The 63,413-nt window shown below is 39.5% G+C and overlaps 7 protein-coding genes across 9 annotated transcripts; 3 read left to right on the forward strand and 4 right to left on the reverse strand.

The window, feature by feature from the left end:
- Positions 1 to 9,331: 9,331 nt before the first annotated feature.
- Positions 9,332 to 14,810, reverse strand: RB195_003502 (uncharacterized protein; the record flags this gene model as incomplete). The annotated part of the gene is made up of 7 exons (XM_064201183.1): positions 9,332 to 9,376; positions 9,943 to 10,056; positions 10,115 to 10,195; positions 10,305 to 10,469; positions 10,598 to 10,675; positions 11,640 to 11,729; positions 14,649 to 14,810. 7 exons carry the CDS (start codon positions 14,808 to 14,810, stop codon positions 9,332 to 9,334), a joined length of 735 nt encoding a protein of 244 aa, XP_064057064.1.
- A 1,768-nt stretch (positions 14,811 to 16,578) lies between these two features.
- Positions 16,579 to 27,153, forward strand: RB195_003503 (uncharacterized protein; the record flags this gene model as incomplete). Of its 2 annotated transcripts, XM_064201184.1 has the most annotated exons (29): positions 16,579 to 16,644; positions 16,724 to 16,813; positions 17,215 to 17,337; positions 17,465 to 17,521; positions 17,623 to 17,676; positions 17,750 to 17,793; positions 18,503 to 18,667; positions 18,766 to 18,854; positions 18,979 to 19,070; positions 19,243 to 19,338; positions 19,473 to 19,509; positions 19,573 to 19,778; positions 19,832 to 19,930; positions 20,021 to 20,101; positions 20,276 to 21,040; positions 21,180 to 21,305; positions 22,087 to 22,199; positions 22,407 to 22,635; positions 22,757 to 22,857; positions 23,094 to 23,196; positions 23,279 to 23,326; positions 24,016 to 24,110; positions 24,172 to 24,268; positions 24,545 to 24,649; positions 24,766 to 24,854; positions 24,993 to 25,124; positions 25,772 to 25,877; positions 26,341 to 26,412; positions 27,022 to 27,153. In XM_064201184.1, 29 exons carry the CDS (start codon positions 16,579 to 16,581, stop codon positions 27,151 to 27,153), a joined length of 3,612 nt encoding a protein of 1,203 aa, XP_064057065.1. The 2 variants fall into 2 exon arrangements, with proteins under 2 accessions (XP_064057065.1, XP_013304711.2); XM_013449257.2 differs by having other exon boundaries at positions 16,579 to 16,656; positions 19,473 to 19,778.
- Positions 27,154 to 29,170: 2,017 nt separating this feature from the next.
- On the reverse strand, positions 29,171 to 36,208 carry RB195_003504 (uncharacterized protein; the record flags this gene model as incomplete). Its single annotated transcript, XM_013449258.2, has 5 exons — positions 29,171 to 29,335; positions 29,442 to 29,497; positions 32,574 to 32,643; positions 34,511 to 34,581; positions 36,055 to 36,208. 5 exons carry the CDS (start codon positions 36,206 to 36,208, stop codon positions 29,171 to 29,173), a joined length of 516 nt encoding a protein of 171 aa, XP_013304712.2.
- Positions 36,209 to 38,227: 2,019 nt separating this feature from the next.
- RB195_003505 (uncharacterized protein) lies at positions 38,228 to 40,034 on the forward strand (the record flags this gene model as incomplete). The annotated part of the gene is made up of 2 exons (XM_064201185.1): positions 38,228 to 38,385; positions 38,447 to 40,034. 2 exons carry the CDS (start codon positions 38,228 to 38,230, stop codon positions 40,032 to 40,034), a joined length of 1,746 nt encoding a protein of 581 aa, XP_064057066.1.
- A 216-nt stretch (positions 40,035 to 40,250) lies between these two features.
- On the forward strand, positions 40,251 to 40,787 carry RB195_003506 (uncharacterized protein; the record flags this gene model as incomplete). The annotated part of the gene is made up of 1 exon (XM_064201186.1): positions 40,251 to 40,787. The coding sequence occupies one exon, from the start codon at positions 40,251 to 40,253 to the stop codon at positions 40,785 to 40,787; it is 537 nt and encodes a 178-aa protein (XP_064057067.1).
- A 1,349-nt stretch (positions 40,788 to 42,136) lies between these two features.
- On the reverse strand, positions 42,137 to 49,595 carry RB195_003507 (uncharacterized protein; the record flags this gene model as incomplete). 2 transcript variants are annotated; one of them, XM_064201187.1, is made up of 10 exons in its annotated part: positions 42,137 to 42,301; positions 42,378 to 42,433; positions 42,494 to 42,593; positions 44,206 to 44,301; positions 47,327 to 47,382; positions 47,445 to 47,514; positions 48,362 to 48,432; positions 48,762 to 48,820; positions 49,044 to 49,151; positions 49,576 to 49,595. In XM_064201187.1, the coding sequence occupies 10 exons, from the start codon at positions 49,593 to 49,595 to the stop codon at positions 42,137 to 42,139; spliced, it is 801 nt and encodes a 266-aa protein (XP_064057068.1). The 2 variants fall into 2 exon arrangements, with proteins under 2 accessions (XP_064057068.1, XP_064057069.1); XM_064201188.1 differs by lacking the exons at positions 44,206 to 44,301; positions 47,327 to 47,382; positions 47,445 to 47,514; ... (2 more) ...; positions 49,044 to 49,151; positions 49,576 to 49,595 and having other exon boundaries at positions 42,494 to 42,560.
- A 2,938-nt stretch (positions 49,596 to 52,533) lies between these two features.
- RB195_003508 (uncharacterized protein) lies at positions 52,534 to 58,909 on the reverse strand (the record flags this gene model as incomplete). Its single annotated transcript, XM_064201189.1, has 7 exons — positions 52,534 to 52,611; positions 54,330 to 54,406; positions 54,460 to 54,590; positions 54,668 to 54,735; positions 54,790 to 54,975; positions 57,503 to 57,734; positions 58,650 to 58,909. The coding sequence occupies 7 exons, from the start codon at positions 58,907 to 58,909 to the stop codon at positions 52,534 to 52,536; spliced, it is 1,032 nt and encodes a 343-aa protein (XP_064057070.1).
- Between the last annotated feature and the right edge of the window lie 4,504 nt (positions 58,910 to 63,413).

Raw genomic sequence — 63,413 nt, forward strand, 5'->3', positions numbered from 1 at the left:
CTAGTAATAAATAAATATATATAATAAATTGTAAATAGAGATAAAGTAATTAACGTCAATTATTTTATTATTGACACTAGATAGACACGCCTGAAATTTTAGAAGTCAGTTTCCAATCGCATTTAAAGCTATCTATACGGGAATAGCGAATGCTTAGCTGAAGAGACCTTCCGTTGCATTGTATCTCAGTACCCTTACAGGACGGATGATTACTTCACTGATACACAGATATTATGGACAGTTATCAATAAATCGTAATCTTTTCATGGAAGCTTCACCTTTTAAAGCAGAGCGATAGACCAAAATTAAAAGAGAATGAAAGAAGTCACGTTCTTGACTTGAAGCATCAGTATAATTCATAATGTAATTAATATGTAATTCATATCAAAATAATATCAGTAATGGAAGAAATTCTGCTTTGGAGCTTCGGTCATTCTCTTTTCACTGGTGCATGACATCCAAAGTTAAAGGGAGGACATGGAAGTCCTCGTTCATCTCTGTGAAACAACTCGAAGCGCTCATCAAAGTGAATCATTCAACTATCCCAGGGATTGGTAGAAAAAGAAAAGAACATTTCCGGGATTGATGCGAATGCACGCCAGGAACGCTTTTCTCTCAAGGGAAAAAAATTCGAAAACACTGTAATTCTAACTTGAATGGATTGCTGCCTGGTGTGTCACATAAATTCTACGGACCACTAGCATTAACATAAACGAGCGCGTGTAACGAACATATTTTGCATAAACCGAAAAAGAAGAAGGAGAAGAAGGTGGAGAAACGATATGAGCTGAGACATCTAGGAGCGAATGAAGTAATTTCATCGGTTCGTCGGATGATTTCCGTTACAGAAGTACATTTAACGCCTCAGGAAATGTAAGTGGGCGAGTATTCTGTTTACGATGAGAGCAATCAGGTTCCGGAATACTCGTGGTCTCAGGAATATTTCATTGCATATTCCTTGTATCCCACACCCACACACACAAAACTACCCGGATTCATGATTATGAATCTTTTTTTAACAGTTGCTAAGAAGATGAACTATAAAAACCGAAAATCTGGGATTATCAGGACATCTTTTTCGATGAAATACTTTCCGACTCTAGAATGAGAAGCTGTGGTATATATCAACACGAGCAAAGCGCTTAGCAGCATTTGGGAAGCGGAACTGTCCATCAAAACAAGGAATAATCATGATCACGTGGCTTATTCATTAATAGAAAGAAGAAATTCCAATTTTATCGAAATCCCCAGAGGCCCACCACGAACCTAAGATCAGATGAGACGTCGTCGATGATGTCCAGATAACTAGGAGTAATAGGCCAGCGGTTGTGTTGTGCACAGCTATCATTGCAATCTTCGGCACTACTAATTAGAAAACCCATCCTCCTTCCGAGAAACTACGTTTGCTCGTATTGGTCGCTTTTGAAAAAGCAATGCTATCAATTCAAATTTGAGCGCCCAGTAGGCTGAGCCGACATTGAAGAAACTTAACGAGGCGTTAATCCACACAATACTTAAAAGGCGAGCGTATCACGTCATCCGGGTCATCCGCAAGCGGATGAATCTCGCTCCAATTGATGCTCAGTGAAGCGAGCAATACGCTTTCCTGTTTCGGATACTACGCGACAATCAAACACTATTCTTAGGAGTGAATCACATGAGTCGCTGCACTAGAAACAACAACACAAAGCCTTGTGGAGTGAAGAGCAATTTTCAGGATTGCCTGGTTCTAAACTTTCGCAAATGGAGATTTTAAAAAACCCTATTGTATCCACGGAAAATAACAAAATATTTTACAATCATCTTAGTTCTCGAATAAACTGCAGGATGAGGATCTCAGTGCTATATGAAACGTGGAGGGAACTCCTGTTGCTAAACTTGGGTTGGGATGAGACTACTTTGACTTACTATGTTATCCAGCAGGCTATATTACCGCTTGACTCGTCTGCCAGGATTTTGATAGAGAATTGTCGTTCCTAAGCGTAGTTCTGCACAGCCTACTCGATCTTCAGCATATCTTCCATGGAATCAATCTTCTTTTTTGCTATTCCATATCCTTCTAAACCTGACGTCTCATCTGAACTGCCTATCAATGTCGAGTGTCTTCGGGTAGTCTTCCATCTTAGTCCGGAAATTTCGTTTTCGAATACGTGATATTTTCAAGTTTGAAACCGGCAGACGACTCAGAACAACTTGAAGCCGCTGGTCTATTCAAAATGTGGTGGGAGAAGCGAAGACGATTTTCTGTAGCAACTTACTATTGCGCGCGCGGGACGTAGATGATTCTCCATACAGAATCGATTTCCGAGCAAAAGTCTCATGATGGCATATTCTAAGCAAAATGTAACTAAGCAGCTGCTGTCTAAGCAGAATCGTTTCCGTGCATTCAACGTTATCCTTCACAGAAGACGATAAGGTGTCTACATTATGACAGTTAGAATAGTGGATATGTAGATAGACTTGACTTTGTGGGGGATGGGAGTTGTCCACAAACACTTTGTGAAGAATTTAAATACAGCATCAGCACATCTGTGCAGTGCTTCAGCCTCGTTGTTCTTCAGCATACAGTCTAGGTAACTCAACTCAGGGGCGGGTGTAGCGTAGCGGTTAGAGGTTCCGCTTCCTGCACGATCGATCGGAGGTTCGAGTACGCCTTTTGCTCACCAAGCCTTTCACCCCTCCGGGGTCGATAAATTGGTACCAGGCTTGTCTGGGAGGACAAAACCACAGACACATCGGCTAGCCACTTCAAGTCATTGTATAAGCCAGTTACACGTTCGTGAACCTCAAACGATTCTGAATTGAACGGACGTGGGGGCGCATCCCAGGCGGATTGATTAACGCCAGAACTTTATCCTTTATCCTTTAACGCAACTCATCCACGGGTTCGATAGGGCAATTATCAGAGCGCAAACGTATTCCATGAACTACAGTTACCTTTGGGACAAGGTAAACAACACGATAAAATTTCATACCTCTTTCCCGCATCTTAAAACATCGTTGAGCGCACTTAACTCGGTCAAAGGCCATTCTTATGTTGTAAGAACCAACAGCCGATCTTAGGGCAACAGGATGGGCTCTTCTTCGTATCCCATTGATGACAAAGTTGCTCGGAAAGAGTCCCACTGCTGCCTTTTCTCTTACTCCCGTCAACAACTTGAACGATGATGTACATCTAGCCGGTATCCTAACCGCAGCAGTTGTTCTTCGAATCGAATCATCAAGTGGGTAAAATAAGCTGCTTTCCTGGTGCTTCATTGGCGCAAATCGCGTTGAGAAGATGGAAGACTTCGACGAGAAGAGTCGAAAGCGGCTTCGAAGACTGGAAGGGTTGATTGCATTGGTTTCGAATACTGCTGCTAGATTTCGATCACTCTTCTGGCGATGAACACCTTGCCAGTCGTAGATCGGTCATAATAATAGCTGGTGGTCCAGACTAATCTACTCCAAAACCTATCACATGACAGGTAGTAGTGAGATTGCTCGAGAGTTCCCAGGACTCGTGATGGAGATTTTTGTATTAGTACTTGTGGAGGAAAATTATGGGTGTATCTCCACTAGTTAGATATCTTCTCGCCGATCCATACTGAACGGTGTTGTATGCACAGAAATAACGCTGAAAGTATTTTTGGAGATGTAGTGCAGGTGAACCAGACATGAGTAATCGTTTTCTCTTTTATTAAGTGGATTGAAAAAAAGCTTCAACGGTGCATTTTCTAGTCACGTTTCAGCAATTGTTTATTTTTCAATTCCACAATACAATGGCAAAGACGATTTCGCATACTTCTCTATAGACTTGGTTACGCAACGATCCTTCGTTTCTGATCATAACTCATACTCTCACCATTCAAAGTTCTGAAGCTCTTTTTCTACCGGGAAAAAGCCTAAAAGAATGACCATCCTGAAGGAGAAAGCTCCCGGTTTTTTGAAGGCAAGCAAGTTTTTTTTAAATGAAGTGGTGGTTCTATTAAAAGTTTATAGTTGAGTGATGCCTATAATGATGATGTTCACATTCACATTACACCACATGATGCATTTGGTGATATGCACATCCTGGTAGAGGAAGAGACTGCCCAAACTTTGTAGATTCTTTGTAAGGTAAAACAGAACTTTTTGACCTACCCAGCACGGTCGTAACTTGCGTACTATATTCTATTGAGCAGTGTGATGAAAAAGGAATTGTAAGCTAAGATGAACTTTAAAACACCGCAAAAACGTCTTCCAGGAACAGTGAAATTCATGAGATATGAAATCCACTCTCTCCTTGAAATTCGTTGTACTTCATTGATGGGGAGGGTGTAGCGCAGTCGGTAAGAGGTTCCGCTGTCTACACGACCGATCGAGGTTCGAATCCGCATAGGCTCACCAAGCCTTTCATCCCTCTGGTTCCGATAAATTGTTACTATATTAGCCTGAGAGGATAGAAAGAGTAACGTCACACATCACCTATGGTGGCCCGTCCCAAGTGGATTCATTAGCACCAGACGCTTTATCCTTTATCCTTGTATTGCACTGATCCGATATAATAATGATAATAATAATGATAATGATAATAATAATAATAATAATAGTAATAATAATATAATGTCTATTGATAGGATGCGAAGAATGGTGGAGTTAGAAATAAGTGGCATCCAGAAATGAATCACTACGATTAGTGAATGAGCATCAACAACCGTTTAATTCCTGTTTGGTGTGCAACACACTCAAATGTGTAGTCTTTGTGATTCCAATCCGACTTTGTGTTCCACATAGGTGCCTACGATGTGCCACTAGGTACAATCATGAGTCACATGCAGGCAGCAGGTGGATCCATACATCTCCAAGAACCGTTTACAAATCAACAGCGTAAGCGATGCAGATATCGTGCGTACGAACAACTGTTTTTGCCGCATTCACTCCTTCGTATTGGCCGTCCAACGCCAGGACAAAATGTCTCCGCGGTAGACCTACACTTGTTTCTCACGAAAACGCGAACACTGTTGCACCCATCAATTTTCCACATCGGTGCCCTCCATCTATCACATATATGACCTCTGCAGCACCTTCAGTACCTGCATATTCGTAGACTACTCACTGTTGATCTGCGTGTGTTACTTCGATGACATACTTGTAAAGCAGTAGGAATGCGAGACGTAGGACTAATCGGACAATACCAACGACTTCTTGTCACAATGATATTTTCAAAATTTATCTCAAACTTCGCATAATGGTTCGAATCTCGCAAATGAAGGGAGAGAGCTAAGAAGGGAAAAAGTGGCTCGATACTTGTATTAGCCAGTAATTGTCTTTCTTCTTGGGTATTTCATGCTACTCTTTCCGCTTAGTACTCAGTACCACTATCACGAACGCAATTCAAAGTTCAATTCGAAGTGGAACAACTTGGGAGTGGAAATTGGTGGCCAGCGAAATGCGGCTGAAATTGACAAGAAGTGTGGGGAAAATCGGTTTTTACTTGGAGTCGAACAACACGATATTTACGAAGAAAGGAATAGTTTCTGCTGCCCCATTAATGGAACGGATATATCGTTCCAGGCAACAATGCCAGACCTACGTATATTTAGGCAGATATACAAACATGATGTCCCGGGGACAGGGGATTAGGTGACCAGGAGGAAAAGAACAGCTCGAGGAGCGTACAATAGTATCGAGGATGTGGTAAAAATGACCAAGAACGTTCACAATTTCCCACTTCAAATCTTCAATACTACCGATGTTTCTGACTTAAAGGCAGTATACCACGAATCTGGGGGTGGTACGGATTTCAGGTGGAGTATCCGTATACGGGGTCGTAGATTATGGAGATCGTTGTAGTTCCGCTCATCTCTCCGTGAATCACTGCAAGCAGCCGACCCCTGAATGCTGTTTTTTTACGATGCCTTTTATTGCAGCGCGCCAAGGATGACACACGTAGCGTCCCTTACTGTCTATCGGGCGGTCCGAATTTCGACGAATCGCAGGGAGGAGGCGGCGCAAGGGGTGGAGCCTTGCAATATATGGTGTCGTACAAAACAGCATTCCGGAGGCGGCTGTTTGCAGTGATGCAGGGAGAGATGAGCGGAGTTACCTCCGTCTTCATATACTACGACCCCGTATACGGATACTCCACCTGAAATCCGCACCACCTCAGATTCGTGGTGTGCTGCCTTTAACCTGACTTTCTGAAACCTGAACAATCGGGGTGAGGGGCGGAGAGAATGCAATCACGCGCAAGGTCCAGAGAGAGGGTGGTTCTTAAAGTATCTCGTTCCACACAAGTAAATGATGGAATTCTGAGTTCTACCCTTGTAAACATCGAGGACTCAAAAAACATAAGCTCCAGCGGGCTTCGTGATGACGACAAGCGTTGGACGCGCCACTGGATTCTGCAAATTCGCAACTCTTCTTTGTAATCAAAACAAATGGATGTATCATTACCAAATTGCATCGGAGATCAACAGAAGGACAGGTGAAAAAAGGTGGTCCTGCACCGTAGTGATGCGATTAAAGCCTTTATTCCTAAGCGCTGTACACATCCAACCATCTCCTACGTATGGCCGCGTTCATCTGATCATGGTTTTCTCGTTGGGAATTATCAAGAACCGCTCTATATCACCAGCATCGTCTATCCTAGTCAGAAACTTGCAAACGCTATGCCACGTTGGGAGTTGCCGCATGGGATTGCAGACATATAAAAGCACCTGGGATGCCTCTTGCAAAAAGGTGCCGTCAGGTTTAGATCCACTTTGTGCCTACAAAACCCCGTGGAAGGCAGTGTACCACGAAATTGAGTAGGGTGGAAACCTGATGTGAATAGAGAAATCGAGTATAAATTACGAATATGAGCGGTGTTTGAGTCAAACTCCTCTAATCGCCCTAACGAAAAGGCATGGGGAACAAAGTTCGTTCCCACGGGGTGAGTTGGAGCGCGCCTGCACGCGCCGCGTCCACTAGCGAGCGGTCTAAGATCGGTGAGATCTCCTTAACAGCCTATCTAAGTAAAACCCCATGAGTAGGTTGCTGCGGAGATTAAAGTGCGCACATGAAAACACGTTCATGAAAACGTACTCCAGAAACTAAAGTGGTTTTCCACGCCAGTTTTCAGGGTGATAGGGGAAATTGAGCACGAGCACGCTAATATTCGTAGTCTACATCCCGAACTCTTTATCTTCCATCCGGATTACACACCAGGTCAACATTGTGAAAAGCTGCCTCTAAAGCTCATCCTCTTACATCTCTTCTTCTCATCCGCTTACAGTATGGTGAAGATCATCTCACCTCTGTGCTGCGCTCCACTTCAAAGCGTTTGTGGCTTTTCCTTGCGTTGCGTTCAATTGACGCTGTAACGGCAACCGCTGTAAGCGCTAGAACTGAGCGCCCCACAACGAAGACGCTAGAGGCTCTCGTCAACGGGTCGCAACTTGGTTTTGGTCCAAAGCTCGTATGTTGAAGAGATGAAAAAACCTTTTTAATTGTGCTGTTACGCAAAAAAGCTGCTCTGTAAATAATCGCTTACTCAATAAAGCAGTCAACATTCGTCGTTAATTAAGTCGGAATCCTATTCCATTCTTTTCTGTAATCAGAAAATCGCGTAATCGAGTACTAAGCGCGTTTCTAGAGCAGTCAAGCGCTAGAGTTCAAGAATAGCAGCCGAATAGAAGCCGAGCCATGGAAGCAGCTGCATCCAGAGCACAACTCACGATCACTTGATCTGTACCTTGTGTCCACACCAACGTAACCATGATTATTGTCATTTGATTATCTCCGGAAGCCGGATGTTGGCAAATTTTCATAATACGATATCGCCTGTTTAACCAGTTGCCCCTATGACCATCATGCCCTAAAATTCCCCGTCACAAACGTGGATCCCATTTACTCTCTGTAGCCTTTTGTTGGTCTTTGCAGCGATGCCTCGTTGTTTGTTTAACACTCGTCATAAAAAAAGTGTCAATGCGACTTCGTGTTGTTTCTTTTTCATGTATGCACTATTCATTCTGTTCGTCGGATAGATACACCAAAAAGCAGTGAACTGGGGAGGTAAACGATTCAGATAAATGAGCAAAGAAAAAGATTTCTCATCTTTGACTGAGATGTAGAGGGAAGAGTAAAGCTAGTTAGCAAAATCTGAATACGGTTTCCTCTTTATGGCGAATATGGAGCCGAGCAGCAAAGAATTCGCACCTGGAATTTACCAGAATAGCAGCGCTATAACGAAGATACCTACATCCTCCTCCAATTTCTTTGTGGAAATTAATGAGAACTCATCACGCGTTGGAGTGAACGCATCTGAATGACGTTCGAATTAGGATTGAAGAGATTTCTCAGTCATTTCGACGCGGTGGGTCCTCGAACATAACATTGCGAGAAAGCGTGACGGTATCCATGGTGTATATTGGTGTCTTCTCATTTGTTATAAAAGCTAATCTTTTCCTTTCCTCCACTTTCAAGCAAAAATCGTTCAACAGGCGAAACTCTAGCAGAAACTGTGGCAATTCCCGGTCACTAAACAATGATTCGCCTTATACTTGTCGTACTACCGAATTCCAGACGCAGATATATGAATACATCCGAACGAGTATAGTTTACCCCCTGTTGCTGCACCATCTCAACTCCTTTGTAAATCCTCTTTAGAAGAGGCTTAAGTTCGTGCGTGCTAAGCCACGTCATTGTCTTCATGAAATTTCCTGGAATCGATAAGATTTATGAAAAACTGCTCGCAAAACTTCTCGAGCAACATCTTTCAAGCACATTAATGATAAGTTTTGTATCGAAACTGCCGTAAATCCGATCTAAACGCTGCACAAAATGTGGTAGCATGTGACCATGAAGGCTACCAGCACAACTAAATAAAAAAAAAACTTTGAAAGCCTCTTTGGCAACTACCAATCAACTTGAAAAACCTTTTTAGCATAATATGAAGCTGTGAAGCCGAATAGGAAGCTGAAGATCAATTCATTGCTGTGTAATTTCCTCGAGAACTTCTTTTTTTTTAAGACTGATGAACTCCAACAAAACGACAAGAACATTTATCGTGTAGTGAACACATAACACTTTGCGGATTAGTTAAAAAAGAGACAATGACAAAAAAATTAATTTGATGGGGTTATAAGCGCCACCCCATGAGTATCAGAATCCCATGCATAGATTTTATCCGCTAACAACGATGAATTCGGTCGTGTTTAACACACATCCACATAAAACTGCATTCATTCTTATGAGCTCCGGAAATAACACGACAATAACAAGACCGGAGGAATCGTCAACAACATCGCGGAGACAACAAAACAACCACAGAGTGACGAAGTTTCAAAGACGACGGCGCTGTGAGAAAACTGTTATAAAACTAACTCTTTCAGGCATCATTCTCTTCGCCATCCGAGCCTCCTTCATCGTCAACCTTAACAGTAATGATTTTTTTTTATGTTGTTAAACGATTGTAGACGGTTTTTTTTTACATTGAAATGAAACGCTTTGAGTGAACAAACTCCGCTCATCAACAGGTCTTCATGCTTGAATAAAAACAAGCCAGATAAAATTACTAGATAATCAACAAGAAAAGTAGGGATGTTTTTTTTTAAATGATAAGTTCAGCTTACAAAAATCACCACAGGAGCGAGTTAACTTTTAGTTTTTCCACTCAATGGAAGAGCTACAGAAATGGCTATGTATACTGTTGATTTGTTTTGTAAATAAGAGGAGCATGTTAAAAACACGATCTGTGAGGCAGTTTTCTTCAGTCAGTCCTCAAAAAAAAGAAGACCGACTTTTCATTTTTAGTATTGAGGACGGGAAGGCTAGTAATATTAAAGTCGTCTGAGTGAGTGAAGTTACACCTTTCTGCGTCCAAAAGTAAGAGCAATTCCTTGCCAAAATAAAGTGACAGAAAGATTAACATTTTGCTAAACAAAATACTGCCACTCAAGCTACTGCGGAAAAAAAAAACTCCAAGGACTTTAATAGTACCTCCTCGAGACCTTCTTCATCGTCAATCAGTTCTTCAAAGTCGTCGCCCGTTTCTTCCATTTCTGGTAAGAGGTAGTATTGGAGTGGATTGGGCCACATATCATCTTTGATGACCTAAATTACCCTTTGTTAAATCTGAGTTGAGGAGGGGAAGGATTTGAGAGAATCCTACCTCAGCGATATCGTCATGTGCTGGGTCAACATTTTCAGAAAGCCACTCAAAAAAGGAAAGAGGTGATGAGGAATCGCCTTTCTGTAACTCAACTAATCCAATTCTTATTACGTTGAGAAACAAAAGATACAAAACAGAAAAGAAATTGAAAAATGCTATTAAAAGACATAATTAACAAACTGTAGTTTACCTTGCCTAGATTTTTGCCTTCCTTCCATCGAATTGTGGTACCAGTAGTTGAAGGAGTGTCACCAAGATTATATTCCTTTTCGATCTTCTCATTTTCAAAAAATTCGTTTGGTGTAAAGAAAAAGCGCAAACGGAATCCACTCTTGATATCATCAAATTCGTCAACCTGAAGCGAAGAAAATCAGAAAACAAAGGGAGGCAACTACGAATCAGTTAATTACCCACTAATTCTAAAAGTTAACAAACATCGCCCAAAATGCCAATTACAGTGCCATTTAAAAACAAAACGAATACCTCAATATTGCTTAGATGAGCCAAAGCTTGTTCTTCGCTCTCGTCAATTATTGAAGACAACTGAGGATGGTTGAGAAACTAAATATTTTTTGGTTGGTTGAGATTATAATAAGAGATAAAGTAGAGTACATTCACATAATTTCTTAATTGAAACAATGAACATAAATTCAGTTTCATGCAGAACACTTACGAATCTGTAAAACTGGAAACAATATCCAAAACTCATCCAATATGGATGTTCTCAATTAATATTTGAATTTGAACCCTTTCTCAATTGTTGTAGCAGTCGTATGTCAAAGCAGATAAACAAAAATGTACGAACACTTCATCAACTTCCTATAAAATTAGTACCCGTTTCACAATTTGCTCCTGACCTCCGATATTCTAACACGAAAGTACTATCATGAGTTCCCCCGGAAAATACCCCCAACAGCACCCACCGTTTGCCCACTGGAAGATATCCGCCAAGAGAAACTAAAGAAATATCTCTACTTTTGTTTTCGTATGTTTCTCGGTGAATATGAACGTTTCAAGGATCACATGAGTTAATGACGAAGTATTATAGACACTTGAGGAAACTCTGAACGAATTGACCACTTTGACGGAGCTTCTACGTGAAAAAAGTGCGCATTTAGAGTTATTTTTCTCGTTTCTGTAAAGACAAAAAAGAAAAATTTTCCTTGGTTAATTTAGCTGTCGTGAAGTTTCGAATTTGTAAAAAGTATATGGATATAAATGTAAAAACATATGTCTTATGAACTATCAATATGTAACATATTTATCAACAAAAATCTGTTTGAGATTGTTCGTTTTCAAGAGAATTAGAAAATAAAGTCTGTTAGGTTACGAGTGAACTTTCTAACATAACTGACAAACAACGGTGAACTGCACTAGATACAATTCATTCATATTTCTAGCATACAAAAAAACACCCTTACAATAGTCATTCATTCAAGTTACTACTTTTTGCTCTTCACTTGTTTCATTCAATATTCTAATAAAGAAAGGATCGAAGGGATAAAATAAAGGTTCAAAAACTAACTGCAGTACACCAGAAGTTGGGGATTTTCTTGATCATCTCGCATCGTTTCTCATACTGAGGCCTGCGAAGTAGATTGTATTTCTGCTCAACCTGAACATTGATATTTTCATTGAATGTGAAGGAAAGATCAAATCACCAAAGAATTCGAATTCCTACAGCTGGACAAGAACTCATATTGAAGTTTCGCTTCGAATAATATATTATAAGACATATTTTGGAACTCAGATGCTTAAAGATGTAAAAATGAAATCTCACTTTTCTTGAACAATCGTCTACCTGAAACATTCCTGTGTGGGCATTACTTGGACAGTTTTCATGAATCGTGGCCCATTTGTTTGAATGGTAAAAGACATTAATACATCAGCGAGGTCATACTATACATTCAAACGAAGTTGGAAAATTCTCCACTGCGAAGTTGGCGGAAAGAGTTGATCGAGATTTGCATGCGCAGAAAACCATCTCAAACAAAGTCGTAGAACTATTTAATTTGTCACTTTGTTAGATGTATACACCAACTGATTAGTAACTATAACCTTCGCTGCACTAACAAAGCAATGGAGAAACACTAGCTCCTCATCAATAGACAAATTTCTATCTGCTTATTTACAGACAACTCTCCATTAAGGAAATTGGTACGGTTTTGCTATTACTACCAATTCTGGTCATCAAGGAATTAAGATTTCTTAGTGAAAACTTGACAAACGCCAGGAGATCAATAACTTAGAGCAAAGAATATTATAAAGATCATGAATCCGAGAAATTGTGCATACAACTGGATGTATTTTTGACATTTGATCATTCTTCGATAAGAGAATATTTAATTTTACGTTCACTTGTATGACAATATTATTAAATACATTTCCGATTAAAAAAATGTTGTATAGACTTGATTAGTATGCTATTATGAATATCTGATCAATCAGGCCGCTTTATTCGCAACTACAGTACGTGCAAATGGACATACACGGGATCCTGTACGTTCATACGTTTTAAAAGTTTGAAACGTTCAAAGCATTGCAATCGTTTGCTTACAAATGCACGACTGGACATGTTTTTTGGGCACAAAAATCGTGACTTTCAATAGAAGCCTGCCGTTTTCGTAACTATAATATTATCATTTTAGTAGGAAACACGCAACCATATTTCCCTTATCCTGTAAATGTTCTTTTCTTTTAGAAAGAAACACTCACAGAGGTCTCTCACTTATATGAACGTGTTTTAGATGAAAAAGATAGTAAACGAAGGCTACATACTTATGAGTATTATATAATATTTTTAATAAACTCGTAAAAATTAAAAAGGGGAATGTATTTTGCGCCTTGAATGTTGTCTGTTTGGTGGAATCAAATCTGGCTGCTCTTTTACTCTAGGTCCAGAAGTTACATAAGAAGGGTTTAAGGGAGGATTTCCAAATTTTGGCGCAGATTCGGGAACACTACCCGACCAAATTTATGGGAACAGTTCTTTTAACACAGCAAATAAATCATGCATGTATAAGATCACTAAGGATGCAAAACGTTAAAGAGATCATCCTCTCAGTACAATGGCTAATTAGTGTTCTCACTTCAATTTACGGTGTAAATGTACCTAGAATATCTGTGAAAAATACCCTATTGAGAAAAGTAGCACCTACCAGCTCATAAAGTATAACTAGGAGTTCAAATATGTCTGGTTTGACTTCTAAACTACCTAGTTTGACCAAAGCGAGAAACTTTAATTGTCGATCGCATGGAATACTTATTAAGTTGACTATCGCTCGAATCCTGCGAATGAAGCAGTAAGTTTCGTTGAGGAACAATTTCTGTCAATTTGAAGAATTAAAAAACACAAATAGAACTCATACTTGATCACCTTTATGGTTAACGCCACATCCGTACAACTACACTGAAACTGTATATACACACAACTGTATATTTACATGAATATAAAAGCATACGAAAAGGGGCTGATATCACTTCGAAAAGGAATATTCATTAGTAAAATAGATTCCCGTGGAATGATTTGCGGGCAATCCCAAAGAACAAGAGGAATTTTTGAGAAGAAACTAGTTTCCCTCTGTGAAACGCCTCTCAAAATGCCCCATTTCAAATTCTAGACTTTCTGTCTACGCTAAGAACTATGTATCCGAAAGGTTTTTTTTGTCTCGATATTCCCCAACATTTAGTGAAATGTGTAATCCTAAATAATCAAGAAGAAAACTCTTTTCATTTCATTTTCCACATTCTACCTCGACAGTTCTTAAAAATCTTCGGATTTTTTTTTTCGAGCAAAATTAATGGAAACATGGTTGTCTCCTGCACAGACATATTTGCAATTCATCTTCGGCATTGAGCCTGCTTATATAACTTAAATAATATTGGAAGGGAATTGTGGCACCCCGGCACAGCTAAAAGAGAGAATCAGTTTTGGATCTCTCCACTCAAATAGCCTAGCGGTTAGGAACGTAGCCTTCTAATCAACCAACCAGTTCAATCCTTTCTTTCCGACACTATCTTGCTGGATTCCGGAGCACATGTCTACGAGAACAAGGAAACTATGTTCCCCACATTTACCAATCCAATACATCAGCATTACGATAGCATCCGAATAAAAGCAGAGTGCACAAATGCAGAAACTACAGTACTCACTCTCCGAGCACCGGATCCATTCAGAACAGAATATAAGAAATTAAAAAATTTTCACGGGTGCCATGAGACTATGAATATACTCCTGGCTATGATATGAAACAAAAAACCCTTGTCTGTAAAAAAAACGAACAAAAATAAACTTGACCCTGTTTCTTAGAGTTCGAATTCGACGCCACAAATTACGCACGGGAATTAGCGAGTCACAATAGTTCAGTCCCCATAACTCGAAGCAACCCTTTCTAACAAATAAATCCATGAAATGGCATTAAAAAAATCTCGTTCTCAATAGTAAAACACTGCTAGCCTACTCGAAATGAACTATAGGGTCAATTTATAGTCTACATTTTTTATCCATAACCCAACAGCACTGCATTGATCCTACCTTTAGAATCTCTTCGGATGCTTTCTCATTTAGGCCGTCGATTTCATTTTGTACAGCATCGATTTCGATTAGGACCTTCTTCGTCTCTTCCGGGATGCCGCTGAGGTGCTCCGGTAACGCCTCGGTCTTGGATTTTTTCGTTGCTGGCTCTCCAGAGGACATCCTGTCAAATAGAAAGAGGTGGTTACTTACTTCTGTCCGCATTTTCTTCGGGTATTCCTTAGGAAGCAAGATTTTATAAGGAAACATTAAGGCAATGAGAGTGAGAATTAGGAGAAAAAACAAGGTGCACTCGCCCAACGGGTGAAATGACCCAATGTCTTTCGAGGGGAAAACTACAGACAAAATCCCCCTTAGGGCTTAACCCGAAAAGGACTGACTATGTCTAGAACAACAACATGCGCCCCTATCACAAACACAAATGACAATAAACGTATGAAACCTCCCGAAACTTTCTAGGACTTGTTACGATGCCAAATTTTGAGTTGCCGCGCAATCACTCCGCATGGGACCGGCAATGCATTCGCGCTGCGGTTGCGTAACGTTTCGATTTGGCACGGGTTGCCGATGACGTCATCCTCCTCTCACTTCTTCTGACTTGCGGCTGTTCGCCTCTTTCTGTCCTGTCCGTCCTGCTCTAAGGCGACATGCCGGGCTAGCTTATCCTGTTCTCTTCTTACATTCTTAACCATCTTAAGGATGTGTGTTAACTTTATGGCCGAACATTTTCCTTCGTCTTCCTCTCGAATGCGTGGGCGCATCATTTGTGCAGCCACGTTTTTCGAAAACGTCATTTAGTCGCTTCATTCGCTTGGTTTTCCCCACTTTCTTCTCATTGGCGGGATCTGTGCTTTTCTTCGCAAATTCAAATAGAAATTTCCTAGATCTAAGAATTAGACATTGTAAAATCAGTTGAGAAATCGCTCTCTGCTATCAAGCGGTTATCTTCGTTTTGTTATCGACAGCATTGGGCCCAGCACTGAAAATAGAATTGTAGAAATAAGGTTGTGACATCCCTATCTAATCGAATTTGAAGTTATGATGAAGGTGATTATGTGGATCTTTCATCCAGGATGGCTTAGAATGGAAATTGATAGTCTTTTGTTTCGTTCATGAAGGTTCCTTAGCACATTTATACCTTTACACTTCACTTGTTTTAAACAACAACTGCTTATTGTGGTTTGTTTCGAAATGTTCGCTGTTTGCATTGATTTGTTTTGCCAACGAGTTCGCTTTGAACAGTTCTTTCGAACTCGCGTCCTCATCGTAAAATGTTCTCTTTCTAAATGTCTTCGTCGGACTGCGTGATAAAGAAAAGCATTTCTTTATCAGTGCAAATAAGAAATTGCACGGATCTAGAAATCCAGAACACTTTCAAATAATCTAAATTCATACGGCTTAGTACTTGTATATTTTAGTGATATCACATATTTTTTCGCTGATATTGTAGAAATGAGCTACCCCTACGTTTGTAGAAACGACGATCGCGATTTGAGCGGAGATGTTTCGCTGGAGAAGGATTTCGCTCTTACTTTTTTTTCTCGACAAGAACGAATGACATCAATGACCGCGGAAGAAACAGTTCAGACATATGGCCATGGACGGAGCGCTTTTTCTAGTGTGAAGCAGTCATATCCCATCAAGTCAACTCAGTTGCATACTTTGCGTCCGCAGAAATTAGGTCGCACAGTTTTTTTTTCTTCGCCGTGGAAGTGAATAAAAATAAACAGAATCGGGAGGTTGAATCGTAAGATGATTGTTTTGATTTGGATTTCATTTGCTATTTTGTCCACTCAAGCCTTTTTGTCAATAAATTTCCTGTAACGAATTGAAGTTTGCGTTGTTTCCCACGATTTATCTTCGACATAGTTAAGCATGTTGTGAATTCAACGAATGTGACGTCAAAATTTCATTAAAAGATATCGTTTCTATGGAAACCACTACTGGTACTTCTCTGGCTCGTTACTGTCTCATAACGTTCGTGGTTCTTATCGTGGTAATTATTGACGTGCGTAGCTTCGTCTAGTTTCTTCAATCGATTAGGATCTCTCCGTCTCGATTATGTTTCTATTTAGAAGTTGCGTCATGATAACCTGTTATTTATTCCGCCTGCAAAAGTAATGGCAAGTATTGTGAGGGATAACAATGAGTTTTCTCGACACGAGGTACGTTTACTTTTTTCTTCCTTTTGGAAAAATTAGCTGCGTCTTTTTATTTGTTTTACGTGAGTCAGATGATTGTAATCAAAAAAAACCGTTGAATATTATGTGGCATATCTGTTGTCAATTGACGTCATATGGATTGATTATGTCGGTTTTGCTTAGTCGGACACGTTCCTAGAAGCTTGCAACTTCGAACGATTATTAAGATTGAATAAGCTCATAAAGCACCATTCATAGTTTAGACTATCTGGCCTATACGGCTAGATAATCGCTGCTGCGCTTAAAATTTGCTTCGAAAACAACTTAAAATTTAACTTGGCATCTGATTTTTGATATATTTGGCGTACAGTATGTGTCTTCTCCATAGTTTTGCTTTCGATTGTGTTACGAGTACTTTTTTTTAGCGTGATGCCTATCAGCGGAACGGCAAGCGTAGTGCCGACAGCGATTCAAGCTCTTCTTCCGCATCTAGTGAGTCTGAGCATGAGCGAAAAAGACGAAAACTGCAGAATGGAAACTATGAAAGGGTAATCACTGCTTGATTTCGATCAATCATTATTTGTATTGTGTGGTACATTAATCTGATTTTTGATATATTTTATATACATTAACTTTCATCTATCCCCTCTTATTTTCATATGTATTTGGTTTCAGTCGAGGTCTCCGGCGTTTGGAGGCCCAAGCAAAACCTATAAAGTGGAGCCACCTAAGGTCTTCTCATTTACTCTGATTACTAGTTGTCTTTTTATTTCTTTTTTTTGTTCAGATCATTTGATTAATTATAGTTGGGTAAAAAAAAACGGTTTTTTCAGCAATTGTTCGAGCCGCTCATTTCTCCATACAACGCAAGTGCTGTTTCTGTGAATGTAAGTTTGTCCTAGCATATGTACTTTTAGTTATTCTTCTTTGAATTCCAAGTAAGTATCGAATTGTTTTCAGTTGACTACTGCAGTGTGTCCTCCTCCTCCTCCGCCACCTAAGAGGTTGGTTTTTGCTCTTGCATTTCTCTTCTTCTGTTTTGAAAGTTCCGTTCCTATTTTTTTAACGTTTTGTATCTTCTAATGTATTTTGTATGGAAAATTATGAAAGTTGCTTTCATAATGGTGAAAGATATCGTTTGAGCGTAAAAGTGCTGAAATCTATGAATTCACCTTTAGTGTGTAGTGTGTTTATGTCTGTAAAGACTTTCTCATACATCTATAACGTAAAATTGTAGTGAACCGTTTATACTTACATGCTGTAGCCACGCCAGTACTTTGTTTTCGGTCTCGGTCTAGTCTTCGAAACCACAACGAATGCCCGCATTTCGTGGAAGTTATTCATTAAGATTGTAGGATAATAAGGAAATTTGTCCTCCCCTCTTACTGCTGTTTTTTTTATAGCTGCCTCTATTTCGAGTTTACAATCTCGTTCAGGATTAGAAATTTGATAACCAAGCGCATTAGAATTGAGGACCTTCTGTTGCGTTGCCTCACATTTTTCATATTCAGCGGGACGGTGTAGAGGCTTTGACATCGAAAGTATTTGGTACCCAGTTGTGCATATAAATGGTGTCATAAACGCTATTTATTTCAGCTCACTTAGAGTCACAATTTTTTTGTTACTAGTTTATCTTGCCTTCGAAAATTCCGCTTTTTTCTTAGTTCGAGAGACTGTCATCGTATGCTCCCTTGATCACTGTCAAAACTTTAGAATGTCTCGACCTCGAGGACCTCGGACACCGCCGATGCCTCCTTGCGAGGAGGAAGTTCCACCGCCACCAGCAGTTCCTCCACCGATAGCTGCAATTCCTGCAGCAGCACCTTATGCCCCTCAAGTCGCAGTGGTTCCGCCTACAGCATATGCAGCTCCGCCAGTGTAAATCTTTTTTTTTTTTGAGAAGGATCATGTGTTGTTTGTTTGGCACTTGGATTTGTGAAGATGTGCTCCTTTTTTCATGTTAGAATTTATTCAAGGATGTCATATCCGTTTTTTCCACCACCAATGTTCTTTCCTGGCTGCCCACCAATTCCACCAATGCCACCTATGATGCCTCAGTGTTCAAGTTCGTCTTATTTATTTTCTGTCCTCTCTTTGTTATTATTAGTTTCCCCTTTTTCCGCGTTCTCCTGAAATTGGAGAGTTAGGTTTCTTTGAAACTTCATTTTTCCATGTCATTCTGTTTTCAGCAATGATGCAGCCGACGATGCCTCCTCCAACTGCGCAAGTGAAACTCACCATATCGGATTTCCCCTCGCAAAAGCCGCATAAGAAAGAAGTGGTATGTTTTTTTTTATAATCAGCATATGTTATTTGTAAAATTATCTCTAAAGTGAAGTATATCAATCTTAATACTTTCTACTGCCGCGGAACACATTTTTAAATATGAAGGAGTGCACAATTTTTCTGTGGAATACTTTTGTAGTCGACCTATTTAACCTGTTGATTTTCAGCAAATAAATGAGGAGAGAAGGTTGGAGATTGAGAGGAAAATTGAAGAGGAAATTCGTAAAGAGCAGGAAAGGAGAAAACAACTTGAGTTGAAGAAGGTATTCCTAATTTTCCACTTTTCTCTTCATACTTAGTCTGCTCAGTGTTTTCACTTGAATGCATCATTGTTCTGTTCTTATGCTGGATTATTCTCTAAGAAGTTTTTTTTTTTTAAATGATTTACGTCTTTCAGGAACGCGAAAAGAGCGAACAGGAGCAAGTAGCAAAAGGTGCTACCAAGACAACATCCGCGGCCCCTGCATCTGATTTTGATGCTTCATTGAATGCTTCAGTACGCGTCGAACAGTCGCCCCAGAGGACAGACTCAAAGCGCCCAAAGACGCCAAGTGATCCACCATGTGACGTACCTGAGCAGCCTTCTCGAAGAAATTCGCATTCAAAACACAGTTGCGAACCAGGACCTGCCTATCCCGAAAGCGTCGATGCTGCTGGTTGTTCGGTTGAAAAGATTGACACAGCAGTTGAACAATCTGTGAAGGTAGGATCTTTTTTCTCTTCGGTATGATTGCTATCGATGCGATTTTTTTCCAGGTTGCTCCCATGAACTCTCTCGCCTCTGATCCTATTCTAGTTGATTTATCAAATTCACACCTTAGATCTTGCAAGCCTAGTCCCAGAAAACGAATAGAGGTAGCAGTTAATATTGCATGTTATTTGTTTTCTTCTTCTAGTCTTGTTCTCTCTGCAAGATGAACCTCTGATTTTCGTAATCCGTTTCAGAAGGCCGAAGAAGTCAATATCAAATCCCTTAAGGAGCCTCCTTCTGAAGATTTGCGATCTTCAACACAAGTGAAACAGGAGGTATTTTCATTTTTACTACAGTTCAACTTATCCATCATGTTGCATAATATTTTATGCAACCATTTTATTGAATTTATTTGATGCTAGTTTGACTCCTGTGTGTGTATGTGTGTGTGTTCTGCGACACATCAACAATCGTTCAAGCTTTCTGAATTTGAAAATTGGCTTATTTAGAGTCCTCCGCCCTCACTGGAGCAACGGACACTGGATCGTTCTTCTACAGTTGTGAAATTTGAAGTTGAACAAACTAATGAGTGCTTTGGTCAAGCCGTTGTTCTGCAGAATGTCGCTGTTAAAGTTGAACCAAAGATGGAACCATTAGAAGAGCCCAAAGAGGATAAAAGTAGCTTATGTGCTACCAAGTCGGTCCCAATGGATGTAGATAGTGACCCAGAAAATGGTGCTCCATCTGCAACATTGTCTTCTTCGATGAAGGCTGGAAGCGGCGCAGCCAGTGCCACTGGCTCAGTTAACTTACATGGCGAAGACGGTTTTCGAAGTAGAGTACAATCAGAAGTCACTGTTAACTTAAATGACGCTCCGAACATTTCGAAAAATGCTTCTGTTGTTAGTGTTAGAGCCGCTGCAGGAAAGGATGCGCTACCTTCAAGCTCCTCCCGAACAAATAAGGAGAAAGAGGAGAATGAGAGGACGAGAGATGAAGTAAGTGCTCCGAAAACACTTGTAAAGCGCTGTGGACAAAGTATAAGTTCATGCTCATCCGCGGGAAAGAAACAAAGCAAATCGGAATCATTCGAAAAAGATGGTAAGAGCAAGATTATCGGAGCGTCGCAAAAGAATTCTCAAGCAAAAATCGGCTGTGATGTACCTGGAACCAGTCGAGGTGACAATGATCAGTGCACGCTTGACGGAATGAAGAGTGCAGAGAAGTTGAAGTCTCATTCGCGTCTGGAATCTCCGTCACAGTCCCCAGCAAAAGTGGGTTTTCGTCTGTGAAAGCTCTTTTTGTTGTTTGTGTCGTTTTTTTTTTCGTTTTTTTTTTAACTTCTATTCATGTCTTCGTCATCATCGACAAGTTTTCTAGTCATTCAGATCGATTTGAATTATTTCTATTTAGGGTTCAACTCCTCTCAAGGACATTCGTACACCTGTGAAAACTCCTAAAAAAGAAGTTATTGGATCAGATAAACCATCTACCTCATATGCTACCCTTATTTCCTCCACAAAGCAGCAAAAAGCGAAGGTGAGTCACTATTAATTTTTTTTTATTATTTTCTTCAATTTTGTGATATACTATCCAAGAAGTTCTGCACTACTTCCAACTTCTTCCCAAAGTTTTGTCCTAAATTTGTTCTACAAATGTAATTGGCAGCTTAATACGTCACTGTGAGCCATACATGTGATACTTTTGGACGGTTCGCGAAAGGAACCCTTCATTTTTGGACCTTTGGCGAGGGGATCCTCGATAGGAAGATCCAAAATTGATCTGGGCCCTATGAGTTAGAACCCCTTCATCTGAGGAGGATCAAGCTCCTTCCTATCGCTGCGATGCTGTGAGCCTATTCTAAAATCCTCGAACACTTAAGTCTTTTACGGAATTGAAGAACAAGCGGCCACAGTTTCATAGTGAACTTTTCCTGTTCAGAGCGTGCTTTTAAAGGTATGGTTTGGTTTGAAAGTGAGGCCAAATTTAAATAGTATAAGGTAACAATATAAAAATCTTTTATCGCAATCGGCTTTCCGGCCTTTTTTTTTTTGAAGATTTGCATGTGCATTGTGCCTGACGACTTAAGATCTCTTTTCTACGTTGCAGATATCTTATTCAGAGTGAAAATCTCTACTACCCATCTAAAGGAAGGATATAATTTTGAGAATTCTGGTTTGTAGGTAATTACTAAGTGGAAAAGTCGGCAAGATTCTCGTGGTAGAGATATGCAAATAATGGGAAGCGTGCTGAATTTCTTACACTCCCTAAGATGTCTTGACTTTCCTTGTTTTCTCTCAAATTTCTCTTAATTTTCAAGGGAGGAACTTCGGAAGGGCATCTGTGCAAATCTCGCTCCCCCCAGTGCGAAGCGCCATCTGACATGCAACGTCCCTCGAATGAGATGCGAAAAGAAATCGGCAAACTCGAGAAGTTCGTGTGTTTTTTTATCTTCGCTCTAAATATTTCTTATCTTCATACACATTCAAACTTGTCTTTTACCTTTATAGTATTTCATTTCAATTTTTTTTTCATTACTTTTCCCTTTAGTTTTCTATGAAAAGTCTACTGGTCTTTGAAGGTAATTGCATGCATCTGCTCTAGAACTTTTGCTTCATTGAAATTAGCTTTTGGCTTTAGGGAGGCAGCCAATATTGCCAGAAACGACGTCACGCATCCACACTCCATGCAGCCGAGCACGTCTTCCGTGCCTTACGTTAATGGCACTAGCGCCAATGTTCAAGAAATGAAGTCTGAAAGTTCTGGCAGTGACGGTAACGTGAAGTGTAAAGAGAATGGACATTCGCACAGCGAGGGCAAAGGAACGAAGCACGACAAGAAAGATAAACTCCCAAGGATTTCAAACAAGGTAAGCTCTTCAGTGTTTCTGGTTTCTATATATTGAATTATTTCTGAACGAACTCACGAACAAATTGGGGTTTGTTCGGATTTCTTGCTTGTTTTTGCTAATTGTTAATGTTACAACTTAGTTTCGCAAATTCGTCATTGTTGACACACATCCAAATGGTGGGGCTTCCATTCTGCGTACTGATTGGAACAATATCCGCAAGCATTTCGATGCTGAAGAGAGGTAATATAATGTAATGTTTTTATGCAGCTAATATTATTGTTCCTTCGAAACTGTTCCTTGAGGGAATATTTGTGTTCTCTTCTGTTTTCGTATTTTCGTTGTTTCAAGGAGATCACTTTGGTAGAAATTTGAAGAATTTCGAAACCTTCTGCTTTTCACCTCGGCTGCGCACACTATTCCAGTGTGAAAAGAGAATGAAATTCGTAGTGCGAAAATTTTGTGGAAGCATTTTTAAGGATGGAATTCGCGAAGCAATTTATTCGTCTTGGTTTGGCGGAGTCCAACGGAGTTCCAGTTTTTGTCATTGGAGTGTTGGAAAACGCAGCATCATATCTTGTGGTGAGCAAAACGAAGAATATCTACCGTATCAGTTCTTTTTATGGGTCTCCGATATCTCTTCGACAAAGGTAGTGACTTTCAGGACGTTTTCCAGTACCTTCACGAAAAACACGCGCAGTTACCTGTCAAGGTTTGTCGAAATCCTTTTCTGCATATTTTTTTCTTCCTTATTCAAAAACTATTTCAATTTAACAGATGGTGGCATTTTTCTTTTCCACTTTTTTAGAAAAATTTTCCTAGTTTTTTTTTTCTGGTCTTTCCCATTACTCAAACGTTCAAGAAAATCAATTCGATTTATTCAACACATGAGATTTGTGAAGTGTTCAGTCGCTCATAGGACAAACTCGCGTATTTCCTTAGAGTCGAAAGAGGGTTTAGATGGCGTCATTCATTTCGATATAAGTATTTTCGAGGTGGTGCACATTATTTGGAGCTAGTTTAATTTTAATGTGAATCATGCATAATAATTGTAAGCGGATATTGTCGTAAAACCGAAAGTTTTGCACCAGCATAGCGGGGCTTTTTTCGGATACTCGAGGATATCGTCATATCGGTTTTGGATTCTAATATTTTGTCCTTTTTGGCAAAAAAAAAACCTGAACAGATGTATCCTTGTGCACGCGTGATGCGATAGTTTGAGTTTGAGAAGGAATTTACAACGAACTCAGTTGGAGGAAAAAAAGTTGAGGAAGTGTTGAATTTGTTGTACTTTGAAATTGCATTTGATCTTGATTCTTATTTTATTGACATACCTCTCCCCTTTGGAGCTTTTTTTTAATGAGCGGACTCCTAGTTCCAGTGCCTGAAGTATGTGTTTAGGTTGGATCGTTGACGAACAAACAGATTGTGGAGACTATGCCATTCAATAGCTATTATAAACAAGTGATGGAGACCTGCCATCATGGTACTTTTCGGTAAGATCTCAAATTCGCCTTTTCCGTTCTGTTGATCTTTCTTACTCATCTCTGCTTTCAGAGCGGGTCCTATGCATTCGGTGTCGATGGTTGGAGCAAAACAAGAAGAATGTGGGGACTATTTCGCCGAACTTTTGGCAGAGTTGGAGAAGTCACCGGTAACTAATTTCTCTAATACTGAAGTTACCTTATTTTAGACATCATCAAAAATGTTTTTTCCTTCTTATTTTTTCCTATCTTTCCTCTTTCCTCGGGTATTACGTTATTTAAGTGCACCATTCGATTCGATGCACTAATTCGATCTAACCAGTTTCGAGATATTTTCAGTGAATAGAGCTAGCATCTTTTTATTTCCGTTTCTTTCTCAATTCAACAACAGTATGTTAAAGATATGGGCTCTGTGTCATCTTTGTGAATGATTATTTTTTTTACAGATTCTTCGTCCGATTATGCCTTGGGGGGAATGGTCAACCTTACATCTTGACACGATAACAGAATGTGATGATGGACCAATTTTCTGGGTTCGACCCGGAGAGCAGGTGCGTTAATGATTGCAAATAGTTTGTCATTGGTCTCCTTTAAATTATTTTTCTATTTTTTGAACCAATTTAAACCATGATTAACGTCGTTTATTAACGATTGGAGATATTTTCAGTTGATACGTACTGACGACATAAAAGACGAGCGTGAGAGCAAGAGAAAGAAAGTATCTTCTAGTGGACGAGGACACTCTCACCCCATCAGGTAGTCTTGGAGAATTCCTTTTTGAATTGAATCGAGAGATGTCTTTTTTCTTTCCATTTTTCCCATTAGACAACTATTTGAAACAGATTCCTCTCCTTAGTGCTGGTACCCTTTGTTTTATATTATTTTGCTTTCAAGACATTACGAGCGTCGGGAGTTGCTCTTCGAAGATAGAACGCCATGTCATGCCGATCATGTTGGCGACGGTTTGGAAAGAAAAACCACTGCAGCTGTTGGCATTCTTCAGTCAGTACGTAATAGCAATGAAAAGTGGGTTTTTTATTTGCTCTTTGTATGCACGAATGACTGAAAACATTGATCAATACACATCCAATTCGCTGGTATTAGTCGTCCACTTTCATAGTGTGACGTTTCGTTTCCCGTATTTGAATCAGAACCTCATATTTGACAAGTTATGTTATGAATGTAGTACGTAGGTGTACAGAGCTTAGATCCTTTTCAAAATCAATGAATGTTTGATTTGCCGAACCTAAATTTTCAATCTTGTGCTTTCTATGAACCTGTAATGTATGTGCAATCTGCTCTATCTAAATCCAGTATGCAAAAGCTTTTTTCATGCTGGGTTTAGACCAGCATTCAATGACTGGCTCTTATAGAACCTTCGATATTGTCATATTTCAAGTGTTCTCGTACAGAACATAGCAGTTCGTCTTTTCACAGCTAGAGTTTTTGTATTTTTGGTGACCATTTCGCTTATATTAGTGTTGTAAAGCGAAAACATATAAAGGATGACGGCTAATTTGTTTCGATTCATTCTTGTTCGGCTCTTCAATATGTTTGTGGTAAAATGTCGATTTGATCTTAGTTTCATTTTTTTTTGCTTCTGATTCTGAGGTTGTAATGTGGCTAGTTATCACCAGTTTTATTATTTCCATTGTTCCTCCAACGATATCTAGACCATCGCGGAGGGCAGTGAAGGATGTGGTTTGTTTCCATGCGGCGGACTTCGAGCGTATTGTGGAAACGTTGCAACTTGACTTATACGAACCACCCATGTCACAGGTATGATACCTTTTCTTTTTCTGGTAATTAAAATCTTAGTCATGATCTTTCTTTTACTCTCTCATATGTCTTACATATGGTGTGAGGAGGAGTTCTTACTGTTTTATGCCCTTTTTGGTTTGAATGGTGAACCGAAAAGAAGGCAAGAGGCTATTGGGTTAGCCCAAACATTTCAGAAAATTTTTTTTCACTGTTTGAAATTTTGTTTATTTGACTTCCTTTTTCACTTGGTGCTTTTACACTCCGCTTTTTTGATTTAAGTTTTGTAATGTTTGTTCATATTAGGAATATATCCCCGTGTTCGTTTTACTAAACCCCTTTTCCAAAAGATACTTGTTTTTTTGTGTTTTCTACTTACATTTATTCTATTTGCTTAAGCAATGCATTTATCCCGATTACGCAGAGGATGACATAAGCGCCTTATCTTTCTCAGCACTATATGCCTAATTATACATTGTTCTAGTGTGTTCAATGGGTTGAAGAGGCAAAGCTGAACCAGCTTCGTCGTGAAGGCGTACGATACTCCAAATTTCACGTATGTTCTTCCAATGTTTTCTCTTGGTTTTGCACATTTTTTCTTTTCGATTTTTCTGTTGTTATTTTTTTACGTTCATCTAGTCCCTTCTATAGATTTTTTTCTTTGAAAAGATTAGAATACCTGAAGTGTTGACGTGTGCTGTTTACTTTTTATACCAATGTAGAAGGAGAGTTGCTACCGAACGGTACATCGCATATGGAGCAGATTCCTTCAATTTCACATAACTGTTTTCATAATTTTGTTTTTGTTCCATTTTTGCCATAACCTACAGTTTTCACATTATTAGCCATTTTCTACTATTACGCGCAACGTTTTCTTTTGTTCTTTTATCAAATTTCCAACGGTGATGGTTTGATAAACTAGGAGTTAGTGAAAATGTTGTGATGGGAAACAAAGGTGCTTCACCCCATAATTAGTTCGATCTGCAATCATTCGATCTTCATTCGTCGGGGACAGGCGCGTGCGAAATTCATCATTTCATAACCGTCAATGCGAAAAATGGTTGGAATATGATGCGCTTTCTAATATCTAAGACACGTTTAAATTTCGTTCAAGTATTTGGATAATTTTTTAATTTGCTCCACTTAGTAAACCTTTTATTTTCAGCTGCATCACAACGACATTTATTTTCTTCCACGGAATATCATTCATCAGTTCCGAACAATATCTGCTTGCGCATCGATCGCGTGGCATGTTCGATTGCAACAGTACTATATGGAAGAGGAAGCGCCTGAGTAAAGCGCATCAGAAGCGAGGTTTTCTTATTCTACCTCAGCTGCCTTCTGTCATTGTTTACTTTCAAGTTTTGTCAGTTCTGCTATTTTTGTTTAATAGATATATGCTTTATTGAAGCGATTAGATTTTGTTTTTGGAAGAGATTTCTATATTCTTTTTTTTCACCAGTTGATTTTCTGTATCGATCTCTAGTTATCTGCTACTACGCGAGTTTCTTTTATCGCCGAAGAAGGTGGAAGTACACAGAGCTGCTATAGAATAGGGAGCTCTTCAAAAAATGGGCTTAGTTGCGCATATTCTTTTCTCCTGGATTTGTCCTTCAAAATATTTCACATAAGATACGCTAGTGTTCTCGCAGAATCCAAATTTAATTCCGTTTTGTCACACTTCAGTGGTATTTGATGAGATAGTCATTTCTACGTGAAATCATTATTACGTGACCTTTGGCAATGTCAACATTTTCTTCATTTTGCTGGTTGCTTGCAAGTTTAGAGCTCATTACGAGCGATCGTCGATAATCTCAATGATCAGGAACATTCATTCGAGTTTCGAGCCGGTTGAATTTTGATTGATGCCTATCTCGTGCACTTGTTCGTTTTCTCTCTGCAGTTTTTCTTCTTCATTCGAAACCAAACAAATTGCAGATCAGCTTTACCTTCGGTCACGCGATGTGTTAATTTTTTCGTATCGTACATGATATCCTTTCATCTGTTTCCAGTAAGCGATCTCGCCTGCTGTTGTCTATCTGTGAGATTCATTTTTTTCCCCGGCTAGTCTAGACTGTCCTGTACTGTTGTTATTTATTGTATAGATTTGTTCATAGAAATTATGATACGGAACGCCTTTTAGGAGAGTTCTGTATTGTTCTTGAAGGGGGAGTGATTGTCTGAATTCGTAAGGGCGTTTTGTATTTCCAGGTAAACCGCAAAATGCGGTAGTTTGGACGAGCATTTTATTTTGTCGTGTATCTCAGATGTGTTTTTTTGAAGTGGAAAGAAATATATTTTTATAACAGCTACTGTGTCTTTCTGGTAATCTCAAAATTATAGTGGAGACCTTTCTAATCACACTGCTTATCTCACCAAAAGTTTGATTGAAGGGTTCAGATTAAAATCGTTACATCTTTGAGGAATGAGAGTCGAATCGAATGATAAATTTACTAACTAAGCAGTGGCATTTTCGACTTGTCACCCTACAATAAGTTGAAAGAATAAGATGATACTAAGTACAGTGTCCGTGAGCACGAAACAACTGTGTGCTTCCTTGTTTATAAGAGATTTATTAGAGGCGGTATTGTTCCATAAATGCCCACATCCTAAAATTGGGCGCCACGTATTCTTTTTCCATGCTTGGTCACATTCACTTCTTCCATTGCATCAGGAATTTCCCAGTCGAACACGGATCACATCTGCACTGTTGTAGATTTCTTAACATAGTTTGGAAGGGTGTGGCAGCATTAACAATTCATAACATGAGTGATTCATAACATGAATGAGGTGGGTGTATCGTACTTGCTAAGAAGTCCGAGTGTTACTGTACGATCGACTGGCCAATGGTTCGAAATAGCTCTAGTGCCAACCAGGCCTATCATCCCTCTGGGGTCGTTGGATTGGTACCAAACATGCTCGGGAGAATAAAAACACTGACTTGACACATCGGGTCGCCTCCATAAAGTGTGCGTACGCGTTCATAAACGTCATAATGATTTTTAATTTAAGTCGTCATGATGATTTTTAATTTAAGTTGAACGCGTACTCGCATCACCACTTGGATCGATTCATGCCGTGCACTTTATCCCTTATCCTTCGTAGCATGGATTATTGCTACAAAAACAATAAGAATATGCAAGGCTGCTAGACAATGAATACTAGTAACAGGTTTTTTTTGCGTTACAGTCACGTCATTAATACATTGTATAAAAATCTAGAAGTATGAGGGAACGAATATCTACCAGATTTTACCCTGAAAAGAAAAACGAAGGATTTTTCATAAGATCGTTGTTTTGGCAATGATTCAGTTATCATTCCACACTGAATTCCTCGTGATAAATGACGTAGGTGTTGTCCGACTTTTTCCATATCTGCAGCAAATTCCCTCGTACCACCCCCATCTTTTCTGTGTTGGTCTCATAGTCGGCGTTGAGGAAAATGAACCCAGGTGTCATTTTGTATGTTTCTCCGGAAACCTGAATATGGAAATAAATTGGAACAAGTAACCAGGGAAGTCGACGTGTGTGCCGTCTGTGCAGTTGCACAATTTCTCACTAGTTCTGTTTGAAAAAAGCTTCATACCTCAATCGTTGTTTTTCCCATAAGCATTTCGAACTCCAGAAACTCCTTTTTGACTGCTGAAATGACAAAAAAAAAACAGTTTTTTTTACGTACATGATATTCCCGAATTTGAATCATAATATGTTTCTTTTCAACTTTAACGGAAGCATCTTCATTGTTGTATTATCAATGTTGTGCGTGCGTACCCCGAGGAAAAACGAGCTAAGTGTGGAAAAGAAAACCACAATTGGTTTGGGATAATGAGAACTAGAAGTTCCACTTGAATTCCCAACAATTTTTTTACTATTCAGTGACGATCGACGGTATCTTGAATGGTAGCAAGTGCTTTCATCGTAGAGAGATATAAATAGGTTTCTATTGTTTAAAAAACAGCGCTAAATGAGAGAGGGTGAGAGAGAAGCAAAACCACCAACCTCTATTGCCGTGTGAAATTTATTGCGGCTTGTTTCAGGAAGAAAAAAAAAAACTATGGAAACGACTTTAGAATCTCCTATACGTTCGTGATGGAAGAACTGAATGGAGCCCAAATGCGGCTATAGTCGTTTCTTTGCTAGTACCGCACATCGCTACAGTTCTCGATGGTCCCACCTCGATATCAACCGGTAACTCCACTGAGGCCCTTCGAGTGCAGTCACTTACGCAACTGCACTGAGTTTTTCATCGTTTTGACTCGAGGATATTTCAGCCGAATATGTGAGCGATGTAAGAAGGAATGGTCGACGGCGCCTATGTTTGCTTAGGCCATTGGGAATCGTCCGAAGCAACAGAAGCTCCCTCTGATTCCTCTATCTGGTACTCGAAGATAAAGATAAAAGATAAAGTTCCTGGCGTTAATCAATCCGTTTGGGATGCGCCCCCCCCCCCCCAAAGACACAGAGAAAAAAAAAAAAAAAAAATTTCCCCCCCTCTCTTTTTTTGTTGGGGGAGGAGGAAGGTAACGTTTTGGGGGGGGGGGAAAAAAGGGCGTATCACGATACTCACCATGTAGATTTTTCTAATAATTCGAACGGTCTCTTTTTTGAAACCTCGGCATACTTCTGTCTATATTTGTTAATAGGGTGCGCGCGAGGTTTTTGGATCGAACTCTTCATTTTCCTGAATTTTCGGCTTTCTCGCCGTCTTCAAGGCGTAAATAGAGGTTGATCGGAACAACCCTACGTTTATTTTCCTCAAGTGTCACCCCACCTTAGGTCAGTGTTTCAATAATTGTTAAAAGTAGTGAAAACGGAAACAATATACGTTGAAATAGCTTTACGTAGTGTTCCACCGCATATGCGGTGGCTGATTGCACGCACTTGTTACTTGCTCAGTGTACCAGCGAATGAATACTGCTGTGTGTGGATCATTAACGAAGATATAAGTGATTTGATCTATATACGCAATATCAGTCAGTTATAGGTCACAGAGCAGTGCAAGTAGCAAGAACTCATTCGTTATCGACAAACATTCACTCCTATTATTCATTGAAAGGTTTCTCTCAAGAATCCAAAACGACTCCTTGCCGATATTTCTGTTTCGTGAGACAGTATAGCGCGTTTCTCGTCATAATCGTTCCCATTGTAGGCCTCATATTTATCCCTTCCAAGTGGTATTATCAAACTGTTACGCCATTTTCCTGCCATATGTTCACCGACCCTCACTCCAAGGTTCCTACCGGTGTAAGTCCCTATGTAATTTGCATTGCAGCACTCAATCTCATGTATTAAACCCATTTGTGCGCAGTCACCTGTTTTTCCGTAAGGGCAAATAACACATCGCTCAAATATGAGTATCTATCGTATAATCTGTTCCTAACAAGCTAGCTTTTGATGTTCGCATTGGGGATGTTTACTAGGATCAGGTCATCTTGTAATTGTGCTCATAAAGAAATAAATGCAAAAAAAAAAAAATAAATGCAGGACAAAGAGAAAATTTGTTTTCGTGCGGAGCATTACTATTTACAGTGCGGATGTACTGTATAGCCATTAGCACATACGATTCTCAATGCTAGTCTTCGTGATTCATGTCGTTCTTGGTTGTCAGTGCATAATTCACTGGCGGTTTTGAATATATTACGAATTGCTGCCCGTTCTACTGCAGTGGGGTGTGCGCATTTGGCACGCAATAAGATGTTTTTGCTACTTTCTTTGTGATACCACTTTACTTTAAGAATGCCATTTTAAGTACTTATTTGTGGGTTGAGGAAAGGGAGCCAGCCTCCTTTTCGGGTTTTTCGTGTGAGTTTTATGTACTGCGATTGTTGATTAAGCACTAGGAAACACCCGTTCATTTCGGACTGTGTGTGATGTTGTGATGCAACAGTCGTCAATATGTCTGCAATACGTTATTTGTCTACGCGTCAGCACAGGTTCTTCAATTCTTCTCATGAAGCAGATCCCCAGTACTGGTGCTAATCGTTGACCCATCACCAGCACTCTCAATTGTGCGAAATAATTCCCTGACCACCTTAAGATATTACAATTCAAGCATTCCTTGATAAGTGTTATTATGCGAGATTTATTAAGACCATATTTTTCCATGTTGTTACCGTGTAAATCTATCATCTCAGATAGAACATGTAGTGCCTCACTGTTTTTCACATTCGTGTAGAGTGAGGTCACATTAAGCGACTCTATCATGCAGTTGTCTTCTACTCTCACTTTCCGTAATCGATTGAGGAAATAGTGCGTTGAATTTCGACAAATGCAACGGCATTTTAGTAAAAATCTGACTTACAATTTTATTAAGAAATTCGATTCGTTGATCCTCCTACATCAATTCCTAATTAATTATAAGCAATCCCAAGCATTCAAGAGCTAGCTGTCGAAAATCAATAAGGCCTCCTCACACCCTATTTGGATGATTCTAATGGATAGGTTGCCGAGGGGAACGGAGCGTGTATAAGGATGGCGTATTCTAACGTACCTTGTAGGAACAGATGCTGGTTTTCTTATGCCGGTTTTTCAGGAGGTGGATTGAATGGGGTCACGCTCATACTATATAATCCATACCTCAAACTCTATACTTGCCCACAGAAATCTCAAGATCGTCAATTTTGTGATACGCCATCCTTGACCATTAAGTTATTGGAAACTACTGAACCACTAAATTATCACTGCTGACGTGAAAGCAACAATCATTGATACTAGTCACCTTCTCTTCCATAGATGCATTTCTTTCCTGTCTGGACGACAACGGTGTTCAAGTCGTAGAATTGGGCTATCTGAAGTTCTTAGTTGTAAAGACAGCTGTTGTTGCAATAATAAAACCATTTTGATAGTAATACCCACTAATTAGACTCGTTACTAGTTTCCATTTTGATTTCGTTCATTGAGGCCCAAAATTTTTCTTTGGAATTTAAAAAAAGGACCAATTTGGATCAATTATCGCTTATTTGAGAAAAATCTTGTGGAGGCTACTCTGTGATGTGGCGTCGACGTCAAATGTTCTTAATCGGGTTAACCCGACGCGTCGAGAGGAAGGGCATCAGACGCTTTATAGCGTTTATTAGCAGTATTTCGCCCTCCCCCTCCTCCTCCTTTCTCTTCCTCCTCCTCCTCTTCCCCTTCCTCCCTTCACCCAATCCATTATGCGCCGTAGAAGCGTCGCCTTAGCTCGGCTGAACATGTTCAGCACCGACAACATTATGGTAGTGTAAAAAAGTAATGACATTCTTCTTCTTGGAAATATTCCAGAGTGAAGAACAAATCATTGAGCCATTGGGTCTGGATGGGTTAAAAATAAGTTAGTGTGATTGCTGAAAATTGTCGGAGTGGTAAATCGATGTGAGCAATTATGTTAGGGATAGCCATAAGTGATCCATTATTACTAATGTGGAGTATTTGTTTCAGTCTAGTTCAAGGTATGAATCCAAGAAGACGTACGAGAATACAATTTAAAACTTGTGTCCTTGACTTTTGTGACAAATAAGACGTTTTATTAAACCGTTGTAAAATGGCGGTCGATGAAACAACTGCCGAACCTTTACATTGCACGCTATCTCATTTTCGATCCCCGGTCTATGTGACGGCTACAATAAGCAAAATTTGTCGTGTTTAGGAGTATTGAAAGTCAATAAGTCCCAACGCTGGCCTAGAAAATTTTCCATCGATGATTTTGTCATGTCTGTTATCGATCGAAGTGGAGACCTTGTTGAGTTTGATAATTGCGCTTTAAAATCACTGATTGAAACTGATTTCAAACTAAATATTCAGGAAATGGTAAACACTCTTCAGGCTATTTGGTCAATAGTCCACAGAAATCTTCAAGAAATAACAAAATAAAAGAAATATTGGGAAGGTTCAACGGCTGTGGTCAACAGAAGAGAGATTATTTTGCGGCACGATCATGCCAGGCATGATCTTGCATGCTGCAAGATCAACCCAGGAAAAAATAAAGCTGCTAAAGTGGGAGGTTCTTCCACATTCCCCATATCCTCCGGACATGGCAGAATAATATTTATTTGTTCCAATCGATGGGACGTATTCTAAGAAACGAGAAATTTAAAAATATCGATTAGATGAGAGCTCATCTAAAACCATATTTTTCTTCAAAGAAAACAAACATGAAGCAATATGAACAAGGGATTGAAACCCTACTATCAAGATGACAAAAAGTCCTGAATAACGACGTAGATTACATTAGATTAGTAAGGATAAAATTGGATGTGAGTAAATTCGTTATTTTTTTTGTTGCCACTGAAATAATTGATTACTTATGAGTACCTCTAATTGCTGCATCCGGCAGCAATTAGAGAGGATGTAGGATGTTGTAGGATGCTGAAGCAGAAATGTTTATGGCTTTCCAAACAAATGCCTACCACATTTAATGACAAAAGTATTTTTTCACCAAGAACAACAAATTTTCGATTTTGATCCCCTTTCAGCGATGATTAGACCAATTTAGATTTCACAATGTACACTTTTTTTCTGAATTACTACCTGTCAACGATGGGACGCATCTAGCGATTGCAAATCAATGTTTATGTCTTTTCTTGTTTATGTTTTTTTTTATGGATAATGAACTTGATAAGAACGAATTGGGCATTTGTTGGGTTTAGAAATGGAGAAAAAAAAACAGCGCACACTTACCTCATCCCATTGCTGATTATCAACGGCTGTGCAGTATTTCTCGAAAATCGGTTTTATGATGGATTTCGCTTCTGAAACGAGTGATAGCGTGGAAAATCTCTTCAAGCCCTACTCTTATGTAGATTCCCTGACTCTTGACGCAAAACATATGCGATAGAGCGCAACCGCTTACGTAATCGCACCAAACTTAAAGGCACCACCCCGCGAATCTGAGGTGGTGCGCATTTCAGGTGAATTATTGGTATATGGGATCGTAGATTAAGGAGAGGAGGGTGATTCCCTCCATTTCTTCCTAATTGCCGTAAGACGGCTCAGAAGATACGGCTTCTGGAGTTCCGGCGCGCTATCTTCTGCAAGGTGTTCGATTGGAGCGCGGCAGCGTTGTGCACGCGCAGCATCTTCCGGGGCAATTTTTACGGCAATTAGGAAGAAATGGACGGAATCACACCCCTCTCCTTAATCTACGATCCCGTATACGAATACTCCACCAGAAATCCGTATGACCTCAGATTCGTGGGATGATGCCTTTAAGTTTGGTGCGATTACGTAAGCGGTTGCGCTCGAGAGGGACCTTCGCTAGCCCTTATAGGACTACAGAGATGGTTAAGGTCCCACTCTTCCACTTTAAGCGCAGCTGTTCACAACTTCAAATAACGAGTAAGGTAGTTTTTTTCTGGTTGCATCAAGCTTTCAGGTCGTTTTAGCGCTATTATATCATTGGAATTAGTTAAAAATACGGATAAGGTACCTTTTTCTCTCAAAATCCCATTTTAAAGCTCACAACGACTGTTTTTTTTTCTCGAAATGACCACAATCTTAACATTTCCCTCTCAATGGTTTTGTCACTACATAGGCTTAAAGATTTTCAAACTTTTTTTTTGTAGGTTATTCATATTTGCAGAAAATCATGCACATTAAAGGCAGCATATCACGAATCTGAGGGGGTGCGGATTTCAGGTGGAATATCCGTATACGGGGTCGTAGATTTTGGAAGCGGGGGTAGTTCCGTTCATCTCTCCCTGCATTGCTGCAAACAGCCACTTCCAGAATGCTGTTTCTACGACGCCACCTATTGCTACGCTCCACCCCTTCCGCCGCCTCCGCCCTGCGATTCGTCGAATATCAATTCGGACTGCCTCGATATGCAGTAAGGGAGCTACGTGTGCCATCCTTGGCGCGCTGCAATAAAAGACATCGTACAAAACAGCATTCAGGGGTCGGCTGATTGCAGTGATTCAGGGAGAGATGAGCGGAACCACCTCCGTCTCCATAGTCTACGACCCCGTATACGGATACTCCACCTGGAATCCATCCCAGACTCGTGGTATGCTGCCTTTAAAGCAAAAATCCATTTTAAAGAATCTAAGGATTTTATGGCTTCGTTTACACATTGATATAGGGACTGTAAATACTGTAGAGTCAAGGTTATAACGAGAACATTTGAGTGATTATGCTAAACAAGAAATACGGCAATGCATAGCAGGACACATGGATATCTTTTCTTTACATACATAGCAGAAAAAAAGAATTATTGAATGACCAACCTTCTTCGGAACACATGACAATATTATGATGAGCCGTTGTGGTCTTCCCATGAATCATTGCGCTGTTGTGGTCTCCCCATAAATCATTGTTATTCACTGTACACGCGCATGAATAACCAACAATCAATCGACTAGGACCGTATCGAGCGGACATTACACCTACACAATTTTTTTTGCGTTGCGTTTTTTTTTTTGCGGAATTGACGGTGTGTGAATGAAAGAACACCACATGAAAGGCACTTACTATTGCTAGTTTTTTTTTTCGCATTATTTACTGCCAGGAAAACTACCGAAAAAGTATATACATGTACTAAAGGTATCAAAAATGAAATAAGTATAAATTCCGCAGAAGTTAATAGGGTACGGAAAGGACTGCTAAATTCTTTTTAAAAAAAAAAAATGGCAACTAAGACCTAGTGGTCATTATTTGTTTTCATGATTCGTCTTCTGATTTTGAGCAAAAAAATCAGTTTTCTTTTACGGGGTAATGAGACGTGTGAGAATTTTGTAGCTTTGGTATTATGATTGTCTTTTTGAAGATCTTCATGAAGGATTTGACGTTTTGCTTCAAATTTCAAAGTTATTCATTTTCTGTGCGGAAATTCTTTAAAGAGAAGAAGAAGAAAAAAGAAATACCGGAGGTTGAGGTTCCACACTGCTGCTATCAAGGGATACTAGTTTGAAAATGGCCGTTAGATGCAAATTACATCTCCTACGCTCGCTGAAATTTTATCACAACATAGATTTTTTCGTGCATACTTGACGTGTTCTTTTTTAAAATTCACTAAAATTTAAAAGGATTTTAATTTCCTTAGGACTGTGCTCGCATGGAATTTTAAGAGTAGAAATATGAAACCGTTCACTGCAAGAACAATGAAATTGAGTAGAAAATTTTTTTAAAGAATAGAGAAAATCGATTTTATTTGTCTGAGTATTCTTATAGTACAGCGGAGAATGGCAAAACAAAAAGTCTACTCAGAAGTTATTCCTTTTTCATACTCATGAAGAGAATTTAGGTGAGAAAAGGCAGGAAAAATTGACAACGTTGACATTTCACGTGGGAAATGAGAATCACGAGATTTTGCCTCCTCTTTGCGCTTCAATCTAATTAACGAAATTTGCGAGGACTTTATTCCCGATTTTTTTTTTCAATGTGTAGAGCTTACAGATCTATTTGCGTTGCACCTTTTCGAAATTCCTTCTCCCTGGAACACGGGGAAAAGTCCCTTATCAGAGAATCTGTTAGTTCTTCTACCAATGTTTGAGTTATTCGCTTCGAACTCGCGGATAGGCGGGGAAGTGCTGCCTTGTATAATACTACGATAACAGTTCCCAAAATATTTTTCTTCAAAAAGTTTTTTTTTTTGTCAAAAAATATAAATATCACTCCTTTCATTATTTTTTAGCTTCTCTGGCCAAATTTCAGAATGAGGTCAATTTTTTTGTTAATATAAAAGGGATATACGAACGATACAATACCTTGTTATATTGTATTTATGTATTATCAATTACCGGGGCCGCGTATACGAGTCTGATTGCTACCTGCACGTGGTGGCCCTGCTTTAACTAAACGCAATCAGGCGTTCGAGTGTACGCACGAGCTATATAACCTGCACTGTTATATGGCGAAAGCTTCCCATACATTGCAAAAAGATGCTGTCGTCCAGCACACCGCCAAAGCCCATAACCTGAAAGGTCAATTGCCTGAAGGGAACATGGAATCTTTGGCAACAACCATTCGTTTCGTCACGCTGAACTGCCGAACACTATCGAGTGAACTCCAACAAGCCGCTCTATCCAGACTTCTGTGATATCTCTGTGTGCCTTTTGCTGCACTGCAGGAAACACTCACGAGAGATCGGCCCGGCATCAGCATCGAAAATTACACCATATACTGCGGCTGTGCTGATGAGAACAAAGTAGGTGGCTGCGCGATAATTGTGAGGAACGATTACAAGAACCTGGTGGAGGAATTTGGCTCAACATCGTCTAGATGCGTCTTACCACGACTGCGGGATCGCGGAGGACGCAAACTCTGGATCGTAAGTGCTCACGCACCTACGGGAACCGCTGAGGACAACAGTAAGGACGCCTTCTATGATGAACTCAATGCGTTGATGTCTAAAATACCAAGGAGCAGGTGGTCATTGTCGGAATCGACGCAAATGCGAAGATGGGACTCGAACAGCAATCCGATGTGCTAGGAAAATGGTACTATGCAGCGCCGCTTACGTCGGACAACGGTGACCGTCTGGTCGACTTGTGCGAACAGACGGGCCTCATCATTGCTTCTACGTTTAAGAGGAATCATCGACGCCATCAGCTCACGTGGTAGGGGTCAACCCTTTTAACGCATGAAGAGCAGCGCAAGCGAAACATGAGGACTCTTAAGCGTCAGTCAGATATCCGAAAATCTAGAGCTGTTTGGGACGTCGCTTTCGACTCTGACCACCGTCCAGTTCACCACAGCTTCAAAATGCGATTCCACAAGAGAAACCGAGGAGTTCCTCCTCAGCCGAAAACCGAAATGGCAGTTCTGGAAGGAAGATGATGAATGCAGAACAAAATTCCGCCAACGTGTGCCTATTCATGTTGCAGTACGGACCAGAATGAAGCTTAGCGATGCGCTTTCCTTCACAAAGCGCATCCAGGATGCTGTAAATGAAACGCTCCGGGCTCTATTGCCGCGAAAGAAGTTTGCCTTTGCATCTGCGGAGACAAGATCCACGTACAATTCTGTATGTGCCGCGCGCAGTGCTGGTGACTTCAACCAGGAAAAGCGTCTTAGAAGGAAGCTGCGTCGTCAACTGCAACAAGACCGCGATAACGAGTGGACGTCAAGAGCGATGGAGTTTGAGAAGGCGTGGGAGGACAGGAACCCGCGGAAAGCCTATGCTCTACTAAAACAGTATAGCGGCAAAATGAAAAGATGTTCCCCTGTCCTCAACACTGCCAATGCGGTAGCTGTCTGTGAAGCAACCTTTCCAATTTGGAAGGAACACTTCAAGCCCTTGCTGAACCGGTTACCACCGTCAGCTCCTGAACTCGAACACGTTCATAGACCGACATATGCGGTTAACGAGGAGCCACCGACCGAGTCGGAGGTCCTGGTCTGTATTCAAAAAATGAAGAATGGAAAATCTGGCGGAGCCGACGGGATTGGCGCAGAAATGCTAAAATATTTTCCTCCGTCTGGGATTCGTGAGATGACAAAGATCATTTGTTTGATATGGATAGACGAAAGGATACCTGATTCGTGGAGACACGCTATCATAATTCCCCTCCACAAGAAGTTATCCGTCACGGACCCCAGGAATTATCGAGGAATCTCTTTGCTGCGTGTTATGTACAATATGTACAAGGTATTGGAGCACATTATCCTGGACCGACTCATTAAACATCGCGAAGAAACAACGAGCGACAAACAAGCTGGCTTTCGTCCTGGCCGATCTACGATTGACCAGGTGTTCATCGTCAAGAGAGTGATCGAAATCTGGCAGCGGTATTCGAAGCCAATGCAACTACCGTTTCTTTACTTTGAAGCCGCGTTTGACTCTCTTCACCGAGGCCGTCTTCTCAACGCCCTCCCCGCCGATGGAGTACCAGGAAAGTTCGTTCGCTTGCTTGATGACATGAATCAACGAACAACTGCTGCAGTTCGAACACGAGCCGGATGTACAACGCCGTTTGAAGTGGTAACTGGAGTAAGACAAGGGGCAGTGGCAGGACCTTTCCTGTTCAATTTCGCAATCGGCGACATTATGCGAAGAATAGTCGACCAGTGTCCTGCCGACATTGCCTTAGCACCATCAGGGTGCCCCTTGACTGACCTCGATTACGCCGACGATGTCGTTATATTCGCGGAAAGCAGTACGAAACTTCAACATGTTGTCAACCTTGTATCGAAGCTGGCTGCAGCCTACGGACTACGCCTACGCCCTGATAAATGCAAGCAGATGTGGATCTCTTCGAGACCATGAACAGGAATCAGGGTCGACGGCTAACCGATAGAACTCGTCGATGAGTTCTGTTACCTAGGTTGTACGCTGAAGAACAATAGCAGCTACGAGAGAGATGTTCAGCAAAGATGCGCTAAGGCCACTTCTGCATTTAACTCCTTAACGAATTGCCTGTGGTCGACCCCCATCACCAACAAAGTCAAGCTGTGAGTTTACCTATCCGCAATTCGCCCCATCATGATGTACGGATCGGAGACTTGGGCAGCACCATCAACGGTTATGGAGAGGCTTGACTGCACGGAACGAAAGCTGATTAGACGGCTACTTGGCTACTTTTGGCCTAGGGTATGTCACAATGAAGATCTTTACGCAGAGGTTGATGTGGTATACCGGCGGATGACACGTGGAAAACATCAACATCTTGCACCGCCATCAAAAGTGGCTAAGGTAATTCGTCTTCGCTTCTTTGGTCATATATTAAGGAGACCGGCAGATCGCCTTGTCCAACGAGTTCTGAAGAGTTCGTCGGGTTCGAGCTGGAAGAAGCCACCTGGCCGAAAAAGGAAGTTCTGGACTAATATGGTAAAAGAGGACCTGAGGACACTTGGCATGGATAGGCAGTTCAGGCGAGACGTAAGGTTTCGCAGAACATGGAATAGCAACGAATGGATTGATTCTGTGCAAGCTCTTGCAGAAGATCGAGAAGGTTGGGCAGAGCTGTGTTCAAGGACGGCACACCTCGGCGAAGATGCGAGTAATCGCGTCAGGCGATGACATCAGCCCGCCGATTGAGTCAAGTAAGTCATCAATTACCAGTTTCCTACCGATAAAGATAACGTTCCATGTCAGATCACATAAACATCTTGCTACTATTTAAGCAGCCGTTTGCATGCGTGTTTCCACCTTCTGACAGAGGCATGCTACCAACTTGAGGCGAACGAAGAAGGAAATAGGCACGCGGAGGAGTCATAAAGGTGAAGAGCAAAGCGCCCAGTGGTCACGGCTATGAGACGGCTGCAACCATTTATGTTTTGCGTCATGCGCAATAAGTTATTGCGCACCAATGACCGGGTGAACCGACGCCGGTGGATCCGTCGCACCCCATATTATAGCAATCTGGCGCCCTCGCATCAATCTGACGCCATTGGACCCGTCGCACCCCCTTCTATAGGTATCTGGCGCCGGTGGACCGGTCGCACCCCTTCTATGGGTATCTGGCGCCGGCGCGCCAATCCGACACCGCGGGATCCGTCGCGATCCATTTCATAGCTATCTGAGCCCAGCGCACCAATCCGACGCTGGGTGTGCCCGTAGACACCCCCTTTTTCGAATTTCGTGACACACAGACACAGACACACAGACACAGACACACACACACAGACACACACACATAGACACACACACACAGACACACACAGACACACACACATACACACACGGACTAAGCTCATAGAAACACTAACACTAATCGACTAAGCGAGAAACGTTCTTCTCTCACAAACGCCTTTTTTCCGTAAAATTTCCTACTGAGTTGGAGTATTATCAGCAGCTAAGGATTTTTTCTCCAAGATTCTGATGAAAAATACCCAATCAAGCACTGCAATTATCAGTATTGCCTCAAATCTGCCCTTTTCTGGTTCAGGATTCCTTTCTGTGGCCAATCTCCTCGCAAAGAAAGAAGAACTCAAATTGTATGCCGTAGTGTTGTAATATTCTCACATTTTTAGTGGGGTTTTGGCACGTCATTGGGTGTAGTAGATAAGTAAATAAACAAATAAATAAATAAACAAATAAATAAATAAATAAATAAACAAATAAATAAATAAGTAAATAATTAGGGTTCTCTTTGAAGGACATCGGGAAAAGCATGGCAATCGTGTCGACCGCTTCCCTACAAGTTATATAATATTACTTGAAACCCCTTGTTTTTTCTTCAAATTTTCTTGGAAGAATGCCAAGGATGCTATGTTCATCTACCTTCTTTTAAATTCATCAGATTTGAAGTACAACGTTGAGAATCAACCATTTATTATTCTTCCTACAGACCTCGGCGAAAAATAGTCACTTAAATCTTGTTACAATTGTATGCTTTATTATCGAAAAAGTGTAGTTAAACAAACAAATCATAAATGATCAAACAGGTCATAAATGATTGAATAACCGTCGTTGGATTTTCGCCAAATTTGAGTGAATTTTCCTTTAAAAATTCCAAATTTCTTGGCACTAGTTTCATACTCAGCTCGAAGAATAATGTAGTCGTTACTCATTTGGTAGTTTTCATTGGAGATCTACAAAAAAAACAGATCACGGTTGTGGAGAAATCCTAATTGATAAACCACTGCAAAATAATTAAGCCATTCATACCGTTGTCATTGTTTTTCCCATGATTTTGTGCAATACCAGAAGTTCTTCCTTGATTGCTGAAAAATGTTGAGTCAGAGTTTATAAACTTTGAGCATCAGCATCTTTGAGAATCTAACCTTCCCTTCCATAGAGACATCTTTTTCCGGTGAGTATCAACACACAGTCAGGATCGTAGTACTTCATTGCCTGAATGTGTTCCGCAAGGTCAGAAATTCCCTCAAGATTAGGTGAGTGGAACAAGGAAAAATCAAGGAAAAACTTGAGAACATCTTTAAGTGGTTTTTATCGAACTATTGGAGGATTCTATTGAGGAGGATGAAAAAAAGTGGATTCCCAACAGAACACTGAAACTCTTATTCTGTGGTCGACTGGGTCTCGTCGTTGGTTTTCCAGAAAGAGTTGATTTTTTGTTCGGACTCTTCTTCCTACCAATAATATTTAGTAATTGAAAAAAAAATCTCTCAATGAAATCCCTTTCATGAAGGTCGATCTCAACTCTCAAGAGGATCCTAAGCTTGTTTTTTGTTCTTTTTTCTTCATTGATCCTTCCAGAAGAAAAGAAATTGATTTATTAGGGAGGTTGTTTTGTCGACTTTCACGTGTTTTATTACACTAGTTATAGATAATTACTCGTATCAATGTTAGACGGAGAAGAAGGAACAGGGACGAACGTCTGAGGTGAATTAGACGAGGGTGACTTTGAAATATTTGGAAATTTTTATACATTTGTGGCGAGGTTTAAAAGTTTTCCTCTTATCTCTACGTAATATCTACTGGTGTATTTTTTTCCAGGTTGGTTTTTTTCAGTTTGATTTTACTTCGAATTTCGTTCGCTGATTTTTCACAACCCAGATTCTGCTCCTCTCTTGGTAGTTCTCTGGAAAAATTCTATAACAGCCACCTAGCCGTGTGAGTAAGTAAACTAGTTTTTTTTGCTACACGCAATAACTCCAAATTTTAAATCGCAGCCATAACGTTAAAAATCATATTTTTCACTTAATAGGGTAAGAAAAAGCAGGAATTGTATTTTGTCGGATTCGATTGAATGCTGTACTGGATAGCAAGTTGAGATCTTCACCATTCCGTTCGGCTCTCATCAAATCGCGGCTAATAAAATTTTAGAGAGCCACAAATGATGAATATTCACAATAGTGAAGTTTAAGTGGAATTATTGTTGTTTTGTGCTGAAGAGAAACGAAGTTAAATAATTACAAATAAACGAAATTTGGGTGAGAACAGAATTATCAATAATTATTATCAATATTTTGTCTCAAAATGCATCCCCTTGGCATGCGTCCAAGAAAGCGGCGGAAACTGGTTCTGTTCTGTCTCTCGCCAAAATTCGCCAAAGCGTTCTTTCTGGGGCGGTTCAAAAACTTCAAAAAAAAAAAGAAATAAGAAAAAAAGAGAAAGGGCTTGATCAAATTAGTGGGAAAGCGGACGTCTCAATCAGCGTTCATTTACACTGGGGCAATGTTCGCCCTTCTCCCAAATTTTACAAATTACACATTTATATTTTTTTATATTTATATTTATTTATTATTTATCATTAATTGTTATTCTTATCATTATTATAATTCTTTTATTTTGTATATTTATATTATATATTTTCTATTTACATTTATTATATATATATGTATATATATATATATATATATATATATATGTATATATATATATGTAAATTTCAATTTTGTTTTCTTCCGTTACGTTTCCACGTGCTCTGCTTTTATTTGCATCTTTTTTGAAAAAGAAATAGTGCTATCTTACGATGAACGATAACGAGCTGATCATTTCTGCATAAGCTGTAGAGATCACATAGACTAACCTTCTCACATTCCCCGTTATCCAGGATCCTGTTGTACTCATCGTAAATTGGCTTGAGGATGGCCTTCGCTTCTGAAACAACAGCGCTTAGTGCATCCTCAAAATAAACAACACTGTATAGGTAAACGTAAACAAATGGCTTTTGATAGCAAATGTGATAGCTCAGGCCTGAAATTAAAAATCTTCAACAATTCCCATCGTAAAGATAAGAATTTTTTCTTGGGATAATAGATTTCTTTATTACTATTAGTAATATACACAACTAGTGTTCTTATTAGAAAATTCTAAAGAACTAAAATACATTTGATCTTTGAAGGGAACAGCGTAGTGAGCGCTGTTCCCTTCCAGATCATTCTATTTCCAGTGAATTTCGCAAATAATGGAACCATAGATTTGTCTCAGACGTCCATCGACTGCACTATGGTGTAAAATTAGCACAATTCAGATGTAGTTGAGCGGAAATCTTTGGAGAATAAAACTGCATCAAGGCAAAGAGGAATTGTGGGGAAACTTGTTGGATATTTCACTCCAAAGTTAACAATTGATTATATCATATTGATTTTTGATGAGCTGCTATAGCGAGCTTTTTTCGACTAATTTTATTGGTTAACGTTTAGGTAGATCACCTTCCTTAAAGCCAGAAGTTCGTGTGATTCAATTCGGAGTCTAATCTTCCTGATTTCTTGCACATGCTATGGCGACGAATGTTTTGGTGAAACGGCCCGACCACTACATATTTGCATCAAAGTGGATTTTAATGGAAAGAATATGTTACAGGAATGGTTACCCTTAGGAGCCCGTATACTAACATATAAGATGGTGGGTATAGCGCAGTCGGTAACAAGTTCCGCTTCCTGCACGATCGGTCAGAGGTTCGAATCCGCACTAGTGCTCAGCAAGCCTTTCATCCCTCCGGGTGGACAAATTTGTACCAGACTTGTCTGGGAGGAGAAAAAAACTGACCTGACACATCGGCTAGCCCCCATAAGTCATTGTATAGGCCAGTTACGCGTTCGTTCACCTCAAACGATTCTGAATTGAAGTGAACGCGGTGGCGCATCCCAAGCGGATTGATCGTTTATCCTTTACAGCATAAAAAAGAAAGTAGTCAATTTTGAAATCAGTGTTCAAATCGTGGCGCACGAATCTAAAACGTTGGCTCGAAAATCGTTCATCGATCAGTTAGCGGTCACTTCTCTAGTCCAAGGTGAACATTTATTATAGTTGCTGCTTTAGGTGGTCCAAAACACTAGGTGCAGGGTTTTTCTGCTTAGTTTTGGAGAGAATTAATCACGTGGATTATGATTTTAATAGCCTCTTTAATAGGCTCGGAAGATGCCAATAAATCAATCAAATAAAATCTGTTAACAAAGGTCGTCTACGGCTCAACGGCTTAAAAATCAATACGACATCTTAATATGAGAGATTCATTAAAAATCGAATATTTTCAATATTTATACGTAATAGTGATTATTGTTGTATGCTTGAGTTTGTGTAGAATACTACTGTAACACTTGATAAAATAGTGAAGTTAGAAGTCAATACTGAAATGTAGGTGCGAATACGAAAATAGGTGTCAGGACACAACTGTAGCACCTTTCGAATAGATGATGTTTTTGTTACAAAATTATTGTCTCATGCTTTCATTGGAACACTTCAAACGATCAAAATTCCCTTAAAAAGATAAGACTCCGTGAATTGGCTGCGTCCAGATTGTCCCCCACGTATAGATCCCGATTCAATAGCGCTAATTTTTTTGCAAGTGTGAGGATGGTTCGGCATTGTTCGTGGATTTGATACTGGAAAACACGTGGAATCACACTCGTTCATTAACACAAAACATTCCAGAAATTTCTTTCGTAACTAATAGGATGCTGTCGAAATAGTTTGGTATTGTACACAATGTTGACCAATGTGTTCCAGATGTCTGACAATTATGACCGTAATCGTAATCAATCATTTCGATTTCAGCATCGTAGAGAATACCAAGCGCTTGTTTTCGGTCGAAGAAAGCCAGAACATTACATGTGTTTCCCACGAAAATAAGGAAAAAACCAAAACAACGATAATAATTGTGAAGCATTTTTCTATCAGCCTAGCACATTAATCATTGCTGCTTAATAGGGATGGTGGGTTCAAAAAAAAGAGAAAAAAATAACTTAGACAGAAGTCTGCCAAGTTGAAAAGGAAATGTGCTAATTTATATATCTGACGTAAAAACTCACCTTCAGAAGATGCCATATCAACATTGAGTGGGCGTGGCCTTCAACTACGATGCCTAAGGCCGGTCTTTGGATATAAGAATATGGACAACTGCCACTTTTCCATGAATTATTAATATTAATCGAGAGAAAAAAAACTTGCTCAATATAAATTTTACGATAAACGGCTAGGAGGCACCACTACTCAACAATAGTACCGGAGGCCTTCTGGTTACAATATCTGAATAATAATAACAGCAATAATATATAAATAATATGTAATAGTAATGTAATATAATATACAATCTGAGGACGCTTTTACATAGTACAACTCTTCATCTCGATTAATTTCATCTTAGTCCTCATTACATCGGTTTTTTTATTACTTTACCTAGTAAATAGTAGTTTTTTAAACTTTTTAACGTAGCTTTTATTTTTTCTTTATTTTCTCCCTTATTTTTCAGCCGTTTTTCTCGTCCTTCTCTTTTCCAAGCATTGAGTACCACAGTATGTTAGAAGTACGTTTATTGGGTTGCACACAATGATAGAAAGACATGCAATTCTTAAAATAAAAGCCAATCATACAAATCTCAAATGGGACCTTATATTTTTTTCTCATACAAGACATGCCATGTTTAATGTAATCAAAACGCTTCACATAGTGAATTCATCATGCAAGATCAAATATGTGTTATTTGATTTCCGCCAAATTTGTGTGAATTTCCCTTTGACCACTCCCATTTTTTCTGTGGTGGCTTCATAGTCAGCGGTGATGATTATGTAGTCGCCAGTCATTTGATAGCATTCTCCAGAGATCTGTAAACCAAGAAGAATCTGCTACTGTTGCCAGAGGTTATCCAGAATTTGCCTTGGAAAATGAAGCAAATAATGCAAAAGCAAATAGCAGCAAATAGCAAATACCTTCGTTTTAGTTCTTCCCATACGTTTACTGTATTCCACAGTGGCCTCTTTGATTGCTGAAATAGTAAGTGAATCGTAAATATTTAGGATTCATACAGTTGCGTCATGACAGCCATACCTTCTCTTCCATAAACTCCTTTTTTCCCGATTTGAACGAGAACGGCATTTGGAGCGTAGTATGAAGTTACCTAGAAGAGCATGCACGAGTCTCGATTTTCATGGTACCGCAATGCGAGCAAGCGGGGATTCCACGTCTCACTCAGCGATCAAATCATGGTTGAAGCCCCTAGGTTATCCTAGAAAATCGGATAAGTCTGAAAGTTTCTTGGTATATCCTTCTTGGTATATGGTGGTAATGTATGGATCCAGAAACTGTGAGAATTCAGGATCCAGAAACTCAGCATGTGTAAAAAGCTCAGCTGGCAGGCTTCGATTGTCTCCGTAGCAAGAATAATTCGTTAACTCATTCAAATACACTGCAAATATGTCAATAATTGCACGAGGGTGTTTTCTAATTTCCCGTGGGCAAGTTTTCATCGCATTGTTTTCATTGTAGTAGAAATGCAGTAAAATGCGCAAAAAACAAACAAAAAATTAATTTGGCGGTCTTGTTTAGTTTGAATAGCGGATTTCTGATATTTCAAATGAAATGTGTAGTGCGGCCGCTTCTTGAAAAAATGATGAATTTGATTATTGTCAAAGAGTCCAGGTTTCTCCTAGACACAGATCTTCGATGTTATGATGTCCTTGAGTTGTGCTGAGCTTTTTCTTTGAGCACCTTTTTGTAATACATGAGAAAATCATATAAGTTGTTATAATTGACTGCTCAATTTGGTATAATTGCGCCAGATCATTAGTTCCCATTTAATTTTTTTTCCCGTACACGCGATTGGCTTCTAGTGTTTTTTTTGGCGTAAGCAGGGTCCTTTGCAAGTATAATGCAACGAGATGCGGATTAAATACCAAGTTTATTTTTCTCAAATGCATTCGTGACCGAAGAACGTTGCGCGGATTGTAAATCAAACAACTCCTCACCTGCTCAAAATCCTCCTCATCGAATGCTTTGGTGAACCGATCAAAAATCGGCTTCAGAATTGACTTAGCTTCTGTAAAAGAATTCCCACTATATGACAGAATGAATGAGAGCTGAGAGATAATTTGTTTGGAGATACAGTACTTTCTTTATTTTTCGTTTTTTCTTGAATTATCAGCAGAGTTTCTAATGTGAGGTCCATTCTTGGTTTATATGATAATCATTAGATTTAATGAATAAGGTGATCTAAATAAGGAAGTCTATCTGCTGAACAATGCGGATCATTATTATGTGGCCTCCTTTGTTTAGTTTCTTTTTCTTGCCTCTGCAAAATTGTTACATACTTTTCCGATGAATTCACTTATGAGAAATCAAGGTATGTAATTGTTATTCATCGGTTACCTTCATGATTTGGATTAATCACCGTTTGATCTGTCAAATTCCTACCTATCCTTCCGCAACTAAAACGTCTTATTTAAAATCGAAAATGTTCATTAGTACTCTATCCCTGGCTAAGGTTTTCGCCAAAATAAAAAGACTAGTGTTATAATTGTAAACAAAGTAAATGTAGCATAATTCCTTTCTTTGCATACACATATACATGGAGTAAAGAAATGTTCACATTAAAAAATAGGGAATCAAAATCTACGGGCAAAAATATCCTAGTATTAGAGTACAGCTCACCTGCGCAAGAACTCATAGCAGTTCACTGGAAGTGACATTATCAGACTGGCCTTATATTCGGGCGGCAGGCGTTGTGGAACGGTCAACTGTCGTGTCGTGTTTAGTGGTCTGAAAACATCATAATAGTTGGTGATAGATGGTTCCTTATTGTAGTCAATGTGAACATCGCGCAAGGCTCTTCCATTAAACAAAGGATGAGAATGAAGTCTAAGGAGTTGACCAGTTTCTCCTGTAATGTGCTGACGTCTTCGAATCAGAATGGTTGATGTTCATAAACTCGTGTGCAGCTTTACAATGACTTATGTAGGGTAGTCGGTGATTCAAACCAGTGTTCTTATCCATCCAGACAAGTATCGTAAAAATTCATCCCCCCCCCCCCCGGGGGAAATGAAAGGCTTTGTTAGCACTAGGCTGCTTTCGAATAATTGATCGATCGTGCAGCCACAGCTAAATATCTTAGCGACTGCGCCGCAGCGGTCCAGAACAAGGATAGAGAGAAAAAACGTTGAGTGACTTCTTTGAATGAGTTCACCTTAGTTGATCATATATCATGGTGTCCTTGTGGATGGTAAGAATACTTACTTAGATATCTAGAACTTAGATACCTAGATGGTCCTTCTTCAATGGACGTCCCTGTATCATTTCCACTCGCTTCGTTCTCTCACCATTGTCAACCAAGATTCAACTATATATACGATATATCTGTATTCAGGTAGGTCACGGAGACAAATCACTGCTCTCAAGTCGGAGCCAATGATGAAGTTTCCTACTGTCACATAAGAAAACAATCTCCATGCTGTTACCGAGCAAAAAAAAGACATCTACAGCTGGAAATATTGGGAAAATTAGTGCAAAGTATTCTTCACAAGTTTCTGAATGACGACGCGCAACGTAAATACAATTTTCATATATAACAGTCTTTTGCAGTACAGTACAGTACAGTACCATGCACTTTTGCACGGTTGTAGAGACAGATTTTCCCTATGTTTGAGCAAAGTCTGGTGTTTTTGACTTGCCCTTCTTTTGAAATTTTCTTTTGTTTTTTTTTTGTTGTTTGTTTTGAAACCTAGTTTAAAATTTAGACTTTAGGAAATTTCGCATTTTTTCCAACTAGATTTGGAGAGATCCAGAACACTCATGGAAATCAAAATTTGCAGATAAGAAAAAGAAAAAATGTGAAATTTTAGATTTTCGGGTACGCGTCAAAATCTGAATAACTTCGAACAAAATCCAATAATTCAGGTCATACCCTATTATAACCAAGTCGGTTCAGAATACGTAAGAAAAGAGAATTTTACGCAAACAGGATTTATTTTGGCTTTCTTGAAGATGAGTTTTATTCTCTTAAAAGTTGAGAAAAAGTTGAAACATTTGCTAAAATTATCAATTTTTTTCTCAACTAGCTTTCAAAAAGTACCAAAGAGTCCCTGAAAAAGATACTTCAACAATTTTATAGCGCAAATGTTTTTTTTACAAAAACCGACACATTTATACTTATCCGTTTCTTTTCCATTTCTTTATTTATGTTTACTTCAACCTAGCAAACCAGCTCAACAATGATTTCCAATCAGACCCTACACTAATCGCTAAAATGACATCTAAGTAACAATTGTATACGGTAAACAATGCTTTTAGAACAATTTCAGAAAAATTCCGGGTGAAATGTTCTTCACAATATTTTTTTATGTTTTACAAAAATCAATATTCCGGCCGGTATCGAACTATTCATTGTCAGTAATTACCGACAATGAGTTAGATGTTGTGTTGGAAGTAGAAAATAGTGACTATTATTATTTTTTTTTAACGAAACTTCTATTTTACTTAGAGCGCTACATGCTAATATTCATTATAGTTCTATTTTATTTATATTCATTATTTAACATTATCTCATTTCAATTTTTTTCAATTTGTTTCTTTAATTGTACCTACGATACACGTTTTCGATTACTATATGAGATGCTACATGTTTTAGAAAGAATGGAACGAGGGGATCGTTTTCAGAAGGGTTTTTTCCTAACTACACGCTTGACTCTGTAGTATTACACTGAGGGGACGTAGATGTTTATAAAAAAAACCATTTGGAAAATGGAAATTTCCGCCAAAAATAAGGTTCTTCTTTCATCTCGAATTTAATTTCAAGGTCTTGTTCTCAGGTGTTTCTCTTTTTCGTTTTTTTTTCAGGTATAATCTACCTTTTGTCTAAAAAAAATGTCTCACACCTTGTATTCTTTAAGAGACAATTTTGTATGTGGAGATTTCTGCTGGTTCAACTTAAAGGCATCACCTCACGAATCTGAGGTGGTGCAGATTTCAGGTGGAGTCATCGTACACGGGATGGGAAACTATGGAGAGGGTGGTGATTCCGTCCATTTCTTCCTAATTGCCGTAAAAAACGGCCCAGAAGATGCGGCGCTGCACGAGGCTGGCGCGCACCATTCAAACTCCCTGTAGAAAGTTGTGCGCCAGTGCGCCTGAAGCCATATCTTCCGGGCCGTTTTTTACGGCAATTAGGAAGAAATGGACAGAATCACCCTCCTCTCCATAATCTACTATCCCGTATACGAATACTCCACCTGAAATCTGCACCACCTCAGATGCGTGGGGTGATGCCTTTAACTACTTTTCAAATGTACAGTACCCGTGGGTGGAACAATAGTAAGCTGTTTAGTGCTACTTTCTTCAGAAGCTATAAAAAAGTAATTGAGACTCTGAGGTGATTGGGATGACTCCGTGGATTTCCATTCCGATGTCCACTTCAATTTGTCGACTTTTTGTATGTGAAATTTTGTAAATCTGCTCTTGGAACTTAAATGAGGAACCACCTTCTTTCCCTTCTGTTGAATTCTGTACTAACTGGGCCTTACTTCTTACCGATTCATTGCTGGTTCACGCATTCGTCTCAGACATAAACAGAAATCAGCAAATAAATGGCTCTGCTAAGTCACAAAAAGCTGTAAAAAAAAGTTTAAAAAAGCAAAAAGCAAAAGTTGTAAAAAAAAAAGTAAGTACGAAAGCGGTGGGGTCATTGATGTGTTAGATGCAGACGAACCAAAAATAAGTTTCCTCATAGTGCTGGGCGTGTTTTTGTTTGTCGCAAAAATTCTCACTATCTTCTTTTACCTTTTATGAAAACGAGTTCTACGTTACGTAGAGATTTCTTGAAGAAAGAAAGTATCTGTTTTTCTGTGTTTAGAACTGAACAGAGCGATTATTTACATGTAAATCATATTTAGGTCCGTGTATGCTCACTGAAGCACAGTTCTTCCAAGCGCATAGGAATCTAGAGTCCTGCCGAAAATCGTCAAGAACATCTTCTTAGAAGTTTATTGGAATCAGCTCTCATGAATGCATAAATTCAAATAAGGAGAAGTCAAATAAATCCATCCTGCAAAGTATTACAAATAGAACGTTAATTAAGGAAATTACATAAATCGATCTTGGTTGCACTAAAGTTCGACAGTAGAGCATTGTTCAGATCAAATACGTCGTGTTATTTCCACATCTTTTGAAAGACTTCCTGATACTGCTCAGTTCCAGCACCAATCTCGTTAGTGAGATTGTTTCTCACCTGGAATCATGATCATTTTTTTCAACGAAAAGAGAACTCTAACTCTAAACTGTATGTTATACCGCGAGGGTGCATGCAATTTCTGTTTTTGGAATATGTACACATGATCTGTAATCACATAATTTGGAAGAACATCGTTTGTTAGTTATTTGTGATATTATGTAGATTGGTACAAAAGTGGAACGCGTTTTTCTTTGCCTTATCTTAACCACAAAATTTTCCGGTTGCTCTCATCGTTATTATTAAAAGCAGCATAAGCGCTTCATAGTGCATTTCGTTGTAGTTATTAATGCTAAGATGATTTTGAGCGAGAATCAGTATTTGGCCGGTACCAATACCTAAAGTATGACATGTTAAGGCAAGACTTTCACCAAATCTTCTCCACGAGTTCAAGCTGGGCAGGCCTGCAGCGAAGACATCAACTGTGTTTGGAGTGAGGGGAGCACCACCGAACTCACGGTACGGTGGATTACTAGGGTTTCGTTGCGCCGATATCACCTTTGGAGATAAGGAAGGTCGGATAAGGAAAGACTTCTGAAGTTGACGACAACCTGCTGAAAGCAATAATTGAAGGTGATCTACCTAACACAACCACAAGAGGGTACCCAAGAACTAGGTGTCGACAGTTCAACAGTCGTCCCCCATTTGAAAGGAATAGGAAAGATGAAAATGTTGGACAAATGGGTGGTTTCGCAGCAGAAACTATCTATTTCTCGATCGCACTGTTACGTGCGGTGAGAAATTGGTCCTTCACAACAACAGGAAGCGTTCTGCTCAATGGATGGACAAGGACGAAGCTCCCAAGCACTTTCCAAATCCCAAAATGCACCAGAAGAAGATTATGGCGGCTGTGTAGTAGTGCGCTACAGGTGTAATCCACTACAGCTTCACAAAATCTGGTAAGACTATCACCGCATAGAAATCATGCAAAAAAAATTGACGAAGTGCATCGGAAACTCCAACTTCTTTGCCCGGAGTTAGTGAACAGAAAGAGCCCGATTCTCCTACACGATAATGCCCGGCTACACATTTTTAAGAGGACACTATTGAAGTTAAAAGAGTTAGACTACGAGACTCTACCTCACCACCATATTTACTAGATCTTTCGCCAATCACCTATCACTTTGTCAAGTGTTTGGATAGCTGTCTAAAAGGTAAGATCTTCCGCTACCAAAGTGATGCCGAAAACATCTTTCGGAAGTTCATGGATTCCAAAAGCTCGGACAATTTTATGCAGCGGCGATAAGCGTACTTGTGTCTCGTTGGCAAAGATGCGTGAACTGTGAAGGTTTTTATTTCGGTTGATAAAGTTGATATTGAGGCTAGTCATAGCTTTTCGAAATGAATGTCTGATAACGCGGATTATTTTAAAATCAATCTAATACGATTTTATGTACAAATCTTTAGATTGATTAAAAATTGCTATTCCAAATCATGTTAAGAAGTTTCAAAGTCTCTCCTTTTTTACCTGTATACTTTAGTGGCACCGACAAAATTGGAGTGAAGTCACTCTGAAATTTCAAACATTCTAGGAAGCTTAAAGTCCTTGTCTGTCATGTTGTAGCTCTGAATACCTAATGGGAAAACTCACAAGGCCTGAGTTTATTGCTTTGTTTCGAACTGGTGACTCACGATAAAAAGTACGAAGTGTAAACGTAGTTGTGGTAAGTTAAACAGGAGACGACAGTAACAAAGACAATAAAGGTTTCCACTACTACCTTATTAATATTTTTCTTTCTCTGGTGCCATAACAACAGCGGTAAAACGAAACAGTACTGTGGCATCCAGTTAGATCCTAAAATCCTAGCGTTCTTAAATAGTGTTGATAATTTCTAAAAATCGTCTTACCTTCAATCAGCGCCAGAAAAAGAGGCAGTGACAACTTATGACCAATTACTATGATTAAGCACATTACAGAAACATATGTCAAGATAAAAGCATAGGACACATAGAAAAGTGATGAAAGGGTGTTCAACGACCTGTGACAGAAATTTCAGTTGTTTATTTTAAACATTTTATGTTTCCGAGACTAAACGTATAAGGAAAACCACACTACCTGAGCGTTTCTTCGACTTGGTACCGACTGTTAATATCACCCTCCTTCTTCAATTTCGAACGGAGATTCTGTACTTTGTTACAATAAACGACTTAATAAGTTGAAAAGTTTTTTTCCCTTACCCTGTTAAGAGATTTTAATCTGTGGAAAAAAATTATAGCCATGCTCTGGATTACCATAGCGATCGACAGTGATAAAACTGTGTAAAATGGGCGCTTTGCTGACATTGCGATGCAGTAATATATAACTGTATCAGAAAATTCTGACGGTAAATATAGAATCAGCAGCAATACTGACGAGATAATCAACTGCAATACTTGCAATAATTGGAGTGAAAACTATTTTTTTTGAAAAAGATTCTTCTTCTTCATGATACCAAAATTCTCGTTGCAAACAGTCCACGTTTGCTTTTGCTTAGGTGTTACACAGGGACCTCTTTACTCCCCATGTTTGAGGCAGTATCACAAACACATCTAAACTTTCTTGAACATCACCCATCCACGTCTAACTGCATATCCACGTCTGACTGAAATTTTGTATGCAATTACAGACGATCAGAGTAAGGCAACTGTGTCCGTGTTCTTGCGAATGTGTTTGCAATTTTTGGTGTTCGCATCTAATCGGTTCGACGCGTTATAACCTTTCCCACACAACTTTCTGCCTTCTCACACTCGTAAATGCGACGCGTCTTTAAGAATCAGTCAGTGGCAAATTTTATATGCATGGATGTGTCATTTATTTGGCAAAAGCAATTTGAAAAGGCTCCGCAACGACTGTGCGGTCGATTCTGAAATTGGTTTTGGCCAACCAAACCTTTCATCCATCCAGTATTGAAAACTGGCAGCAGTCTTGTATGGAAGGTTAAAAGCACTCGCTTCACGCATTATCAAGGATGATAATCAAGCGCTATGGAAATGGCACGAAGTCTGTGTATAATAGTATCTTTAATCCAACCCCAGCAGCAAGCTTCACGGACCTCTTGAGGAAACATTGACTTCCAACCGAACATACCACTGTGAGAAAGCAAGTAATTGAGGAGTCTTCTTATAGATTATTTCAGGAGTCTATAGATTAGCTTGGAAAATACAGGAGTTTTAGAAACGACGTAAAATCGCGATCAGCCTATAAAAGACAAACATCAGCTATCAGTTCTCCACCGTCTATGTCAATGTTGATGATTACAGTAGAATCAAAACGACATGAAGCACGGTGCAGTTGGGTAAGCGGTTGCGCTCAAAGCTGGAGCGCAGCAGTTAGAATCCGGTGAAAATCCTTGCAACTACCGTTCATTGCTGCACTCTTCGCGATGGTTTCACCTCCATTCCAACAACTATCTCGACCGCGCCGCATCGAGCGCAACAGATTAAAGGCAGATACCACGGGGATGGGGGAGGGGGGGGGGGGCGTTGCAATAGATGGTGTCGTACCGAATAGCATTCTGGCGGCGGCTGTTTGCAGTGATGCAGGGAGAGATGAACGGAGCCACTCCTCTCTCCATAATCTACGACCCGTATACGAATACTCCACCTGAAAACCGTACCACCTCAGATTCGTGGTATGCTGCCTTTAAGCGACTGCAACGCGCTTCTCGTCGTTTTGACCAGACTATGATTGATGTCACTTTCTACGATATTCTGATATCAAGTGCAGAAAAATCTCTGCAGTTTTCGTCTCATTCTGCAAACCCTAAGTCTTAGAACTGCAAGAAAAGCGCGAAAAAAAATTAATTGGTCGATCATTGTTGGGAGTCATGTCATGTCGGCAAGTTGTCGACGATCAGAAAAATATAATTCGTTTTGACTTAGTTGTTATATTCTAGGCGGTCTCCTTTGCCTGCATTTAATTGTTCTTAAGTAATTTTAATTTTTAATGGCGAGAATGTTGCAATCACGGCGCTTATCAAATCATAGCAGCTGCAAGTCAATGTGGCAGGTTCGAACGAGGCTGTCGCTCTCCTCCTCCATTCCCCTCACCTTTTGAGGTTCATCCGACGTGCCTTTATCCTTCTCCATTCTCATCCAACCATATTTTCACATTTATTGTGCTATTGCTCGTAAGAATAAATCCTTTAATATGGTTATAATGTAATATTTATTTGTCTCTGTTTACACACTATTATCATGGTATACAATCACGCGCTTAGTCCGCGTGTGTATGTTTGTTTGTTTCTGTGTGTTTTTTTGTCTGTGTGTCACGAAAATATTCCATAAATGTAAAGTACTCCACCGGTAGGATCCATCGCCATACACCTGATTGACGAACGCTTTACCTTTTCACCATTGTCCAAAGATGTGAAATATATGTATGTTGACTATGATAAGGCAAGTTTATTAGGCATAAGATTGTTCACAACGCATCGTTTACTTCTCCACAAATTCACTTGGAGTCACTGCGCGGTATTACCACACCGCAGCGAATTTATTCGACCGAAGCGACACCATGGGACTCAACTCACCCCATTTTATAGTTTTCTGGTACAGGTGTGCCAACTTGAGGATATTGGACCCGTCCCATCCCATTTTACTGATTATCTGGCCCTTGCATTTCTTCGACGAAATGAGATCCGTCCCATCCAATTTTACAGCTTTGTGACGCCAGCGTATAAATTTGACGCTGTGAAACACGCGAAACCCCATCTCACTTCATTTTTTCACTTTGCAGCATCATCACATCATCACATATCTAACGCCGTTGGACATTTCTAATCGCGGTTTGGAATTTTTTACACACACAAATGAACAAACTCCCACACGTGAATAAGTCGTAGGATAAGATAAGAAGAACAAGCTCATCATTATATAGAAGGATAGACGTGAAATGATTACGAAAGCGCACCTGAGCAAACACAAGTAGCGGTCCTACACTCCTGTTACTGTTGTACCTGTGCAGATATATTGTTGCAATCAATCGCTCGAAAGCAATCATAATAGTCGTACTATAGCATAGATATAGCCCACAGTTGTAAGGTAAACGTACGTAGAAACAGTACATAACATCAGGTATAATTTCGCAACCATTGCTACGTTCTCGAAACATTTCCAGAAGCTTCGTCATATACTGGTAGATTCTTAAAGATTAGTTATAGTATAATGAAAACAATAACAATAACAATAACAATAACAATAACAATAAAATACATACAAAATGAATGAAAATGAAACAATAAAAATAAATAAAATGAATAATAATAAAAAACAAAAAGAGAACCAAATAAGTAAAAAGAAATCTTCCGAGTTGATCCTGGTCATACCTTGTCATAAGTTTAGCAGGGCAATTACTATTGTGATAATTTGATTCAGAGCTGTAGATCAATTCACATTTCTTTATTTCAATGAATATTTTGTCTATACAAGGACTTTGAGGCTCAAAGGTAATCCTGATCGCATCGCTGATCTGCTACACTCGGATACAACGGCATGTAATTCGTTGTAGTTGGGCAGTCTCTTTTAGAAGTAAGTCCAAAAGTCGAAGAATCGCTCTAATTCACAAGGAAGTGGACAAAGACGAGAAAATAACTCTAAAATTAAGGACCACCTTCGAAAGTGAGGACAGGACCGGTTACTGGGAATTCTATGCGAGCTAATTACGTAGTTCTCCGTTCAAATACATCAAGAAACACAACGCCCGGAGCGGGATAAATTCTGTTAAGAGATGCTCAGAGGTTTACCGAGGTCGCATAGAACGCGAATTTGTATTTGTCGAAAAGAGCAAATGTAGCCTCATTGAATAATGTTCTGCTCCTAGCGAGGATTAGTGTGTCAGTCAACTGCTTTCATTACTGCGCTACTGGTTTATTGCTCTTTCAACATTCACTTTTTAGTGAATTCAACCCTGGATATCAAGAACTAAACAGAAATCAACACATTCCAGAAAAACTCCATCTGCCCCAGAAAATCTACAATCGACAGTTTCAGTATTTTTACACAACTATCAAAACTCTTCCTAAATAAATTTAAATTAAACATATGGCCATGATGCTCACCTCGATAGAAGATGAACGAATAGGCAAACGACGTTAAAGATAATAATAAATCTCGTATTGAAGTGCATGAGTTGTTTCATAAGAACTCGGTTTAGATAGAATATCAGCAGCGGTATTGCCAAAACCGAAAACAGTGTATGTAGAATGAGCACCATTCGTAACAGAAAAAAATTTGCTATGTCATCCATCTCAGTGCAATTTTCCACCGTCAACGTGTTGCTCTGTCCTCCGGTTTGAACTTGAACGGAAGTGGTTGCCATCTGAAAAATAAACGAAGGTTCAATTGTTCTAAAGAAATCCCCAGTCGAGCTGCATTGTATGTGTAAATATAGCATATTTTAGCATCCACTTCTGAAACTAGAAAACCTACAGAGAGTGTGTTTGAATTGTTTGGAATTGAACAAAGCAGGGAAGAGAATAGGACCGCGAATAAACAGATAAGGGATAATGGATAAAGTGTCTGGCGTTAATCATTCCGCCTGTGATGCGCCCCCACGTTCACTTCAATTCAGAATCGTTTGAGGTTTACGAACGTGTAACTAGCCTATGCAATGATCTGCGATGGCTCTGGTACCAATTTATCGACCTCTGCGAAATGAAAGGCTTGGTTGGCGCTGGGACGGTTTCGAACCTTCGATCGATCGTTCAGGAGGCGGAACCTCTAACCGCTACACTACACCCGCCACATTGTAAGTGTAAACATAGCATATTTTAGCATTTACTTTTAAAACTAGAAACCTACGAAGAGTGAGTTACGTTAGGTTGGACTAGCTGATTGAATACGTGAATACAGAGTGACGGAGTTAAATTCGAATCTTCCACAAGTTTACGTTTAGTTTAGACGTATGACAAAGTCTTGTTCGGAGGAATGGACACCCACTATTGATATTGTGAATTGTGAATTTACTCCATATTTACTACAAGGAAACTGATTATTGGATAACAAATCTAATGTAATTGCACAAACCAAAATTAGCAAAAGTCAGACAAAATACGGAAACATTTAAAGACGTAGTAAAAAAAAACCACTTTCCCTGTTTTATACGATGCGCTTTCACTTGAAATCTGGCTTACAGATAATGTACATAGGACCATACCTGAATTTTGGAAATTACCAAAAGCTTACAGAACTTTCTTATTACCTCAAAAATTATACTGTTCTTATTATATAAACGTATTTAGTTATTACGAATTTGCTGAGAAATGGAAGAGGAAGGTAAGAGAGTTTGTGCAACTGTTTTTTGAGTTTTAGTCTTGAAGGAAACCTGCACTTAGAGAAAGATGTGTGGGGTCATGAAAGGCAAATTTTAACATGATCATCCACTTCCAATAATCTGTAGAAAGTAATTTAAGTAAAGAAGAAATGAGAATGAACTAAATGTGATCTGAAGCGTGAAGCGACACAGAATAATTGCTGCAGAGGAATAAGCGCAAACGAAAAGAAAAATCAAAAAAAAATCACTAAAAAGAGTGTTTTCAGAAAAATAATAGCTATGCCAAGATTCAAACAAAATGAAAATTACTCCTCTCTGCGTAACAGAACTGAATGTATTCATAGTTAACTTCACTGCTTGAAATGATTTCCTGCCGGTTATTCGAAACTCAATTATTTCAAAAAAAAAAATCATGACCACACAGCGTAACCTGACAATTTACTTAATCGAATTTCTAAAACCTGTACAGAATGTTTGAAGAAAAAGATCGTGAACACACACTAAGCTCGTAAGAAGAGTGAGAACACAAATATCTTTTAGTACTTATATCTTATGTGTTTTGAAGAGAGTTAATTTCTTTTTCAACCAAGAGAACTTCAAGGAAAGTCGTTAACCACATTCAGACGAGGAATTAGTTAAAAAAACACGTCAAGGAATGTTTTTCAAACTGACGTCCCATTAGAAAACACACAAATATGACAATTATATCTTCATTTATGCTTCGCAGAATTGGAAAATAGTCGCTTGAAGACGTAGAGCGAGCTGTGATCAGTTACTTTCGTCGGCTCACTTTAGCGCGCTTAAGTCCATTGTTTTCGGAGACGAAATGTAAGGAAATAGAAATGTGAGAAGTGTATAAAGTCTTGCCCACAAAATGGACGCTTAAATCTCATCACGAAGTTAAATGTGAAAAAATCATCATTGGGTGAACTGTATGCATATCGAACTGATATTTTTCATATCGAGAAAGTTAAGACTGTTTTCGAAAATTATAACAGCATATGAATAATGATTGTAATAAATCTGCATGCAAACCGTTCTACTTACAATAATTTACTTCGCAATTGCTATTATAAAACATAGAACAGTTGGTACACCATGATATACAGCAAACACAATTTTTCGACGTAAGCAACCAGGTTCAACGAAGCACCATTGCATCAAAATTAAAGTATGCAAAATTTACCTTGCAAAGGAAGTTGTATGAAAAGCACTAACCTACTGCGCACCACTTGAGTGGCTCATATCAACTGTGCTAACCAGTTATGGACAAAAACCTGACACTCTAGGTAAGTGAGAACCAAAATAGGATAAAAACTGCCACTGACAATGCTACTGGTTTAGTACAGTAATATTCAATGCTAAGAAAATGCCTAGGTATACTACCCACATACAGAGAGGAGAGAGAAAAAATAAAAGGAAAGAGAAAGAGGAAGCCGTATATTTCCTATAGTCTCAGTGCTTTTAGGAGCACAATTCATTCTTGACCCTTGAGAAATGCGATGTATGAATCGTTCATTAGTGCGATTATTTGTGATTGTTGAGTCATGTCCTAATTGCCTCTTTTATCTCTTCATAATCATGCTATATAATAAAGCCCCAAAACCCTGCAATGCCGAACCATCCCCATGCGCCTGAGAGGCGAGCACTCTACCTCTTCACCATTGTCCAGAGCTATGTAACCATGTATGTTGTCTTTGATAAGGCAAATTCGTTTCTCTGATATGTTCATAGTGAGGGTAAACTTTTATTTGAATATAAACATCCAAATTTGCAAAGTATCATGGCGTATAATGACGGGCTTATTCTGTGTGTGTTTGTGTGTGTCTCAGTCAAAAGATTCCAAAAAGAGAGGGAGGTGGATACCATGGCGCCGGTTGGTGCGCTGGAGCCCCAACGCGGTAAAATTGGGTGAGACGGGTCCTACGGCGTCGAATTCATGCCCCGGAGCCAGATAGCTGTAAATTGGGGTGGGACGAGTCCCACAATGTCGGAATGGGGTCAGAAAGCTATAGAGTGGGGAGAGATGGGTTCCACTGCATCGGATTGGTGCGCGCGGGAGCCCCAGCGCAGTAGAATGAGTTTCTATGGTTCCTTCACAGTCTATTTCCCAGCATGTCTCTATGATGCTACTAACATCCTTTCTTCAAAAAGAGGAAACACACGTGCGAACGGCTGATCAAATTCAATACATAGTAGCGAACAGTTTACGCGATCTGACGTAAAACGTTATTTTTATCACCACGAAAGTGATATTCACATCATTCCACGTTAACACATCATTCTTTACTAATAGTTGAGAGTGGAGGGAACTCATACTTCATGTAATGTTTCCAAATTGTGAAGATTTGAGAGAAACATAGATGTTAAATCAAGGTTGATTGTTCTCCAAATATAGAACTGAGCATTTAGGGAAAATCTTTCATCTATGCTTAAATTGTCGGGTAAAAAAAAACTGAAGAAAGCGTTGATAGAAAAAAGCAATTGTAATCTTACAAAAATGTCGCTACTGTTATTTCTTATTGATCGGTGAAGGCGAGCGAAGAATCAGCAAAAAAAGCCTGAAGTCCGGCTTTAGCCGGACGTTCAGACTGGTTTCTTAATAAGAAGGCTAATAGTGCTTCAACAATACCCACCGGGCTGATTTTGCCGATCAGATTCTATTTTTTCTTGTTTGAAAGCGGAAAAAATGTAAAAATTTATTTTTATTCTTATTTTTCGCAATAACGATCCTTTGTTTCGGGTAAAAGTGAGGTGTGGAAGTTTTTTTTTTCTGGCAGTTTTAGACTAGTTATAGTTATAGACAGTTATAGATAGTTGTTATAGACTGCGTCGGAACAATGCTTGAGGCGGAAATACAGCAAGAATATAACGGATTTATTGCAAATGCAATTACATGTAAAACAATAGTCACAAGTTAAAAGCAGGTGAAAAAATGATCATTTGCTTGAATAGGAGAAAACGAGCTTAAGTAAAACATCTCTCTGCCTTTCCATGACTAGTCCAACACCTTCTTGGCTATTTTGAAGTGGAACTGTGCATAGATCAGTGGCTTATTCCCTTAGGGAAACTTGTGATTATGAGGACACCTGTGTTCCTTTTCTCTTTTCTCGATTTACTGGAGTTGGTACCAGTAATACTTCTCCCTGTACACAAAATGCAGTGTTATGAGCAGTCACTTTAATTTGAGATAGTTTTGGGCTACTTTTCTAATAAACAGTAGCCATGGGTGGAACAATTTTGAAATGTTTAGTGTTACTTTCTTCATAAGCTATAGAAAAGTAATTGAAACTCTATGGTGACCGGCATGACACCGTGGAATTCCATTCCGATATCCACTTTAATTTGTTGACCTTTCTGCCTGCGGTCGTGATTTCTTATCGTACGAATTAGATAAAGCTATGAAAAGCAGCACACTGCAAGTGAAAAAACATCCATTAATGAGCCATACCGACCACATTTCCTTTGAAAGAAATAGTTTTTATAAAGTATTAGAATTTGGTGTCCGGTTCCCACGTGTTTTCCCTTTCTTTTTTTTATAGGTATTTCA

This window comes from Necator americanus, chromosome IV (genome assembly GCF_031761385.1).
Source record: "Necator americanus strain Aroian chromosome IV, whole genome shotgun sequence".
Classification (NCBI taxonomy): Eukaryota; Metazoa; Nematoda; class Chromadorea; order Rhabditida; family Ancylostomatidae; genus Necator; species Necator americanus.